The sequence below is a fragment of the Ambystoma mexicanum genome, chromosome 5q (assembly GCF_040938575.1).
Source record: "Ambystoma mexicanum isolate Mex_15411 chromosome 5q, UKY_AmexF1_1, whole genome shotgun sequence".
Taxonomy (NCBI): domain Eukaryota; kingdom Metazoa; phylum Chordata; class Amphibia; order Caudata; family Ambystomatidae; genus Ambystoma; species Ambystoma mexicanum.
Window position 1 is genome coordinate 1,004,448,430 of NC_090933.1, and position 72,089 is coordinate 1,004,520,518.

Consider the following 72,089-nt stretch of genomic DNA (forward strand, 5'->3'; position numbering starts at 1 on the left):
GGAGACAGATTGAGTATTCTCTGGGTACACTTGAGAGTTTCTGCTGGCAGTGTGCCTTAATGAATGATTCAAAACTGAGCATAACATTATCCAATGTAATTGGTTGTAAGCCCCTCTCTCTAATAAGTCCCAGGAGAGAGTGGACTGGGAAGTAATTTCCACTAGGGATACTATACAGTTGTAGTATGTCATGACATTTATGGGAAGATACACAATTCCATAATCCAGGATTAATTGACAGTGTGTGACTGTGACAACCATATATATTTAAAGAGATAGATTAGGTATAAAAGGGAGCTAAACTGTGTCACGCTCCTGCCATTAAAATCGATGCACTGTATTAATGTGTTGCGGAGTGAGCTGCTGAGTGAATTGCAGACTTTGGCAGACCCAGACCCTGAGTCTTTCTACAGTGAACGTTGTTTTCCCAGCTCACCTGAATCTTCAAATACCCACTCCAGCCGCAGAGTGAGCTGCTCAGTGAATTGCAGACCGTGGCAGACCCGGCAACCCCGGACCTCTCCGTCTGCTTTGATTTACAACTTTGCGCTGACGAGATGGACTCCTTATTGACAGAAGTGGCAACAAGGGATAATCTGCAGCCACCGCCTCCATCGAGCAGCCCTGGAGTTGGTACAGGTATGGCGTCCCTTCCCCCTCCCCTCTCGGTTGTTGTGGATGTTGAAATCCACTCCTTACCCCACCCGCCTCTTCCCCTTCCCCAATCTAGCCCTCCCTGTCCCTGCCCCGCCCCTCCCCCGCCATCCCCTTCACCACGCCATACCTATCCGCCTGTATACTCCGAGGCGGAATTCACCCGCCGGGTTCTCCAGCCGCTGAAGGAAGCCCAAATGGGAAAACCGAACATTAGGAGGCGGGGCGAAAAGTCTTCACTGCCCAAGCGGGTCCCGAAACAGACCATTTCGTCAGATTCGCCCGAACTCTCCTCAGATTTCCAAGCAAAAACTGCAAGGTTGTCGACAATTCTGCAGAGCCGTGGCGAGCCCCTCTCTGGTGCTGTCACAGTTTCCGACTCTGGAATACCGTCGGGGACTCAGAGTGAGCGGCTTCAATCAGAGACTCTGCTTGCGGCTCTCCCCGAGGTGGTTGGTTCGAACCCTCAGTCTGTGCGTACGCCTCTCCTGGAGGGGAGGCTCCAGGCTTCACTCGAACAGATCAGTCCTGAGAGTTAAGCTTTGCACGTACTGAGTACTGAGAAGCTGAAAAAAACCAACCAACCTGACGAAATTAAAACTGTGCCGAGCCCCCTGATGACCATTAATATCGAAGGTAAAATACAGCAAATCACAAACTCTGATGAAAATGCCCAAAACCAAACGACCATTCCAATGCGGGGCGTAATGGTAATATCATTCGCTGCTTCAGTGCACAGCATGCCAACGTTGGAAGACTCGGAGAGCCGTACAGAGACTGGTTTGCAAAACCAGAATGCCCCCAATGGAAATACTGGAGACTTATCGAATTAAAAAAATTTCGACCTCTGCCCAGCTGCACACGACTCTGCTTCCTGTAAACACAAAGATGGAACAGAGCCTTCCACAGAACCAGGTACTCATGAAAGTCCGATTTCGTCAGGCACCAAATGGTAACTTTACCAAAAAAAAAAAAGAAAAACGAGGAGTCCAAACTGAGGACCAATATAAATCACTAGCAGTGATGCCCACCGACATAACCATAATAAGACAAGAAGAAGACTGTCCTTAAGACCCAAAGTCCCCCCAAATAAGTAAATGGGCCCGAAGAACGGACCGATTAAGCCCCTCACAGTGGCAGCTTTAAACGACTTCTTCTGGAAAAAAATGGAGACGCGATTACATCCACAGCAGGAGCTGTCGGATAGCGAAATCTTAGCGAGTCTCTCCTATACAGAGACAGATGTAACAGCTTTGGGAGGCTCTACAGAGGAACACATTACAGTCCCAGGGCTTTCGGAGACTACTTTATCCAAGACCCCGGAAGACACTACGCCGCCACTCAGATGGCATTATTCCAAGAAACCTATAACAGCAGTTGGAAATGTCGAACACCGGGCTGGTACCGGGAGGATGAGTGACCTAATGAAATCTCTCGCAAAATCGGGAGCTGAAACCGTAAACACAGAAGCTAGGTGGTCGAACCAACAGCTAAACCACAGTTCGCCTGGGAATTTACTGAAGCAATTCTGGCTGTCCAGTCAAATGGTCGAATATATTTGATCGAATGACAAATTGGTCGAATCAATTTGGTCGAAAAAAAAAAGGTCGAATTTTTTTTTTTGCTCTAGTATATGTAAAAAAAGGTAAAAAAACACCAAAAACGGGGGTTGGGGAGGGGACCTCCCCCAAAAAAAAAACAAAAAAAAAAATTCGACCATTTTTTCGACCAAATTGATTCGACCATATTGCAATTCGATCAAATGCATTCGACCAAATGTCTAGTAACCACAATTCTGCCCTGCTTCGGTGCTACGAAATGAAAGAACAACCAGTTTAGAGACACCTGGGCCGCAGGAGGTTTTGGCACAACCACCAAAGATAAGAAACCCTTTAATGCTAAGTGAGCGTGATCAAAATAGCCTTCAGAAGAGTAATGACAAAGAATTGACAAAAATATCTGCGCTGACCCATACTCCAATACCTATGCGCAGACTAAGCGAAACTCAACATCTACCATCGCAACACCCTGCCCAACAGAAAGTGGACTTAACGACCATCATGTCCACAGTAATGATAGCACAGGCACCCTTCAACAAGTTGTATGAGAGTATTAATGACACTCTACGTGATCAGGTGTCCATGTTGGCCATGATGCAGTCAAAATTTTACTATCTGGAAGGCTACATTATTGGGTACCAGGGAACAGGGACAGATAGGAGAGTTTGCCCGACAAGGCCGGCTCAGTCCTGACCTTTACATCATCTCTTCGAATCACATGCACCTGACGAAGAAGACACCAACCAACGGACGCAATATACTAAAGTCCCCTCGGTAGCTCTGTCTGCTACCACACATGATGCAGCTAGTTTGACACTTCAACAAGACAGAGCCCATGGTGCTCCAACCTCCGAGCAAGTGGCTGAGCCTTTAGACACCATCATTGCTATATTAGAGGAGGAAGAAGAGCCCGCAGCGTCCGACAGCCTTAGTGTGGTCATAGAAGATGTCGGAAAACATGCACCCAATCCCTTCTCTTATACAAAGATTGTAAAAGGCACGAAGAGGCCAAATAAAGGCCATGACACAAAACCCAAGGTCTTCACACATGGCATATTCAGTCAGCAAAAGACGATAGTTCGTCGAAATCCTAAGAAGGACCATAACTCGCCACAAGTGATACCTGGCGCACAAGTTCAGAAGAGACAGACCAAGGTTGCAGCTAGGAGGGAAGGCCCCCCATACAAATCCAAGGAGGCGCTTAGCACGCATCAGAACCGTGCCATTGAAAAACAAAATAATTGTGTGAAGGAAACAATTCCAGTTCTTGTCATAGAGGAGCAGTCGGACTGGAGCATCCTCACAGTCGACGAGATTGGGTTTGAAAATAACCCAAGGAAAACATTGAAGAGAAAAGCGAAGGAAGTGACCACAGGAACCCCTAACAGTGAACCACCAAACAAAGTGCAAATCTACGATTTTTCTGCCTCACCGTCAAAGACCCCAGAGAAAATCCAAAAACTTAAAAAAGTGGAGTTTGCTGACACACCAAAACTAAGGTTGAATGCTCCTGATAAAAAGAGACCTGATCCGGTGCGGAGAGCAAGCCCAAACATCTGGACCAGACACAGACCCTCACCTGTGTCCACCCACTTCTGGAATCAGGGGGACAAAATCGACCTAAAAAAGGCAAAGCCAACCAAGGAAACAGGCCAAAAGAACACAGACTCACATCTTCAATAGATCTCTTCAGAGAAGACGAATAGCAAAACTGGTAGAAGATCTGAACCAGAAATAGACCAGAAAACAGAACCGAAGCAAAGCTGAAAAACATCAATTCAAAGCGCGGTGGCCTTACCATGAACAGAACTACCATTATCAAAATACTAACTCAAATACCAAGCTTGAGACATATTCAAAATAAGGATCTCTGGATGGTGGAACCGAGTACGTCAGGAAGAACTGACTACTCTTAAAGACACCTTAATTGCAAAGTAATAAAACTACATTTACTGAAAGAATCCGAAAACTTGCTGGCACTGGGATTTGAACTATTGGAAATCACACGCTCAAATAAACAAGCAGATTTATCGAAAAACGCAGACAGATAAATAACTAACTCAAAACACTCATTGCCAACGATTAGTGGTCCTCGTACCCACTACATTAGTAGGATGATCCACACCCGCCCGTCTCATAACGTGCAACCAACAGACAAATCAAGACCCCACAGCTCTAGCCAGGCGGAAAGAGGAACATCCGGACAAAATTTCCACAAATAAAGTAATCTGGAACAGAAATCAGATCGTAGCAAAAGGATCCAACACACTTCACGAAGTGCCCAAGTACCAAGTAACCACGGAGCACCAGGGGTAAATCAAACTGAGCTCTGGTCTTGGCCTAAAACTGACAACAATTCTCTTTGAAAACACTAGCAACGAGTATGGGAAGAGAAGAGCCAGTATTCGTCAAACTGGAAAAAGGTCACCGACAAAAAAACACCTCCATCGAAGCCATTAAAATTAGGGTGTTGGAACACGTGGGGTTTTGTGCATCTCACTAAAGAAACTGATGTCAACTTGGGCAATTTCGATATTCTTTGCCTACAGGAGACTTGGCTGACCGCCAAACCCCAATTAGATGGATTTGAAATAATCTTTACGAGTGCTAAGAAAGGAGTAGCAGGACGTCCCTCAGCCGGTCTTATAACTGCAATCAGAGCCGGATCTGGCATCGACGTTTCCGAAATCCTCCCGTCCCCGCACTAGATCCAGGCATCAATACTTACGAGGAAACCCTTGCCTAGCGAATCAAAAGAGAGCACAACTCTATTAATACATGTTTATTGGAATCCCAAAACGACAACGAACGAAGATTTCACTAACAAACTATACGTGAAGGGATTGGTAATCGTTTGAAAGTGCCAAACCAAAAGTCCCTAGCAAGGGAAAGAGGGAAACTCCTCGACAAGCTAATGACTGACAGGACATGCATAATCTCAATTGGCACCATTCTAAAACAAACCTCCTGATTCCGACATGGCAAAGAGGTGACCAACAAGGGACAATTGGCCATATATTCGTCTCAAGAGATATCCTGCCTGAGATTCACCCCTTCAAGATCACACCCACAGCCTTCAGCGATCATAACCTCCTTATTATAGAAGGTTGGGCATCCAGGACACAAACGCTCATGAGCTCTTTGCCACTTGAGACATCGGGGAGAGGCAAACGAGTTAAGATCTCCAAAAAAGGACTGCTTGAACTAGACGCAAAATATACTCGATCCCGAAATAAGATCATGCTTAATGCAAAAAGGATTGGGATCGACCTGGACTATACACCTTTACTAATCAGATTCTTGATGTCCACAGTAAAATCAACCAATCCACAGAAAGGGCACCTACATTCATACAATAAAGATCTGGTAGAGAAAAGAAAGGAGCACAGAAGGCTTAAGAAATTTTATCAAAAGTCATCGTCCTCTGAAAATCTGGCAAATTGGTTAAAGGCAGTCCGAAATTACAAAAGCTGGCTTCTGCATTACCGTCACAAATTACATCAGAACGACTCAGAACAAATGCTGTCTGCCATTTGTGGAAATAAGCCAAAGGAATTCTGGAGCTTGATTAAGGGGATACAAATCAATACCAATGATAACATCCAGGACAACGTGGCGGAGGCCCGCTGGATTGACCATTTCTCTGAACTATTTGCACCAATTTCGGGAGTGAACGCCATCCAACTGCCCATCAGGGCAAGATACAAAAATGATACTCCGTGGAACATCCCTGTTGATAAAGAGTCAATCCTTAACAAATTTAAGAAACTGAACAATTCAAGGCTCCTAGCCCCGACGGTATCAGTAACCTGGAACTTAAAAACATCCTGAGTTGTGGGCTAGCATCATGAGCAAGCTTTTTTCAAACTGCAATCTGACCAAGGAAATTCCACTTACCTGTAAAAAAGCAACTATCGTCCCAATATTCTAGAGAGGTGCAATTGACGATCCTAACCAGTACAGGCCGATTTCCCTCTTAGACGTTATGGGGAAAGTCTTTGCGTCCCTTGTACTGGACGCTTTTCAAAATTGGACTTGTGCTACTCATTTTGCCCTACCCCTTCCAGAACGGCTCCATCAAAAACTCAGGAACAACTACCAACATCTTGCTTGAAGGCCAAAGTTTTACAAGAAGGCCTTCCCATCTACGTGGCCTTCATTGACCTGGTCCAAGCTTTCTACCTGGGTGGAACTGGAAGTAAAAGGATGTCCGGATTCAATCTTAGAGCCCATAAAGGCTCTACACCAAGGGACCTCCATACGAGTACGCCTTAGCGCGGACAGGCATTTGTCGAGGAGTAAAGCAGGGTGCCCCTTGGCTCCCTCCTTATATAACTCCTATATTGCAGATTAGAGGGAGTCAAGTAAAGGCATTTTCCACCTACATTGGGAGGAGAGAAGATTGATCGTCTATTGTATGCCGACGATATCATTCTGATGGATTTGACGCCCATTGGCCTTCAACGCCAACTGGACAATCTGGTATCATAAATATCAGAGAATAACCTACTGCTAAATAATGACATTCTGGGCCGGCCCGTAAAGAGGAAACAAAAACCTTCTTGGCACTGCGACGGTAAGAAATTGGAAACAGTCCAAGCGTTTAAATACCTTGGAATCATCATGCAAGAATCACTTTGGGTGAAATTGAAGAATCTTACAGCGCAAGCAAAGGCTGTGGACAGGAAGCATGGTCGCTTCTCGACCACCCCTATCCTGAGATTCTTCAAGGCAAAGGTGGTCCCTGCCTTGATATATGGCATAAACGCAATGCCCTTGGCCCCGAATTCCCTATGGGAGAAATACGAAAGTTATTTCTGGCGAAAGGTCCTAGGCCTGGAAACATCTACTCCAATAGCATTAATAAGAAGAGAACTTTGTCTATCATCTCTCTTAGCAACAAAAATAAGAGCCGCCTTGATGCTATACCGTAAAGTTATCAACAGGCCAGAAGTGAGAGTTGTGGATCTCATCTGAAAGGAAATTAGAGATGGTGACAATTGGATGCTTTCAAAATGGGAACAAGCCAATCTATTGATTTTGAAAGAATTGGACCTGTCTGTGGAAACACTGATCCAAAATCCTAATAGGGTATCGAAGAAACTGTTTGAAGCAGACTGGATCCACATGCAAGAAGAGGCCAACAACTATTCTTTGACAGCCAGCTTGCCAAGTGCTCCAATGAAGCTTAACGCGGTGCAAGGCTACCTCCATTAATTCCCAGATAAGGGGCTCAGCCGAATGTTCCTACGGTTTAAATTAAACCAACTGAAAACCAATGAAATCCTGGCAATTCGTAATCACGTACAAATGAACACATGTCGTTTCTGTAAATTACAGAACAACACAGAAACCACAAAACACTTGATACTTGAATGTCCCGGGCTGGTGACGGAAAGACATCGCTTTCTTATGGACCCGTTGAAGAACTATTCCACCTTAGATTTGGAAAATCTCTGGACACTGTTGACTAACGGGAATAACAAGCGATGTGTTATAGGAGTGACTTTGTTTCTCAAATCGCTGAACTTATAAAAGAAGGATCCAGTGTCGGGAAGGCCTGCCACCAATACCTTCCAACTGCGAAACTGCTGAAGCTTCTTTCCTCCTTTCCAGTGGGACTCAGGACCAAAGATAAAGTCAAAAGCAAGGAACTGTTTTGCACAAGGTTGTAAACAGGAGTTTACAATAGTTTTTCTGTTTTTTGTAAAAATTGTTATACAATTAAATAAAAAATAAAAAAAATAAAAAAAAATACAAATTATTAATGTGTTGCATTAAGAGGACCCTGAATTAAATACAGACAAATGATTTAATGAGGTTGAGGGGACATATTCGTTATCCTGTCAGCAAATCATAATTGTGTATGGATACATAGTGCAGAAAGAGTAATATTATGTGCATTTCTGTTTCTTTTAAACGAACAGCCCAATTTTCTAGAGCTAATATTACATGTGCATGCGTAGCATGGAAAACAATCACACCACATTTCTATTGGGGGCACTTTGCAAACGTTAAATATATAGACAATTTATTTTTCTAATCAGCTTTTCTCTGATACCCACACTTGTCTTGGATGTTGGAAAAAAAATATAAATTGTAATCTGCTATTTATCAAAGGAAATTAGTTATATGTAAATGCTAACTAACGAGAGTTTTAAAACAATGGACGACAAGCAGCAATGTTGTCATACATGTAAGTTTCCTGCTTAGAGGTGGCATTGTATAATCTGTATTAGTAATGTTTCAAAATCTAATCATTTTATATATGGAGTGACTGTGAGTGTGCATGAATTATTAGTGAGAATCACACAGTCAGGCTAATTCTTATTTCAATAAACCAGTTACAAATGTATGGATATGTCATTGTGGTGATTTCCCCTGCATAAAGTTAGAGGACAGTTTTTCAAGTGATCTTATTTGAATAACGTGAATATTGATGCCAATACAGCCTGTTGCTTGTCCCATAATTATGTGGTGGATTGGTTATCAATTTGCATTAAATTAGGTGATGCAGCTAAGTCATAGTCACAAAGGAATCTATAAAAGATCTGACTAAGCTACAGCAATTAAAACAATATGCTAGTTATCCATGCTTACTGGCAGATATGGTGAATCTCGATGAACATGTGCTAACAGCAAGGCAAATAAATCAGACAGAATAAGGAAACAACAAAGGGAACTGGGATGTAAAGAGATGCTTTCAAAGATACTTAGAAGTTTACTTCTCTAACTGGCAATTATTCAAAGTTGAACCTTAAGTATTGGGAAGAAGTTTATATTTCATCCACACTCCACAAGTGAACACATTTTAATCTATGTGTGAACTACTCTAAACCTGAGGGTACATTTATACAGTAACATTGCTGAGACTAGTGACGCAAAATCCTGAAATCCATAAAGGAATTTAAATCAAAATATTCAGTTTCACCAAGTGGTCAGCATGGAGCACTGGAATGATTTATTAACACTGTCACTCAACAGATTACTGTGTTGAAACCCCCAGTGGAATAAACAATACTAAATATTTCTGAAGAAAGTAATGCCACAAAAAGACATAGATCAGACAGTGGCGGATTTAACTCCAGCTCTTTGCTGGAGGTAAATACTCCACTTTGCCTTCACGTGTATATTTTGGTGGTACAGGAAAAACAGATGTAATTCAATTACTGCCTAAAAACGTGGTGGTAAAAGAATTACCACCACTTTTTTCGTGCACCTCCTTGTAATGAGGCCCAATGTAATATTTTACCATTGTTGCATTTAAGTTTTTTCTATGTATGCAACTGTGAAGTTCAACAAAACAGGATTTTGCACTTCAAATTATTATTTGTTGTTATTGTTATTGTTATTTAATTCTTATATTGCGCAACACACCCATAGGCCTCAGTGCACACATTTCTATACTTTTTCCATATACTTTTTCTGGCTCGGCCAGACGATTACATAAACCACTCTTGAATTGTTACATTTGATGAATTTCTTTTGACACTGAGATTTTGGTGGGCCAAGAACAAGGGTAGAGTTTGCTTTGATAAATTATCACATAACACAATTTGTATGTTGAACATACATTAGAGACCCAACATTTCGAGCAGCAAACGTTGGTTTGGAGCAAGTCGTCTGTGAGTGTTGACATGTAACAACACTTTCCAGAGATTAGAACTCCTGTAAAGGCAAAAGGATATTTGTTGATTTGGATGGATTATTTGCTAATAATGGCTAGTGTTTTGGAAGTATAAATGTTGTTTTGTGAGCAAATCTGAAAGGTGGTAACACACCTTTTTCTAGTAAAGATGATCTGTTATTATTGAGAGCTATTTTGGACGATGTGTTCATAAACTTAAGAGGGAAGCCTTTCCTCAATAATATAGTAGTGAGAATCGTGATTAATCAGCAATTGTTCCATCCATAGACCTGGCCTTTGACCGTGCTCATGTGGCCAGGGAAGGGCTGATGCTTCCTGATCCCGAACCTGGGGTGGTGTTCTGCTGGAGGATCACAGGAGGAAGGAAACAGGTCAGGAAGACTAGGATACTCCCCTGCTTAGATGGAAGGATGGAATGGTGGGGAGCAAGGTGCTCACCCTACCACAATCACCAGTTAACAAGGTCCAAGAAGAAAATGACAAGTGCCTGAATGAATGGGATACAAGCGCAGAATTGATCCCCTGGGTGGAGAATGAAGCTGGACGATGCTTATGCTTACCCTGAAGGTGCCAGCACTCTGTTACCAGAATTATGGTGAGGTGGAAGTTGGTGAACATGTAGGATGCAGAAGCGTAGAATAGCATGAAAGCGATGAAGATAGGCACTGCAGTAATAATGGATCACTACTGGGCATGCAGATCTAAGGCATACGAGAAGCTGCCATCCAACTGGGGAGGAGTTTGCTTGTTGGTACACATCAATATGCCATCTTTGGTCGTGCCACGAAAAGATGTGAAACTCGAAGAATTCCTGAAAACGGATACCAACAAAAAGGAGAAGTCTGTGGAGGAGGAACAAATAAAAAAGAGCAAAAAGCCTGCTGGATATTGTAGAATAAAGAGAGGAGGCAATTACTTCTCAGAAGCATCAGAAACAGCACTGGATGAAGCGCCAGTAGAACACAGACTGTTCAGCAGGATGCAAATTTTCTTTGCATCAGTAATACCATCCAAACAGACATATACAAATGAGAAATGGCTGCAGATAACCTGTTAGGAGCTGGTGGTAACGATAAACTCCACAATGAATGGGTTCAAGGCAATAAAAGAACTCCGAGCAGTGAGGTTGGTGGCGCTCCAGAATAGATTTGTTCTGGATCTGCTAACAGCAATTGAAGGAGGAGAATGTACACAAATCGAGAGTTCCTGTTGCATGTTCATACCTACATTGACGAAGATAACGGTATAGTAACAGAAGCGGTAATTCAGCTGTCCCAGAGGCATGCCAAAATGGAAGAAGCGGCAAAGGGGATGAGAAAGGACCAGACCTGGATAGCATACATATGGTCATGGATGCCTTCATGGCAATCAGACGGGCTGAAGGTGATATTCAGAGCGCTGATATTGGCTGGGGTGACAATGTGTGTGGTAAAGAGTTGTCTCACACAGTTCCGGGAGACAGCAGAAGAAATGATTGGAATGAAGGTCTTGATGAACATTAACATCAGAGGAGCAAGGGATAAAATAGTGGAGGAAAGAGACAAGCTGGAGAGAGAATAGCAAACTGTCTAGTATTTACACTTGAAGCAATGAAATTGGACAATCCATCCGATGCAAAGTACTACGAAGGAAAATTGGTGTAGTGCAACCTGGAAGGAGTGTGCAGTTACATGGAATGGACCTTTGATGTTCATGCAAATTATTACGGACACCTCAGAGGAATTACGGAAATATGACAACGAAGAGATAAAGATTGACTTATTGGGATATGGTTGACAGGCCAACTAGAGGGGGGACTGAATTGGGAGTCCTAGGGATCCGGAGACCACCCCTCCTCCCTCCGAAGTTCATGATGAGATGAAAGGCCAGAAATGCCGGCAGCCACCCATCTTGTTATGGACAGTTCTTGATTGCACCAATGATTGACAAATACACTGAAATGTATCCTCTCTGCTAGCCATACAGACCGAATACAATGCAAATCTATCCATGTGTGCGAGAAGAGCCTGTGATCATGGACAGGGAAGCCTATATGGACAACTTCGACAGAGCACCAAGAAGTCATGGTACTGACGTAATTAGTGATGCCACGTCATAGCAGCATTAGACATGAAGCACATGTGCACGCCGAACTGCACCACATACCCACACACTCGAATACATGAAGAACATGAGCATACAGTTCTATAGCTAGAGGACAGATACATATACATACTGTCAATGTATTATTTTGTCATTAGTCAAATGCAGTATTGTAGAACCGCAAGGCACAAGAGATCCTAAGCAAGCTTGCTGATGCTTAAAGCCAATGTTCGCGTGGACATACAGGAGTATATATGGAACCTGATTTAACCATGTATAGCTAACCCATAGGGAACATAGCACAACATGGACAATGTAGAAACCACATTACAAGGTTTAGGAAAATTACAGCTGGCGTCAAGCCACTAAGCAGGAGACGAGCAGAGCTGACTAAGGCTGCACAGAGAGCAAGACGCGTGAGACAGGCCCACAGACAAGGTCAGAGATATGAAGACACATTCCAATCCCCAGACAACATAAGGACTAGCTGCAGGGAAGCAGAACAAATCCTCAGAAATCGAAGCTGCAGAGATCAAATTTGTGGTCTCTAAACACATGATGCAGCCAAGAAAGAGTCTGGACAGTCATCTATCGTGAGAAAGAGGGGCCAATCCCAGCAAACCAGACACTGACCGCAACAAATTTTGCATCCGTAAGGAGAATATTCTCATAAGCAAAGGTGTTGTACACAAGTTACAATACAGACACATAATCGGTCACATCCCCTTGAAGAGGTGCACAGTGATCTGAGAACTCGATTGAGTCCTAGGCCAGGGGCATCAGCTCTAACCAATCACAGTTTAGTATTCCAGGGGTGGATGGCAAAGGGCAAGAGCCAATGGTAAGCCTACTACTCTGCAACAATGTAATAGCTAGATCCTAGGGGATGCGACAGGCTTGCCACCTCACATGCAAGGACCAGTAGAATTACACATATAGGGTCCATTATAGGTAGTAGAGACTCTCAGTAGCCAATCCCTCATGGTGTTAGGTTTTTATGGGAAGGGCCTGAGTGACAAGCCAGCCACCTGACATGCAAGGACCAGTAAAATAACGTGTATAGGGTCCACTATAGGTCGTAGAGATTCTCAGTAGCCATTCCCTCATGGTGTTAGGTTTTTATGGGAAGGGCCCGGGTGATGACGCATAAGTGATAGAACACTGGCCTGCACGCTGTGAAACCTCAAGCTGTACCTGAATCTCCCTGTGTTCTTCTACCGATCCCTGTTTTTTTGTTGTTGCAGTAAACCACAGTTTGTACTTGCTGTTGACTGAGTCCTGTGAGGGTGTTGGGCCCTCCAAGTCTGCAGACCACCTGCACCGGCCTGGCATATCTGGGAGTCCCAACCAACAGTATGCCTCCTCCAAGGACGGATTGTGTCAGAAGCGGCAGTGTGTGTTACAAGAGAAACAGTGTGGCTTGACACACGATCACCACCGACCTGCTTTTCTCTAGGTCCGCTCCTCTAGTCTTTCTGCAGTGAAGCAGCGTACGGCAAGCTTCAGAGGAGTACTACAGGAGTTATACCGCACCAAATCAAAAAGAATTGAGACCCCCCCCATTGCCGCCAAGCTGGCACCAAGCTTGGGTGCCCATATTTGAGTTAGAATGAGGAGAGGGGAGGTGAGTGGCTGGGTGGTTGTTGTCTCTAGTGTAGGGTGAGTGGGTAGGACTGAGCGTATTTACAGAAGGTCCACAGCTCTAATTCAGATTTTTACCATTAGGCAATATTGTACAGACATTAAAATAACGTACGTAGCGGTCCTGTGCTGATTTGAAGATTCAGCGGCCCATGTTGTGCAGAGGGAGGGGCGGGTGAAGCCTCCGAGCAGTGAAGGAATAGTTCACTTCTGGCAGAGGGGATCATTAATCACAGCTAAACAAACAACCTTTTCAGTCTCGCTGTTTTCATTGTGTTGAGTGGTCAATTATTCAAGGTGTTTGTTTAATCTCCCTCGTGTTTAATATCATTGGATTTTTAAAAGTGACGCTGCGTGTTTATAGCTTGTGCTATCCAATATCTATACTCTTAAATCTGATAGGCCGGCAACGATCACAACTGCAAGAGTTGGGAAATCAGCTATACCACTGTCTGTGTGGAGCATTTCAAAGAAAAGCTTAACGCTCACGCCGGTGAATGGAAAAAACCTGGCGGCGGCAGACATCCGTGGGTTCTGCGTGCCTTGCGGTACAAACAAAGTGGACATGGGACTACCAGTTGCAGTTGCTCCTGCTTTAAATTGTACCACCGGGGGTGAGCTATGACACAGGAGTCATTCCTTGAAGACAGCCCTGCCTCTTCAGCCGGTCACATCCAGTACACGGACTGACACTCTTGAACAGGCTGAATACTCACATACTAATGCCCAAAGACTGAGAGATGAAATGGGTATTGTGACTTTAAGTAACCGCAAGTGATAGAGAAAAATCACTTCCCCGCTTGGGTTTGGATAGGTCCTCTATTTCGGCTAACACAAACAATACACTCAATGAGAGTGCATCCTCGTCGACCTCAAAGGTCAGTAGACAATCTTCTATTATTGACCTTGTGCAGCCGTCATTTGCTCTCATTTCATTACATGCAAGATCCACTAACAAAATCCAAACCCAAAATCTTTCACTGTCACCGGCCATGTTTCAGCATGATGGCTCCAAATCTCCAAACGTCTTAGTATCGTTTGTTGCCTCTATTCTAAGGAGACCTGCATTCTTGAGAAATCAGAATGAGGGTTTCAAGTCTGAACCACTGCTGGAAATCACCTTAACAGCCATCACCACTACAATTTTCTCTCTCAGCCACCTCTTCGCATCCTTAGATCACAAAATTGAACAGCAATCTCTTCAACTCAAACAGATTATGGAGTGGATTACTAGAATGGAGAACTCAAAACGTGTGCATTGCAGCACTATGGATAAAAGTGTGCAACTAGATATGAACATCCTACAGCTAACCACCCAGAATGCAGCAAGTAACATTGCGATTCCATTGGTTTTACCTAGTTTTGATGTGGTGATTCGGCCAATTGCAAGTCAAGATTTGGTCCAGGGCTGTAGGGAAGGAAAAGTTGAAAATGCCACAATGGCCTCTAGGACGCCTCAACAGACGTATGCTATATTTTATTCAGACCATGCTGCAGCTCAGCTAAATAATGACACTTAAGACAAGACGTTGGGAAAAATACAGACCAAGAAGCTTAAAAACAGCAGGCTCATCTGTTAAATCCTCCTTAAAACACTTTATTAAAACAATTGTCACTTCTCAAAAGCAAACACAAAGTGCCAGTATGGCAGTGGTGAGGAAATACAAGAATCTACGAAAGGAGAAAAAGCTTGAAGTTCCAGCAGGGAATATAACCATCAACTAACTAACTTGCATAAAAATAAAGATCATGTACAAATAAAAATAAAGATCATATACGTGTCGACTCAACCAGCTTGCATAAAGTTGCTCAGGAAGAGAGTACAAAAAACATCAGTGACAAGACAGCTGAGATGCAAGACCTTGATATGCGTTGAAAAGAGATTAGAGAGGCCGTAGATGCTTATATGGCCTCACAAATCTCTCAGGTTTAGAAACAGACGCCTATCATCATCGAAGATCTGCCCGTAGAAAAGGGATCACTATTGGCGACTAAAGAATGTTTGTGCCATCATTGTAATGTTGGAAATCAGCGTTCAGTGACGAATGAACGAGTGGCCATTCCAGCAGAGCAAAAGAACATGCGACATACAAAGATACAATACCCAGTAACACCTTCAGTGAAACAACCAAAGAGGAATAATACTAACAAGAGTGGCAGGTCTCATCCAATGCACAACACACTGATTATGAGGTGTCAGGCAGCTCTGTTCAGCCATCTTACATTGAGTCATTCAACCATCTTAAATATATTCACAGATATACCAAGCTTGGAGGACATGATGTCGATTGACATAGCTCAAGTAGAATTCCCAGATTTATACGATGCAGCGACGGTGAGACTTTGGATCCCATCAGGGGTTGTCTTAAACACCATATGGCTCACCAAAACAGAGCTTTTCACGCTAGGTTTTATAATCTCACAGGAGGTTGCAAACCTACAAAACCCTGAGCCTTCTACTGAATATATTGGAAAATGTGGTTGTGCTTGCCAAAAGCAAGTTCCCAAGAAATTGACAAACCCATGTCGAGCATAACTATGTCTGGACCCCTCCCTGCAGCATCTGCCTGAAATAAAGCAGGACCACATGACCAAAATGGCAAGTTGGAACACCTGCGGACATGTACACCTCACTAGTCCTAATCAGAATCGAATCAATGAGTTTGACGTAATTGTCTTTCAGGAAACGTGGATGCTACATAAACCAAGCATGCTACATAAACCAAGCATGATATTGTGTTCCTGAAGGCGATTGCTGCTACAAAAATAAGGCCGACCTCTGGTCTTATGGTCGCAGTAAAAATAAGCTCAGGTTACACCATACAACCATGTGAGGTACATAATAATTTTATGCAGTTGGTAAAAATCCAATACCAGCAGCATACAAGTGCCTTGGTTAATATATACAGAAACCCGGGGGCCATGTCTGGCAAGAGTTTTTTTCAAGAGCTGAGATCCCTTTTAGACATAATTTCTGGTGATCACTTGATCAAAAATAAAATAATCACTGGTGATTTGAACTTAAGATGTTTAGACATCGCATCAAAGACAACGTAAAGTCAAACACGGTGGTCCTCTCTGATGAAGGAGAGAGGTCTTTTGATGGCCAATGATTCACTACCTGGTGACCTTCTGCCTCGAGCCACATGGTCCAGAGGCTCCTTGAAGAGCAGTATCATTTATGTTGGCAAAGAATTATACAATCGAGTTCAAAATACTCGACCAGTTAAATAGTGACAACAATATGTTAACACTGCAGTGGCACTGGGAGACAATAAAGATTGATGAAAAAATAGATTACTACTCCTCTCAGATTAGCATTAATAACGCAGGCACTCATTTCAATTGGAATGTGCACAAACTGGTCCAGCTAAACGAAATGCTGTTAAATAATGAAATGACACATGGAGACACTCTTTATACCACTGCTCTCATTTTCTTTGGAACACAACACAAGAATAATGTGCATAAGGCATCACTTAAGGCTCATTGTTTTGACTTAGCTCAGAAAGAAAGAAAAGCTGAACTACGACAAAAAAAGGCTATCAAGAATCTACTCCCTTTGGAACAACTGGTGGCCCTGAGGACAGCTAAATGCGAATATAGGAATTGGACATGTGGTCGCCAGGCCATCAGGTATCAGCAAAACAGCGAAAGACTCCTACGAGCCATTGCTTCCAAAAACACGGCAAGTGTATGGTCTATCCTCAATCAGGCTGTGGGAACATCTGAGATGAATGTGCAAATTAATGATGTCACGGAACTTGAATGGACAGCATACTTTCGAGCCCTGCATGATAATTACTGATGGCCACCAATTGAGATATCATCTAAAACAGACACACCATGGAGCCTGGACATATCACTTGAAGACATCGAGGCCTTCATCTGAAAATCAAGTAGGTCGCGGGCACCAGGGCCCAACGGCCTAAGTAAACATATGCTGAAGGCCCATTCACAGTTGTGGGCCACAATTTTGTTTAACATATTTTCCAATGTCATAAAAAAGAGAGCTATTCCTAATTCATGGTGTAAAGCTATAGTTATACCGATTTACATAAAGGGGGACATGGCACGTGCTGGAAACTACAGACCCATTTCGCTACTTGATGTAGCAGGTAAAATCTTTGCACGTTTTGTCCTTCAGGAATTTAACGCATGGACCATGAGTTGTCGGAAGCGTGACCCCCATCAGACCGGGTTCATAGCTGGGATGGGAACAGTGGTTAATTTAATGTTATATGCTGTTAAACATCAGTACCACGTAACAAAACAACCTTTATACTTGGCATATATTGACTTTGATTCCGCTTTTGATTCGATCTCCAGACAGATATTGGTTAATAAACTTCAGAAAGAAGACTGTCCGGAAACAATTGTTGACATCATAAACGAATTGCATAGTGATACATCACTACAGGTCAGGCTGAAAATGAAGGGAATGCTTACTGCCTCAGTAGACACCACGAGACGGCTGAGGCAGGGGTGCACACTGGCTTCAGCCCTCTTCAATTTCTTCCTGTTTGATATGCCGGACATATTTGATAATGTAATTTTAGATGCTCCAAAATTGGGACAGGAAAAAATAGTAGCCCTTCTTTACACTGACCATCTGGTGATAATGTCAAAACACCAATAGGCCTACAAAACTCCCTGCATGCCCTGTCGAGGTACAATGTCAAAAACCAGCTAACAGCTAATATTAAATAATCCAAAGTTATGAATTGCTATGCCCCATGCCGAAAAAAGGAGTAGATTAAGTTGGAAATTGCAAAATGCTGAGCTGGAAGTCATTGAGTTGTATGTCTATCTAGGTATTCAAATTTACAATCAGATTTTCAACAGAGTGCACCTACAAACCTTGGAGGAAAGAGTAACAACAGCCCTCTCGCAAACTAAGATCTTAATTTGCAAACATGGCAAATTTTCAATAAAACCTTCTATTACTTATTATAGCCAAAAAACTGTTTCTATTTTGCTGTATGGGCTGTAGACGTGGTTTAGTACAACCCATTTAAATCTCCAAAAAATAGAAGGTAGATTTTGGAGGAAGATACTTTGGGGCAGATTCATGGAATTATGTGCGCCGAAAAACGAGCTTTGTGTACCATTCTGCTCGCAAATCCCCATTTGTGAAACAGGGATTTGCGGGCAGAATGGCACACAAAGCCTGTTTCTTGGCGCACATAATTCCATGAATCAGCCCCTAAATCTTCCACAGTGTGTCCCGATGGCTCTTATACGGCATGAGTTGGGGCTGACTTCTTTGAAGGCTATCTTCCAATGGCGTCAGTGCACTCTGTTCAGGAAGTGCATCCTAGCTGACAGTTCTAGAACATTGCTCCGGTCTCTTTCTGATTATCTTCTCACATCAATTCACGGCGTCATCATTGAATGGAGAAGCACAATTTATGGCATAATGGAAGCTGCTGATCTCTCCCTGGAGGTTCTCCTAGAAAACCCACAGCGAGCAAAGGAAAAGGTATATTCACATGATTGGATTAATACATGGGAACAATGCTGTAAATATAAAGATTTCAGGGCAAATCCATTCCTAGGGAAAACGCTTGGAACATGTGAACCATACCTGACCTTATATCCATCTGTTTTGTTCAGGTCAGATTTTATATGGTACAGATTTAATCTGTGGCCGACTAGATCGGTCATGATAAAACGACAGTCAATCAGCAGAACATTGAATTTTTGTAGCTTCTGTGAAAATGTTAATCAAGAGGAATCCTTACGACATATCATGCTGAAATGTTCAGCGCTGGGGAGAGCAAGAGAACTGATTTTGCTTCAACATTATATGCATTATGACACCGTAGACGAAAATGATATATGGAAACTCTTCTTTTCTTCGAATCGCATCTCAATTTGCATTGCTGTGGTACATTTCCTTGAAGCTGTATTCGCACCTTATCAGGTGAAAAATTATGAAACTCACGAAAAGCAACTGTTTAATACTATTTTATCTGTTCTCTCCCTTTTTTACACATTTTGTATTTTGATTAGTTTTTCGATTTTCTCTTTTAGTGTGTCTCCCTAAGTGGGAAGTCTAAATCTTGTTTTTTAGTCTTTGATATTTTAACTTCTGTTTTGTATATTAACCAATAAAAAATAAAAAGTGTATTCAGGCCTTAACCCTTTTACGTGTCGGCGGCCCTCTCCAACTAGACCTTGATACTTTCACCCTTTAGATTGTTTTCTTTAATGTATTTTAGTCATCTCTGTTTTTTTAGTTTGTCAAGTTCACTGCTGCAGGTGCTGGTTTTCCACAGCGCTGGTTGTTGGTCCAGATATAACCCACGTCTCTTCCTCACAAGGCGCTCACTGAGCTTGCACTTACTTTTCTGGCGCCCTCCTCCCCCCTAGTTTCAGATGCCCCTGCACTCCAGATGCTTGGATTGGCAACTCAGTGCTAATTTGCTGCTCCAATGCTGTCGTCGCATGAGAGCCGTTCGCCTATGGCAGGCCCCAGTTACAGGCTGCCACCTTTGCCCTTTGCTTTTCACTGTGTTTACATTTGATCAGTGTTGCTCTCCATACCGCTTCATTCCAGGTAATTTGGCGATTTACAATTTTTACTGCCACAAATCAGGAATACTAGCGCTTTAGGCCAATCTCCCTCAGGCCAATCTCCTCCTCTTTGATAGGCACTTCCCTCGCCTCATCAATTTCCTTTCATCTTCTGCTGCCCCTGCTCTCCTCCCTTGGCCACCTTCTACTCGCTCTCCTCCTCCTCTTCCCCACCTAGGCCTCCTTCTCCTCCGCAGGGCATACCTATGATTTGTACCCCTCCATGGAAGGTCTTTAAGGCTGGCAACCTTTTTCATCTTGTCACTCTCAACTCTCGCTCAGTTGTCAAACACTCCTCCGATATCTGCCATCTCCTTGAAGAACATGAACTCAATGTCCTTGGTTTTACTGAGCCATGGTTCACGTCCAACTCTGTCACAAGCTTTGACACTCTCCTCCCTGATGGCTAACAGATCCTCTCCGCTTCCAGATCCTCTCGGCAAGGGTGAGGTGTAGCCCTGATCTATCCTGAGTGGATTCCTGCCTCTATCATTCCCACTCAGACTTACTCCTCTTTTGAATTCCTTGTCTGCAGGTTCTCTCTCTCCTAGCCATTGTATTACCATGGTTACTATCTAACAGCCTTCTGGACCTAATTTCTCTCTGTGTGGACGGACCTCTCCTCCTCCCTCCTGTCCTCAACCATGCAACATATACTATATACATCTAGACTCTCCTTGTTCCTCCTCTGTACTCTTCCTTGACTTCTGTGATTCCCTCTCCCATTCTTTCCATCCCTGTGGCCTGACTCACTTTTCAGGGCACACACTTGATATCTTTATCTTCTCTGACCCCCCTCCCTCTCGATCCCTCTGACCACTCCTCTCTCCTGGAGCAATCACTCCCTCCTCTCCTCTCATCTCTCCCTCTCCTCCCCAGGCCAAGTCTACTCCAACACTGCCACATACCTTCTCGGACATCTGGCGTATGAAGCATGTGGCACTGTAGGCTTTCACTGCCACCTTCTTTCCCTCCCTCCACCTCTGGCTGACTCACATCCTGACACAGCCCTGTCTTTGCTCTACTCTTCTATTTCTGATACTCTTGGTGCTCTTGCCCCTGTCATGAGGATCCGTTTGAAGACCAAAGCCAAGTGCAGTTCCTGGTATGACTCTGACCTAGCTACACTTAAACGTAAGAGTAGGGCAGCCAAGAAGAAATGGAGGGCTTCTTGCTCATCCTCTGACAAACTGGCCGGACACCTGCTACAAAGGCAATACCGACTCAGTGTCCACACCAAGAAGAGAGCCCTATATACATTCAGTTGGCAGAGGACAAGGTCAGCACACTGAAATCTCCACATGCCTTTAGTAAGTGGAGAAGTTCATGTTCATTTAGTTGGCAAGGAGAAGGCCAAAGCATTTAGCATTCCATGTGCATTTAGTAGGTGGAGGAGAAGGCCAAAACACTGATAACTCCATGTGCACCTGTCATCAGCACTCTGCATGGCAGAAATATTGAGCATTTGTGATGTATCTGGGATTGTAAATAAGGAGAAATGTTTCTTTCAGCAACTATTTTGCATATCAAAAAGTGTTCCAAATGTGCTGCTGTGATGGAGCAAGAATTGAGCAATTTGGAAATGTGAAACAACTTCCCCTTTGGGCAGAAACATTGCGTGACACTCACTTAAAGAAGTACAGTGACAGTGTAATGCATGTTTATAATTCTCAGTGGGGATTATATACTCCCTTGTTTTAAACACATTCAAAATGCGTGTATTTTTATTGGTTTTTGATACGTCTATTTAGACCCCACTACCAACAACAGCCAAACCAGGGAAGTTATTAAAGAAAGTTTGAGTTATGCATGCCTGTGGAAAATAATGCTCTCTGTCCTGTGCTTTAGAAAGTCAGATATTATCTGGAGAACAAAGTGGAATCTGGGATTAAGAGGTATATATCTACCTGTGTTAGCAAGGATTTGAGAGGGTGCTTCTAAATTACATTAGTGTCAGTGAGGTTTCAGTAAGCTGCAATCACAATCAATCAGATACGTGTTAAAGATGTCCATTGCACAAAAACGTTTTTAAACACTTTGGGTCTCATTATAAATTGGGAGGTGCTGTAAAATGTGGCAGTAATACCATATACTGCTGTATTACTGCACCCCCCACCTACGAGTTTGGGGGTAAGGTGGAGGAAAAAATTCCAGCAAGAGGCTCCAGGTGTAATGCTGCCAAAATTCCCCAGAGTCCCATGGACTCCATTTAATGGAGACTAACACAGCCTACTGCCACCTGTAATCTGATGGTAATACCGCCAAACCAAGTGGCAGTACCGGTAATACAGTTTGATGGTATATCAACATATTTGCCGCCCAGATACCACCAAACTCGCAATCATGCCCAAATGTCTTAATTTGTCCTTAGTATGATGAACCGAGAACACTCTTTTCAATCCTATTCTTCATTTTCAGATTGGGCTATTAGGTGGCGCTGAAAGTGCTACATTTAAGCTGAAACTATTGCCATTAAAATAAGAGCTTTAACATAAGAGCCTCAAATAGGGGCTTTGAGTGAGGGTATCTAATGCTTTCAATACAGATGACATTTGATGATGGATTTGTATTTGATTTTGATTTTGATTTTCATGTATTTATAACGCGCACTAAACAAACTTAATCGTATAGTGGCCCAGATAACATCAACAATGGTAGATGATATAATTCAGAACAGTGCCCCCAGAATAGGGGTCATCTACCTAAACAGAAAAGTCTTCAGTGCTCGACAAAATTGCAGGAGTGAGATCATTGTCCTGAGTTGTACTGGTAAAGAGTTCCACAACCTGGGGCAAAAGACAAAGAATCTTCTGTCACCTCGGGATGTGTAGACTGAGTGAGGAATGATCAGAAGGTGGCTGTCACTAGAGCGTAGTTGTCTCATCGGGTGATATGGCTGAATTAGCTCTCTTAAATACAGAGGAGCAATGCCATTTATGCATTTAAAGACAATGCAAGCTGTCTTTAATTTAATACAGTCGACGATTGGAAGCCAATGCAACTCCCGACGTAATAGGGACACATGGGCAGATTTGTTTAGCTTCTATATCAATCTTACAGCCGCATTTTGTGCTCTCTGGAGCCGCTGGAGCTGTTTGGAGGGAATGCCCAACAATTGACTGTTGGGCACTAGTTAGTGCCCCCAACACGGATGCATGATCCTCTTTAGGTATATAAGGGAGTGCTTGACGTAGCATTCTTAAGACAAAGTGGACTGCTTTAGTCTTAGCTCCCACCTGTGCTTCACTACCAAGATCTTCTTGCCACATGCAACCCAGAATTTTGGTTTTTTATATGAATTTTAAACTTTTTCCCAGCAGTGTCGGGATAGGCAACTTCTTGGCAGCTGTCAGCAAGTGTTTGGGTCAGAATAGTATGAGTTCAGTTTTAGCAGCGTTAAGCTGCAGATAGTTCTTTGACATCCAGCTGCTTACTTCTTCCAGGCATTGCCCTAGTTTGATATATGCTTCCTGGAAATGAACGATTCGTACAAATATCTGGGTGTCGTCAGCATATGAGTGGAAATCCAGCCCATAGTGTCTTAAAATTTCCATAAGGGGCCGAATATACAAATTAAACAGCAGTGGCAACAAAGAAGATCCCTACTGGACCCCACAATTCAAACAAATTAGGTTTAACAGGAACTCCCCCAGTCTCACAAGTTGTTGGTGATTGGTCAAAAAAGACCTAAACCATTCCAGTGCTGAATCAGAGACTCTTCATACCTCCTAGTCGTTCCAAAAGGATTTCATGGTTAACTGAATCAAAGGCCACGGACAAATCCAACATTACCATGAGTGTAAGCTCCCCTTGGTCCACAGCCTTTAATAGTTCATCCTGTACTACTAGGAGGGTAGTCTTGGTTCCATATTTTGATCGGAATCCAGATTGGAGATTACCCAGTAATAGTTCATGTTCAACAAAGTCCTGGAGCTGGTTGGTAACAACCTTTTTGAGAATTTTGGCTAGGTGCCCCACCCATTTAATGCCCATCTCTAAATGATTCTCCTCCCATTCCCACCCATCTCACTTCAAACCACACCCCTTTTTGTACTTCTTAGCATGTTTGTTTCCCCAAAGCAGCCATTTTCTCAGTGACCACAAAGCCAGCTGCAAAATGATGGCATAGGTAAGTGTGTCCGTGTAACAGATGCAAGATTCCCATGCTCCGGTTCAGCTGGAACTGCACTAGGTGGAATTTTTAGTCACCAGTGTAAAGGCCAGGAGCTGCTTGCCTTCCACCTTTCAGGTTCTGCAGGCCTTTGCAGACGTCACAGCGGCTTTCGTTCAGTGTTCATGAAAATAGGAGCAGCGTCCATCGAGAGATAAGTTAGTCAAGGCCATCTTAAACACTTTTGGGGCCCTGGGCACGGACATGTTTGGAGCCCCACTCCAGCAAACCAAAGGAATTAAAGTATCAAGAATATTGGTCAGCGCCCAACCCCACCCGCTGTGCCCACAACCTATAGGTTGATATGCTGTCTTGCATAATAATAAGCAGGTTTACTCCCTTTGAGTTCCCTTAGCCTCTTCATTCAGAATGATAAATAAGTAGCATTTGAAGACCAACACTAGCATTCTACAAAGAGGTTACTGTTCTGTTAGGCAGAATCATATGCAGTAACCTTTGGGAACACCACACACAATTAAGGCTACAAGTGTAAGTACATTTTTACCTTTGGTACAAGCCTGCACTACACAGTAAAGTGGTAGAGATGGCTGAGCAGAAAGACTTATCTCGAGAGTAAAGAGAACAGTACACGAGGTTACACAAAGGTCAGCAATTACTATGGTTCAAATAAACACTGATTCAAGGTTTCTGAGTAAAAGAATATGAATGTATTTGCACCATCAGTTATAAAACAGTTCACTATCATAAGCAGAAAATCACAATCTTAATATACTACAATAATCCCCCAATCAATTCTGGACAAGTTAAGCTCATAATGAAGTGTGAGCAAAATGGCACTCGAGCAAAAGGGAAAAAAGTCAACGTTATTCAAAATCAACAACACCAACAGGTTATAGGCAGGGCAATCTAGAAAAGGCTACTAAAACTAGGATTCAAGTCAATAGGCCTGGGCCAATGTTAATGGTTCAGAGTCTTTGCAGAGGATCACACAGTTCAGAGTAGTTTGCGGTTAAGTCTTTGCCAAGAGTTCAAAATGAAGTTGGTTGGAGGAAAAGTTATTCAAAGGAGAAGAGAAGGACAAGCCTTCAGAGAGGCAAAAGATTTCAAGCACTTTCACTGCGGTCGGACGGAACAAATGACCGGATTTGCACAGTACCTTAGATATAGAAGAATGCTGTAGCTGAGGCAGTTGTTCCTGGCAGTTCGTGTAGGCTCACGGTTTCTGAAGCTTCAGTGGTGTTGATGAGAAGGAGGACGTCTGGAGGGTCCTTCACTTCACAGGGAAGAAACCAGTAGTGGAGCAAAATATCAGATAAAAGGTGCGCTCCTTAAAACCCAACCAGGTTCCGTTCCTTCTCGCTATCCTGTTCACTGCAGCGATGGACAGCAAATTCGACCAGGAGAGGGAGGCCGGAGTTTGCCGTTTGGTGAGCTGGTTGGTCCCACCAACCTCAAGGGAAGAAGATTCCTTGCAGATCTTCTCTGTCATCGATGTTTCGGGCGATTCCACCTGCAGCAGAGCTTCACCGGGATGTCCAGTAGTTGCAGCAGTCGTCTTCCTTCAGCTTCTCTTTGGTTCTCTCGATCCAGTGGCGACTCTGCCTTCCAGTCCCAAAGACTGGCTTTTTATGCACCAAATCCCACATTCACAAAGCTGGCTATCAATCGCACAGCAGGGTGGCTGCCCTGGCAGGAAATCCACCTAGCCAATCAAACTAGGGTGTGACTTGGGTCTCCAAGGAGACCCTTGTGCAGGGGGCCTCAAACCCCTCCCTCACATCCTGTCCACCCAGACACTCAGGTGCCTAAGGAGGGCCTCCGTGCAGAAGCCCGCCAAAGGACGGCAAACAAAGGAACCAAACCTGGTTTGGCACGCAGAGTAAAACACGAGAAAGACCTTTACAAAAAGAAATGACGAATAAGCCTGACCGGAACCAAATAAAATAAAAGGGGTAGAGGGAATTAAGCACTTGTGTGAGAAATCTCTCTAACACTCATCCCCCCCAGACTAAGGGGCAGGAGGATCTAATCCCCACCAGGATGGATCTTCTTTTGCAAGTCGGTTAAATGGCCTGCTGAGTACATCAGCAAACTTTTGTAACCCTTTCTATGAAACTTTCTATCAGTGGTTTTCATTTGTAAACTATATGACCTACAAACCTGTTGTGGTACTTCTCTCTTTTTTAATGTACAGGGGATCTGATCTAACAGTACCTCAGAAGTTGTAACAACCTCTGAACCTACAATATGCTTTTTCAAGGGGTCCTTAGAAAGTGAACCCTTAGATCTAGAGAGGCCGCCATGGTTCCTCACAACCTCTCTCTCAAGAGCAGGTTTGGTCTTAGGCATCTTGGTTGGAGGGGCTGTGGTCAAGCAAGGTACATGCTGCCACTTCCTCTGAGATCTGACCTTATCTATTTTAGAAGTTTCCCTCCTAACATTAGGTTTTACACTGGAGTCTTCAGTAGAAGATCCAATGGTCTTCAGGTGTGTTAGGCAGAATTATATGCAGTACCCTTTGGGAACACCACATACAATTAAGACTACAAGTGACAGTTCAAATTCACATTTGGTACAAGCATGCACTACACAGTTAAAGTGGTAGTTATGGCCGAGCAGCCAGACTTATCACAAGAGTAAGTGAGCAGTATCAGATAGTTACAGAAAGGACAGCAATTACTATGATTCAGGCAAACACTGACTCAAGGTGTTCAAGTTGTATAACATTTCACTATTATAAGCAGTCTTAAAATCCCACTCTTAATACACCACACCACTTCCCTTAAATTCCAGACAAGTTAAGCTCACAAAATGAAGTGGGAGCAAAATGGCACTCCAGCAATTTAAAAGGGAGGGAAAGAAAAAGTTAATAGAAATTAAATCACACCAACAGGTAAGTACTCACGGCAATTGAACAAGAGGAACTACAGTGATAGGATCAGGTAGAAAAGGCTTAGGGCTAAAGTCAATGGGTCAAAAGTCTTTTGCTCAAGATCACACAGTTCAGGGTAGTTTGCGGTAAAGTTTGTGTCACGGATTCCGGATGAGGTTGGTTGATAGAAAAGTTAGTTCAAAGAGAAGAGAAGGACAAGCCCTCGGATTGGAGAAAGATTTCCAACACTTTCACCGTGGCTGAACGAAACAAACAACTGGATTTGCACAGTACCTTAAAATGGAGAGGAAGCTGTAGCTGAGGCGGACGTTCCTGGTAGTTCCTGCAGGCTCACGGTTCCTGAAGCGACTGTCAGACTGACAAGAAGTAGGAAGACTGGAGGGTCCTGCACTACCCAGGGAAGAAACCAGCAGCAGAGCAAGCAACTAATAAAAGGTGCGCTCCTTAAAACCCAGGCAGAGTCCGACCTTCCTGGCTATCCGGCCCACTGTAGCTCTGTACAGCGAATTCGACCAGAGGAGGGGTCCTGGCTTGCAGTTTGGGCGAACTGGTTGGTCCCACCAGCTCATGGGAAGAAGTTTCCTGGAGGATCTTCTCTGTCATCGGATTCTGAAGATTCGGACCTGCAGAAGGGCTTCACTGGGCGGTTCAGTAGTTGTTGGGTCCTCTTTTGTTCCAGTGGTGACTCTGCCTTTCTTGTCCCACAGACCTGCTTTTTATGCAGTTTTCCCCCATTCATACAGCCTGGCTGTCAATCACACAGCAGGGTGGCTGTCCTGGAAAGGACAGTCCCCCTCAGCCAATCAAACAGGAGTGTGACTTGAGTTACCAAGGGAACCCATGGCAGGGGTCGAAGATCCCTCCCTCACATCCTGCCTACCCAGAATTTCAGGCACCCTTTAAGGAGGGCTTCTGTACAGAAGCCCGCGAAAAGGTGGCGAACAAATTAATCATCCCCAGTTTTGCATGCAGAGTAAAACACGAGAAAGACTTTAACAAAAAGAAATGGCGAATAAACCCAGCCGGAGCCAAAATAAAATGTATTTGGTCAAGCGTTTTTATTTTTGAGGCTAATATAATAGCATAAAACAATACCATGATTATATAACATAATTGCGGTAGAAAAGTTAGGGTAGTTACCACTGCCACCAGCCAAGTCTTGATGTAGAGGGAGCAAAACAATGCTCCAAGAGACACAGACAAAAGGGATAAGAATTAACCCTTTCCAATGCTCCATGTAAAATGGGGTTTACTGGGTCTGTGGTTTAAAGTGACTAAAATAAAGTTAATGACAACTTTACCTTTTCTGGGGGACAGTAGTCTGCCCTAGAAAATGGAGTCAGTGGGAAGTCTCAAAGACAACCCTGTGTCACTGCACTGAAGGTGCTGTGTAACACACATGAAAAATATGAGGCCATGGAGTAGGTGAGGCTCCAGTGCCCAGGATCACACAAAAAGGGAAAACACACACAGCAAAACACATGTAAGAGTGGGAAAAAGGGTCACACTCTTACCAGGTGAAATAAAATAAACCCTAGGAATCCAGCAAAGCTGCTGAGGGACTCATTACGTAAGGGAAATCAGCCATTTATGAGAATTCTTCCTAACAAGGTGTTTAGCCTTAGACCTATTTTTCCTGGTTTTCCACCAGCTCTTAGAGTTACCAGTTCTCACAGGTCTAGAGAGGGGTCCAATTTGTCTATCCACCTCTTCCTCAGAAGCGGGGGGGTCAAAGACTTTATAATTGGATGGGCAATGTTGTAGCTTGGTTGGGGCTCCTATTTCCCTACTATACTAGCCTCCGATTTGCCTGTGTTAGAGGTCAACTTATTAACACCAGGGCTTGCAGTGGGGTTCTCTGTAGAGGTTCCCACAGGCTCAGAGTGGTCTTTTAAGGTTGCCTCTCTAGCTAATTTGGTTTGATTCTATTTTCTCTCACTGGGAGGCCTGGGGGTACTGGATACTACTCTAAATACGTAAATCATTCGCCAACAGGACTCTCACAGGCACCTCATTCTGGACACTGACAGGGATCCTCACTGTCATATTATTACACTGAATGAGAGCTGGTAGAATGGGAACCAACTGGACAGGGCCTCCAGAGAATTTAGTGGGACATTTGAATACCTTAGCAACATTCTCAGGCTTGAAAAAGCTTTAATCCACTACTGTTCTGCTGGCCCCAGTGTCTCTCCTGGCAGGAGTTTCCTGGCCATTGACAAGAAAACTGTCCATATAATACCCTCTAGAATTCACTGTCTAGAGTTCTCTGGAATGGAGTTGCACACATCCATATTCTGTTTCTTACAGAGACCCATGGACTCTAAGGATACAGTAGCTTGAAGAACCAAGGGTTCTTCAGAAAATAGTTGAAAGTGGGCACTAGCCATTTGTACTTCTTCCTCTGGGGAGAAGGCTAAGAAGGCAGTGCTGATCCCTGCATGTTTACCCTTGCACCTGGGATCACATTTCACATGGTCAGTTGACCCACAAACATAGCATGTACAAATGCTCTCTGGAATGGGGGTTTCTGCTGACCTCCCTCTGGTTAGGCACCAGAGGATTCACTAGCCCTATTTGGTTTCCCATGTGGCTTACCCTGGTTATGTTTGGGGCCTCTTCTGGTTGGATGGATTTAGATTCATCTGTGTTCTCACCTTTGTGTTGCTTCCTCCATCCTTTTTGGGAGTTGCCTCAGAATCCTTATGAGTGGCTCTGTTGGCAACCCACAAGTCAGCAGCCTTAGCTAACTCTTTTGGATCTATCTCTTTAGAATCAGCCAAGTGCTGTCTGAGCTCAGGAGAGCAGGCATCATAGATTGACTCCAACATAACAAGATTCCTCATACCTTCATAAGTGTTAACTCTGTAACCCTTAATCCAACCCTCTAAGTTCTTCAAACATTCACACACCCAGGTAGCCCAAGGGGTACCATCATGCTTTTTGCGGGTCCTAAGGTACTGGTAAGGGGTCTTCCCAAATCTAGCAATTAAAGCTAGCTTCACACACTCATAATCCATCCTATCCACCTCCCCCAACTCCATTACAACATCAGATGCAACAGATGGTAGGTAGCCTAGAGAAGAGCCAAGGCAGCAGCTGATTCCCTGTAATGTCTTTAATCCCATGGTAATACTCAAACATTGCCAACCAATCCAAAATATCAAGCTTAGCCTCATACATACCCACGATTTCTTTAGACATACAGGATCTCTTAGGACTGGAAGACGTAGAAAACTCTGGGAGAGAAGCATTCTCAATAGACAACGTTTTCATTTCTAATGCATCCCTCAACTCCATTTCTCTGAGCTTAAGTTCTTGATGCTTTTGTTCAGTTTGAGCATTAATACATTTGAATTCCAATTCAAGCCTCAAGTTTACTAGAGCAATGAATTCAGGACTTAGTGTAGGACATGATGGGGTCCCAGTGGACAAACGTTAAGGTTTCTGGGCAAGTAGAGGAACAATAGGGCCTACAGTGTGAGACTCATCTTTCTCATCTAACTCATCCATAATATTTGAAACATTATCTTCCTCATCATTTTCCACATTTGCTAGAGGGGTAGGCATTTCAGACCCACTCCCCAGATTTTGGTTCTCCAACAACTTTTCAATTAATTCTGGCTTTTTGCCTTTAACAGAGAGATTCCTATCTCTACACAGATTTTTCAAATGATGAACAGTGTAAGTAAGGAGGGTCTCCTGTCTGTAGCTTTCCATATCAGACATGATTAAAATTGTTTTTAGTGATGTTTAGCCTTGTGGTTAGTTGAGCCAAGGTAATAGCAGCACTCTAAGTGTAATCACTATACATTATCCTCACCACTGTATAGAATCATATGCAGTACCCTTTGGGAACACCACACACAATTAAGACTACAAGTGTAAGTACAATTTCACCTTTGGTTCAAGCCTGCACTACACAGTAAAGTGGTAGCGATGGCTGAGCAGCCAGACTTATCTCAAGAGCAAAGTGATGTAGTACAATTTATTGTGTTTTGGAGTACTGCACCACTGAATATGATAACATTATTGCCAGCAATAATGTGGCACAATTAGCCAGCCCTATGTCACTAGTGTAACATATGGGTATGCAATTGGAGACAGGCTGCAGGTTTAAAAGCACCAGAATATATACATATATTTTTTTTAATTTTTTCTCTTATTTGAAATGCCTCCTTTACAGGAGACTATATTAGCTGTCTAATTGACTGACTTAATTAACAAATACTAAAACTAGTACTAACTCAATAACATTATAATGTGCTCTTCATGTGGAAAAAGAGGCAGAAAAGACATGCTCTGAGAGTCATTTTAAGCGTGCATTTAGATTTTTTTTTCTTGCTCTCTCTGTTCACTGTGTTTGCAGGAAGCAAAATCTGCATGCCAGGAAATGAGTTTAGATACAGTTTCTTACAGTAAAAGTTCAGTTATTGTAGAAGGAAGGAGGATACGTTCTTTTGAATTTGATTGGCGCAGAGTGTCTGCAGTGATTACACGTAAGCATAGGAGGATGCAACAGAGTTCTGCTGGACAAGCTCTGACAGAACTAAATTCAGATTGCTTTGGCTGAGCTGCTGTGAGGCAGGTCCAGTCTCACTTGGCATTTGCTTGAGAACTGCAGATTACTGCATGTTCTCGCTGTGCGCTTCAGACTTCAAGATTACAAGGACGACCCTGAGCCCATTCCTCGGAGGAGGCGAGTGCGGGGAGGTCGTGTGTGGGAGGGCTACAGATAGCGGGTAATTATCCAAGTGAATTGAGGTTGTTGTGGTATGGCTTCTATAAATACCAGGCAGGGAGAATAGCAATAGGGAATCCCTGTGTTTAATTGCCACGTTATAATGTTGCAAAGGGAATGCCATGCTGTCGCTGTATTTTTTTTTCTTCTTCTTGTTACAGATGATGCAAAGTGAATTTCATTCTGTTGCCGTATATTTTTCTTCTGTTTATTCCAGAGAATATTGTAACAAAACAAAAAAAAAGAGGGTAAGGTGTTGTTTGGAGATGCAACTGTTTATAATACAAGTATAATATACACAACCCGTGTAGAGTGTTTTTGCTTTTGTCTTTTTATTTGGTGCATTTAGAATAATATTCCAGGCGAAGGTGAAGATTTTTAGGTAATACATGTGTCATGTTTCCCATACAGGTGGAATAATATCACTAGCAATGAAAAATAGCTGTGTGCGTGTTTCCACTCAGTGTGTGTTTTCTGAGTGGAATATAATACAATAGATTTTGCTGGGCGTACATGAATCAGCAAAGAGGCCTACGGAACATAGATCACTAATGTATATAAATTAATGATAGTACCACAGGTTATTGAGAATGCTATATGTGAAATTGTGGTATTTCTGAATGTAGGTCTGAGGCCTCTATAGATCACACGGACAGCCTAAGAAAAAGAAGGATTTTGTATATTGGGGCCACAAATAAAATAGATCAATTATGCTCACCAAAATACCACCAACAATAATGTATACCAATAACTGATCCTACATAAGGTAATAAAGAATGGTCCATGAAAGGAAATAAGCCTAAACCCAATCTAAATGCAAGGAGTAGCCATTGCTAAATTACCATTATTTTTGGCAGTAAGAAAATACGGCCAGGCCCCAAATCTACACAAAATATCCTACAGTGAGCAGTACAAGAGGTTACACAAAGGACAGCAATTACTATGGTTCAAACAAACACTGATTCAAGATTTCTGAGTAAAAGAATATACATTTATTTACAACATCAGTTATAAAACAGTTCACTATCATAAGCAGCAGAACACCACAATCTTAATATATTACAATAACCCCCCAATCCAATTCTGGACAAGTTAAGCTCAAAATGAAGTGTGAGCAAAAAGGCACTCCAGCAATTTAAAGGGAGAAAAGACAAGTTTATTCAAAATCAACAACACCAACAAGTTATAGGCAAGGCAATCTAGAAAAGGCTACTACATCTAGGACTCAAATCAATAGGCTTGGGCCAATGTTAATGGTTCAGAGTCTTTGCAGAGGATCACACAGTTCAGAGTAGCTTGCGGTTAAGTCTTTGCCAATTGTTCAAAATTAAGTTGGTCGGAGGAAAAGTTATTCAAAGAGGAAGAGAAAGACAAGCCTTTGGAGAGGCAAAAGATTTCAAGCACTTTCACCGTGGTCGGATAGAACGAACGACCTGATTTGCACAGTACCTTAGATGGAGAAGAATGCTGTAGCTGAGGCAGTTGTTCCTGGCAGTTCCTGCAGGCACACAGTTCTTGAAGCTTCAGTCGTGTTGACGAGAAGGAGGATGTCTGGAGGGTCCTGCACTGCCCCAGGAAGAAGCCAGCGGCGGAGCAAAACATTGAATAAAAGGTGCGCTCCTTAAAACACAAACAGGTTCTGTTCCTCCTGGCTATCCGGTTCACTGCAGCGATGGACAGCAAATTCGACCAGGAGATGGAGGCCGGCGTTTGGCGTTTGGTGAGCTGGTTGGTCCCACCAAGCTCAAGAGAAGAAGATTCCTTGCAGATCTTCTCTGTCGTTGAATTTTCGCGCGATTCGGACCTGCAGCAGGGCTTCACCGGGATGTCCAGTAGTTGCAGCAGTCGTCTTCCTTCAGCTTCTCTTTGGTTCTATCGATCCAGTGGTGACTCTCCCTTCCAGTCCCAGAGACTGGATTTTTATGCACCAAATCCCCCATTCACACAGCCTGGCTATCAATCACACAGCAGGGTGGCTGTCCTAGCAGGACAGCCACCTATCTAACCAAACTAGAGTGGGACTTTGGCCTCCAAGGACAGCCTGTGCAGGGACCCTCAAACCCCTCCCTCACATCTTGTCCACCCAGACACTCAAGCGCCTAAGGAGGGCTTCTGTGCAGAAGCCTGCCAAAGGACGGCGAACAAAGGAACCAAACCTGCTTTGGCGCGCAGAGTAAAACACGAGAAAGACTTTTACAAAAAGAAATGGTGAATAAGCCCGACCGGTTCCAAATAAAATAAAAGGGGTCCAGCGGGTTAGAGTTTGAGGCTACCACCATAGCCTCTAATGGCACAGAGGCTATTTTCATAGCCTGCAGTAGAATAGAAATGGTAGATACCACTGCCACCAGCCAAATCTTGGACAAAGGGGAACATAAAAATGACCCATGAGAATTAGACAAAAAGGGATAACTATTAACCCTACCAGTACTCTATTGGAAGATAGGGTGTACTCGGTCTGTAGATTTAAAAAGACTAGTAAAGTCAATGGCAACTTTACATGTTCAGGGAGACAGTAGTCAGTCCCAGAAAATGGAGTTTAAAGTGGGAAGTCTAAAAAGACAACCATTTGTCACTGCACTAAAGGTGCTGTGTGACACACAGTAAAACAATGATGCCTATGGAGTGGGTGGGACTCCATAGTCCATGAGCACAAAATGTAAAACACATTGAAAATGAAAGGTTAAAGGCCCAAAAATAGAGCAAAAGAACTGGAGGGCTCTAAGGTAGAGGGAATTAAGCACATGTGTGAGAAATTTCCCTAACATGTTCTGGTACATACATGATACTTTTAATCAATAACATCCAGGATGGTATGTAGCCTGTAGTATTAATACAGGACTGTATATAAAAGTTACATGTAACCCATAATAGACAGAGAACTCACAGTAGCTGCCTCACTGAATGCAAACGTGTTCATACATGGATGGAGACCACCAATGAGAAAGAAGGAAAACACTACACATACCGTAGCAATGATAGTGAAGGCAGATTAGAAGCTACCAGGAAAGTGTCTTTATCCAGACAGACTGAGATTAGAAGTGGGATATGGTTTTCAAATAGTGTTGCCATTAGATATTAAAGAAACAAATGCCTGTTGTGTGTGATATAAATATGCTCACCATTACCACTGTTACACCATGAATAAGACTTTTATGAATATCATACCATGAAAAGGAAATCACTCTGAAGAGCTCACAATTATAAAAGGTTTAGGGACTGACAATATTGAGAGGTTAGGCAATACAAGATTAAATGAGATGCACAGGATCACACATTGGTTAAGGGGTGAAGCTGGGATTTGTGCCAGCTCTGCAATTTGTACACTTTCTTTTGCAGTTCTTACCATGAAGTAAAACAATCTCATTTTATAAAAAATGGACTTGCAATGTACAAAACTCACACAAATCACATTACCAAACATGACCATATTTAAACAAAATATTATAGAAGGGTGTTATGCAAAATGGCAATGATTCCAGCTTCATTCTCTCCATCATCAAGGGAAGTATATAAGTACCAGCATACTAATCTATGTGATTTAACACATTTAATCTGGGTTAGTCTTTTGTATTTTAAAGCTTTAAATACTTCCAAAACAATGGCTTGTGACATTTTCATATATAAAGGTGCATAGAAACATGTGTCTTTTACCAAAAAGATAAAGGTTTTCGTTTTTGTGTCAAACAATCAGACCTTAAAATATGCTTGCCTGAGACCTGCAACATATGGCCTGCTCTCTTCTGTCTACCATCCCTTCCACCCAAATTGCCTAAATAAGAAGAAAGATCAAGTAATGGGCTAAACTATACCAGCAGCATGCAAGAAGTCAAACCTCACAGAAGACAGCGCAATAATGTAAGATATATTAGATGATTTGACCAGTATCACTGTATCGTCTACTGGCAAATCCAGGATCAAGCACAAATCTTTGTGTTCCTTAGTCTTGAATTTGGATACTTATTCACTTCTTGGACTAACAGTTTATGCTATCGTCGGAGGCGATTGCCTAGGTTTTACTGCACCCCATCTGAACAAACCAATTTCTAGTCCTTCACCATACGGATGATATGCTAGTTTTTATAGAAACCCTGAGCTGGTGCAGGTACATTGCTGATAATAGCAGATGTTGCTCTGCAAAACCAAGTACGTATGCAAGCAGGTTTATAAACTTCAAACATAGGAAAGGCTCAGCCAGCCTTGCTGGAATGTGATATTCTAATTGCGCATATGAACACATATCTCTGCAATGGGTGCTTCACACACTAAGCTAACCTCTGAACCACTGTGGCACTCAATTTATCAATATGCATTTCACCATTGCCTATTGCACATGATCAACATAATTCCCACAGGAAGGAAAAAATGCTACAGAGGTGTGCTGTAAGGAACACACAAACTATGTATACCACAGTGAACACAGCAAGCAATACATGATGAATTGATCAAGGCAGAATGTACTTGTCAAAACAGAAAGGCAATGACTTTAGAGCCTCAGCAGCACCCCTTAAAATATCCTGACGTGTGCTATTTAAGACTAGCGAACAATGGAATCTTCTTCAGATCATATAGCCTTGTAGGCCCCCCTCCAAGGTGGCACCCTGGGCAAGTGCCCTTTTTGCCCTCCCATAAAAACGTCTCTGCAGGTAGCAATACTTTGTGATGTATTAGGCCTACGTAAAGTGCTGGGACTTGGATGTCCTTTTTATAGCATTAGGGCACCTCTGAAAAGTGCTGGAACTGGCCCATTACAAATGAGGAGCTTTGCTGAGAATTTGAGGTACTGCCTGAAGACCCCCAAACACACGCGCACGCCACAGGAACTTCCCATCTTAAACACTGCTGTCCGCATGTATCTCTTCCCATGTTGTTACAGTTTTGTGACCGCCAACCTCATTGATTAGAGTTGCCACAGTGTATACCTTGGGCAGGCGCTGGCTGTCATTGTTATATGCAGGCAACGTATTGTCACAGGGCCTTCCTGTAATACTGGGGCTCGATGCAGTGTGTGACTAGAGGGTGTAGAGTGGTTTAGTACTGTGCATGCACCAAAGAATTGTCAGCAGTGTGTCTGTACTGTTCGATGCTCTGTGTGTGCACTGTCGAATGTGCTGTGTGCACTTATTGTGTGTCAGTACTGTTTATATGTGCATCACAGAATTGTGCTGGTTGTGTGTTTGTGTATACCCTTCTGGATGGGATATCACAATGCTGTCTGAGTACTGCTGCTTGTAGGGCAGCTGTTTGTTAGTACTGGGTGTGCACTTCTCAATGTGTGCACTGTATCGATTGTGTGCATTTTGGATTCAATCGCCTTGCCGATTGTGATGGGTGCACATATTGTGTATGGATTGCTCAGTGTGCTGTTTGCAAAGGTATGCAGTGATTTTAACAAATTAAAAATACAAAATGGAATTGTTAACGAACCAAAAACAGCTAAAAAACAAATAACTCATTTTTTAAAACTATATAAACTATATATGTATCCAGTTGGGAATGAGATAAGCAGTTTTTACATATCCCGTAGTTTTAGCGGTGGGGAAAAGTATGAAATAATAAAAGAAGGGGGAATGGGGTCCCCCCAAAACAAAGAAAAACATGTTTTTCAAAGGTATTTTTGGTTTGTTAAAAATTAATTTGTTTTGTGAATCGTTAAAATCACATGTAACCATTTGCAAGTAATTTTTAGCAGCACTGGGAATGTGCTGCACTGTTCATTGCCCTGTGCTGCCTCTGGACATCCTATAATAAACGTTTGGCCGTAGGACCCTGGTAGACCTTGGATTTTGTGGTTGAAACGGCCTGTCCAGGAGCAGGCAGACAAGCACTTCCCCGAGCCTCTCTAACCATGAATTACTTACCTGTAAACTGCACCTGCACTGATGTCAAGTAGATTTGTATCCATCTGTAAATGCACATATATTTGCCTATATTTACTATATTTGGCAAGGTAATGGCGGCTCCCAATCCTAGGACTGGAAGACAGGGATGGTGTCAGGGCCTTTCAAACGAAAGGAGTCCCACGTGTGGCACGAAAAACTGCCCCCGTGTTGCCAGTCAACAGTCTTGGAACACAGCAAAAAATGTATTTATCTTTTGCCATTCAAGTGTTTAAAATATGCACTTTGCAGCACTCGCATTAAAGAAGCGTTTTCTCTTCTCTGGGAATATACAGAAGTGCTATCACCTCATTGCCTTCTAGCACTGGTTCCTCCACATGGAACAGATAATCTGCTTTTTCTGAGGTTGTGCTGCAGAGGTCCTGGTGCAACGAGCTTCCTCTGCGATCTTGGGCTGTGCAGCCCTCATCCTTTTCAGCCTCTATTTCTTCTGCACCTAACAGAATGAAGCCAGTGTTTCTGGGCTACACCGACTTGGCGTGCTCCCAAACCGACTTGAAGTGGGTGCCCTTATCACAAGTCCCCTTTCCTCTGCTCCTCAGTAACACCTATAGGTCGAAGAGGACTGCGTGCGCCGCCACGTTAGGCAATGGACCCTCACCTGCTAACACAGGATATTGCCCCGAGACCAATTTCCAGCGAATTGGAGCAAAGCAGAGATCGCTTTGTATCGTTCCTCTTCAACTGACTCTAATTCTCTAGTCCCCTGAAACTGGCCACTTGGGGGGCCTTCCGCCTCTACACATCATTGGGGAAACCATGACCCACCACCCCCTCGTGTCCCATGAACAACCTACAAAGAAACAAGCTTAATTAGTTTTGATTATTAGATGGTACTTGCTCAAGCTATTACATTACAGTATAGACAGGGAGGAATGGCATATGAGGTGGGACACACAGTTTGTAGCTGCTTGGTTATTTTCCCACCCATTGATTGCCCATGGCCATGCTAATTCCTATGGCCTTTCCCAACTAGTTCCTGCCCCTCCCCGCCCAAAACACCTTCTCTTTGGAACTCGTTGATCATGCCATCAAAATTCCTGTCAGTTTTTTTTCTTCAAAGCAGTCTTGTGAGAGTTTATTAGTTAATTGGAGTTGTAAACCCACTACTGGTGTAATGAAAATGTCCTAACCGGGTTGCCTTCAGCCACTCGATTTATGAGCACTCTGCATGCCCTTCACTGAAGTCCTGTTAAAGACAAGCATTGGAAAAGCCAACAGTTTTGCTTGTGTATAGGTATTAGGCATTTGCTAGGTACTGCTATTAAATGGCCAAGCACACGCGCCATTTTGCACCTGCTACCATCAACAAACAGTTAATACCACTATGGCTGTGTCTAGCAAGTGTCTTTCCCGCACCCACACAAAACCCCAATCAGTTGACATTGCCAATGCTTGTTTACATATCTACTTGTGTATGGAAGATGTTGGTTTACTGCCTATTTAACAATGTGACTAAGTGAGTTTGGCAATTCCAAACGTTTGTAGGTGTCCTTGGTCAATATGGAGGCAATGTATAAAATAGGTACCATCAAAGGATATGCTTTTTGAATGGTTACAGTAAATGTTTATAGATCTTTTTACAGTTTCCTTTAATGTTGTTTACATGCATTGTCATATGGCTTATCTGATGCTGTAATATTGACCAATAAACTAAACTAACTTATTGAAATGAGTGAAATAATTGCATCCGAATATGTTTCAGCATTGAAAATGGTAGGGAATCAATCAATCAAACAAACTTTCATTCGGTGTAAAATGACCTTCAAGTTATACAGCAATAAAACACAATACACATTTCTTAGTAAAAATTAGAAATGAACAAGTATCTAGAATTGTAATCAAAAGATGGAACATCTTCATAGTAAAGCCTTCATACATAGGACAGCAACAATAATTAAAACCAGGATACTAGCGGACTGAATAGACACACAAAGTAAGGTCCCACTTGGTATGGGCCCCAGATTGAAGAACAACGCAGCTAGTCAGTTAGGTAGGTACTGATGGGCAGAGTAAACTCGCAGCCCCAGTGTCAGAATCATAATGCTGTGTGGGCTGAGTTCCTGCCCTTAGGGTCTTTAAAACTTTGAATCTATGCAGCCACACTCTATGGGTGTATCTGGCAGTTGCAAACATAATGTGTGTTTGCAGAAATTGTCTCAGGAGCTTGACAGCATCGCCTGTACAGCAAATCCTCCATTCATTTAGTACTGGCTTAAAAGAACAGCATCTCATGTTAATTATACAAAGGCATACCAATAGGTAATGAGTTAGGGGTTCTTTTGGTAATTTACACATGGAGTACAGTGCAGAAGCATTTTCGTGCCACCCTCTAGTGAAGGAAGTAATCTGCATGGTCCCAAGTTTCATGCGGATATATAGTGATTGTTCAAAAGGAGGCAACATGTGATCAAGATAGGTACATTGATCACTTGGCGACCACCGGGATAAGTAATCCAGGCCCAACTTTAACATAGCAGCTTTGCCCACTACCCTCTCCTAATTCTTGTTTTTATCGCCTACCTCTGGTTTGATGACCTTGTACCGAGGCGGGATCTAGAGTGGTTTCTCATGGCATTTATTCCTAAATCGCTCAGTGTATGTTTCAGGTGTGTAACCCATTTAACACTGTGCACCCCATTCAAGGATAACAAATGGTTTGCTGCTTCACTGTAAAGTTTCGGTTCCACAGGCGCTCCCAATATAATGCTGCTTTGAACTCAATTAAATCGCATAATGGAGCAAAATTGAGTACGAGCTGTAGCAATGATAAGGGTGTACTGCTCAGGAGGAGAACCAATTTTTTTTATGAATGTGTGCTCTATGCTAGCCAGTTTCCTGGTATTGGCATATCCCCAGAGCTCAGATACATAGATGTCTGCGGATACAGCCTGTTTCTTGTACAGTTCCAAGGCCTGGGATATTGCACCGCTGCCATATCTTCTGTGGGATGATTGAATTGCCTCAATGTTTTTTTCCAGGGTAATCCTAGATTTGAGAATTTGTTGCGACCATACCCCAGAGTCTTGAAATCTAACACCCAAGTAGTCAAAATATTTAACCTGCTCCGGTCTAACATTGTTTACTTGGATCAACAGGGACAAGTACTTGGCAAACTGTTGTTTGAACACTGTGACTTTTGTTTTTTCTCCATTCAATTCACTGTTCAAGTCTTTGTTTTTTGACAGAAAAATATTCAATTAGTTTTTCAAGTCCGTCGATGGGGTGGCCAATATAACTGCCACATCCGCGTAAAAAGGGCAGGGATATAGAGGGATGCCATCTTTGGGTGGTCAAAGCAGCCCCTAACCAGGGCTTTTATTGCCTCCTGGATATACATACAGAATAGAAGGGGGCCAGAAAACATCCTTGTCCCACCCCTTTATTTAAAATGAAAGTGTCAGTCTGCCCCCCGAAGCCATAGCGTACAGTGGATTGATTCTCCCCATATAATAGCATTATGGAGGTGAGCAGTTGTGGGAATATTGTGATTTCTTAAAATCTGCCACAGTAAGGTCCTTGACACAGTGTCGAATGCAGATTTTAGGTCCAGAAATAGAGCATATAATTTCATTTTATGTAATACTGTATATTTCTGGAGCACTGTAGGAAACATTGGTCAATTGTACCCCTTTTTGCACGAAAACCACCTTGCAAGTCACTCAACACATTATTATTGTCAACCCATTCCTGCAGTTGATTTAGAATCACCTCCGCAAATATCTTCCTGCGCACAATCTAATAGGGAAATCGGGCGGTAGTTCTCTGGAAACAAGGACAATGTCAACAGAGGAATGTGTCTGTTGGACATTTCCCACTTGCTACAGTAGTGACTGTTTGCATTGGAGATTCCCATATACTAAGTGGTTCTCTGCATGGACCACACCTTTCAATCAATAGCTTCAGATCTCTTCCACGTCAAAATACAGTGGCATCTGACACAAACGAATCTGATACATTGGCAAGAAACCTAATTGCACACATAGAGCCTTTTCAAATGCATAAGTATCAGATGATAGAGTTCAGGGGATGAGGAACTTGAGCTGGCACCAAACGAGGCATGGCAGGGAGAAGAAATTACATCAGCTCAACAACAATGAGCACAACCCATGGATGAGGAAGAAGATGTGATTCTTGAAAACTACCCACCTCTGATTTCCTTGGAAACAGATGACAATGAATAACATGCCAATGATTGTGCTTCTCCACTTGGTTCCTGACTCAGAAACGTCTACTTTAACAATTGTACTGCTAACAGGAGAGACCTAGAGACAGAAGAAAGGGGTGTAAACATTGATGAACCCTTAACATTGTCAAGGCCATGAACTAAAAGCACACAGTTTCAAACACTTCCAGTTTAGGGTCTTTTTTGAAACAAAAAAGTGAAAAACATATGCTACTTGTAGTACACATTTGAGTCAGTCACATCAACAGAATTGGCTCCTCAGTCAACAGCAACAAAGCATGCAATGCAATGTACACCAAGTAGACCCTAAGAAGAAGGAGGGTTTAAGGCCCACCTCAACCTTCCCAAAATATCTGGCCTGTGCAGTTTTTTATGGCGAAAGACAACATGCACATCTAACAACATGTAATGTAGGAAAGTAAAGTTTCTTGCTAGGGAAGCTGGTTGCCAAATTAGGCAACACTACCCTGTGGGCCCGCATGTGAGAGCATTATCTCCATGCTTAAGAAAAGGTACGGTGAGAGGGGAGGACAGGCTTCTAGCCCTCAACGTCTGGTAAAATGGACATTAGCCCCACCAGCCTGCTCCACTACTTAGAGAATCTTGATAATTTGCTGATGTTTACCATCCCTGTTGGGACACCATTATTCCTTCCATGTCCTCAGATAAGTTACCATTTTTGAATCTTTTGTGCAAGTTACAAAGCATGACAAAAGACACAAAAAGCTTTTCTTATACAAGCACAACCATTGTGTAATGTTGACAATTGATTTACTGATCAATTCCTTTGTAGATGGCTCCTGGTCTTTACTGATAATTGCTTCAAGATGTTTTCACTCGGCACCTCCTCATGTGAACTTCAGTAGCACACCTCTACACTGCAAAAACAGTGGAAGTGTGTGAAGAAATGGTATCTGCTTTGAAACAGGCACAGTTAACAGATATACTTTCTTCGCCTATTGTGGTAACGTGGGCTGGGGGAGGGCTATATTCTCAAGAGGGATTTGAATGTGAAACCATGGTAACCCAAACAGCAAAGTACATTTCAGGTTCCATTTCTAGGCCTGTATGCAATCCTGAGATCAGTAAATGCAGTGCTAACTTCATAGTCACCTCAGCGGTCTCTGAACCCTCTCTCACAAGAGTAGGCACCTCAGGGGACCTCTGGTCTGGACTGGGAGTTTACCATTGATACTGGTCTTCACACCTTCCTACCAAGGAAGTGTCAGGGCCTTGGTTCTTATATGCTTCCTCCTTTGCTTCTCTGAGAGGTTTTGCTCAATAACTGCCATAACTGCATCTGGGCAGTGTGGTCATTACCAAGCAGGCACCCTACTGGAATGGAGCCCTTGACTGCAAAATGGTGTAGTGAGATTTCACCCATCCAAATTAGCCCTACCATTTTCAAGGCACCATCCAACCCTTTACTGATGGATTTTGTCTTGTGGTGTATAACCCATCCTTCACCCATTGTCTGACAGCTATGACATTTGCAGAAGTGTCAAGCAAAGTAGGTGACTTGTCCTCATTTCTAGAGACACAGTCTATAAATAGCCGAGTCTTAGTGGGCACTTGGGCCACCTCAAATGCCCACTCAGAATTAAGGAACCTTTGGTCAATCCTTTGCCTATTGTGACTTTATTGGCTAAGATACATATACTAACTATGAGACACAATGGCTTACTTTTGTTTCCACTTGCAGGCTGGAACTCCCCCTCTATGTGCCAAATCCCCACAAAACAACCACAGCATTCTGTTGGTGTGGGGGCCTCAGTGCTAGAGGTGCTCACAATCTGATTTCCCGTGGGAGTTGGCATTCCACGGTTCTGGGCTCTCCTCTTGTGTTTGTGAGGGTCTTGTTTGGAAGAAGGGACAGAACCATTATCAGTTGTTTGGTTTAACTGTATGTGTCTAAGCCGTTTTGTGGACCTGCACACTCACACATCTGCCTGCAGCCTTTGCAGTGTCCACAGAATGTGTGTCACTTGTGTCTACCAAATGCTGGTGTAATGGCATCATTTTCAACGGTATTCTCACATTAAGCCAAATTACATTAAGCCAAATTAGAAATGCCTTCAGTTGTGTCAACTTTGTTACATGTAGCAACCCACACTGCTACTTCAAGGACTGATGTTTAAATGCCTTAAAAGGAAGATTCCCACCTCTGATGGTTGGACTATGTCATTGGGGATGTGGCACCTAGCCTGTCCTTGGGTGTCACCACCTGAGATACTTCCCAACCCACTGGAAGTTTCAAAGTCCCCCCTCTGTAAAGCTTGGAAGTATTACAACAGTTTCACTTGTATAACCTTAACACCATTAGGGAGTCCCTTCTCTTTGCATAGCTTGTGCAGAGTGCCTGTGTGAGGAACTACCATCTGGCAAGGGTGGAACGCCCTGAATGTCATGATTTATATTGAATAGTAAAATAATGCAGATAGTTTAATTTCAGAAAGGATAATCTGCTGATCAAATTCCCCTTTCTCCAACTCCATGCCAAAAGCATAGTCTGTATCAGTGGCTTGCTGCATCAGTATCCTGAGTCACAGTGCCTGCTCTATATGTGGCACCAAGCAGGTCACAGATGTCCATGTGATGGTGACAGTGACAGAAAAGTCCCTGCCATGCAATGGTATGCAGCCCTGCACCCAAACGACAATGATCATCAGTAGCCCTTGATGGTGGCAGGATAATCTTTAAACACAGTTTAGACATAGTACAAGGTACTTCTTACGATCTTGGTAGCCACATTGCAATAGATATCACACATGTGTTGGTTCCTGTAAGTCATTTCTGATGTGGAAGGTGATGTGTATTCTAGTCAGCCGGGTGCAGCCGGCCAAATGGCAGGACAGGAACCTGGACGGCCAGGTCTTTTTGTGAGGGCAGGTAAGACCATTTGCCTTAGACAGCCACACAGCAGGCAGCTGCATTGGACCAATGCATCAACAGAGCACATCCGTTCAAAAGGAGTAGCATTAAGAACAGGTTGCTGAATATTTAAAGGTCTTTATTCTCAGAGAGAAGGGAAGGGAGCAGGATTATGATAAGCATCCCGATTCTTACTTTCCCTCTCCATCTTTCCTGTCCCCTCCACTTCCTCTGCATCAAATTATTTTGGGTGTGATATCAGAAGGGAAAAGTCCACTCCGATTAAGAGCATGGCCCCTAAGGCAGGCTAGCTTTATCCCAATCACTTGAGGACTTGTGCTTTTAAAAGAAGGGTTATTCCTCCCTTTTAGGAGATTCACGCAGATCCTTTTGGATGCTTTAAGGCAGCAGATTAGCTGTGAAGATCTCACTGGACTTCCTTCGGGAAAGTTCCACTATCCAAAGACCTCAGCCTGAGGTGAAGATGGAATAACCCAAGACAGAAGGAAGAACTGTTCCCTACCAGTGCACGTCGGGGTAACCTCTGCTGTGGATCAGGACTGACCACTCTGTGCCAAAATCACCTGTGTTGGGAGAGCAGACCCTGAATGGAACCATCCCATTCTCGAGTTCCCTGGAGAGGACCTCACAGCCACCTGAGTACCATACCAGCCAAAGCACCCTGTTCTACCCTACCAAACTGGTCACTCTATGTTCAAGGTAACTGGAACAAGAACAAAGTTGCTGGTGGTGATTGCTGTGCTCCTCCACCACATTGAACATGCTTGCACTTTGGGCCAGCTCAAAATTGCATTGTGAGGTGCTCACAATCTTCCTGACTAAATGTCATCATCTGCTAGTCCCAAAATGACTGTTCAACATCAGGACCTGAACCGAATCAAAGGAGAGTCAAACTCTGACTCCAACCATGACTAATGCCAGCTAGCTCTTGAACTGCCTCTTCATTGATTGCACATCGACCCACCCTCGATCACCAATTTTACGACTGTTGCCGCTATCTCGAACCGCTGGATTGTAACTTATCGACCCCTCCCAGCAGCTAAAGCCTGACTTGGCACTGCCAACTTCAAAGCGTTCCTAGGACTGCCCCGAATGGCATCCTTCAGATCCACCCTTACACTTCTACCAAGCAAGTGATCCAAATTATAATGGTGATGCAAGTACAGTTAAGAGATATACCTCAGTTGCCTTTTGTGGTAGCATGGGCCAACCAAAGAGAAAAGTACAACAGTCCAAAATAATGAAATTCCAATTCAAGTTCCTATAAAAATATATATGCTTAATTCAACCGCACAATATGCAACAATAACGAAATGGTATACTCAACAAAAACACACCCCTTTATCAAGAACACAAAATATGCAAGCATATAAAGACACAGCACTCTGGGCAACAAAACATGAATGAAAGGCAATCAATAACCACAATGTTTGTGGATGTAGATGTTCTGGCATGTGAAAAGGTGACCTAACATGTCTCTAGGTCGAGAGTTCAGTCAGTGGGGGAGGTAGGAGTCAGTAGTAACTTCTTCCTGTTCTTGGCAGGTCAACGATTTGAACCAGGTTTCTTGGTGCTGTGCCAATTTTTTTTAACAAGACACACATGCAGTGGTCATGGTTTTCCAGATGGGGATTAGTATCTAGTCGGGGTTGGGCAGAGGTTTGCTGTGGATGAAGTGGGGCTGGAAAAATGTGGATCATGAGGGCCACAAGAATTAGTTCAGAGTTGTCACATCGTTCCACAGTGGAGACACTCATGACTGGATGTGTGGTTTGAGATGGTCCAGTTCGATGTGGCGATTGAAGAACTAGTTTGATGAAGCCAACTGTATCAGTTTGACTGTCAATGCAAATCGGCAGTGAAGAAAGGGGCTAAAATTAGGCAGATGTAGCAATGAGCTTCTTCTTTGAGCTGAGGCAACAATGTTCTCAACTGGCGCAATGTGGCAGCAAACTGGTTCAAGACTGCAGCACAGCAACTTCAAGATTAGGGATGTAGCAAAAGCATATATAGCGAAGCTGGTTGTTTGGATGTGCCAAACAGAGCTGAAAACACAGTGTGAACCAGTACAATGTAGAAAACACAAGAATTCTGACTGCCTTGTCTCTCAGGATGCTGTGAATACCAATCTCAGGGATCAGGGACAATATAGGTCGTTGTTCCTATTCTACCAAACACAGGGGAGGGTAGCAATCATCTGCAGGAGTCCTTTACCTCTAGTGAGGTACTGTGTGTGGTATAACTTGCAGAAAGGCATCTATCGCTACAGCAGCAGGTCACCCTCAATGATCCCTGGGGAGGATTAGGAAGGAGAGCTTGCCTCTGCCTTGGATCAACTGTCTTCACCTCACTAACAGAATACTTTGGAAAGGACTGCTCTCCCAACAGGATCCAAACAAATTCTTCTTCATGGGTGGAAGTTCAGAGATGAGTCAAAGAAGGAGTGGGGAACCCCCTCTTTCATAGGCAAACATCCACAGGTGATTGGACAAAAGCAAGCCTCCTTTAAGGGGTTCAAGCTCTTTCCTTGTGAAAACTGGTCTTTGACTTCTTGCATCATCCCAAAAATGATTTGACTAACGGAAGTAAAGGATACAGGAAGGAAGGAGAGGAACAGAGAGAAAGGATATGGTGGAAAACCTCCCCATTTATGCTGAGCTCTCCCTAACCACACTAACTCTGCCCCTTTCTCAGACCCAATGCATCTAAGGCCCTTTTATATATAACAGCCTAGTTTGAGGCTAGTTCTTTTGTTTAGGTTGTATACTTTGATTCCTGTTTCTGAGAACAGCTTCTGCCGGGAAGCTGTCGTGCTAGAGTGAGGTGTTTGTTATCAGACCTCTCAAAGCATCAAAGGAGAGGCACTCTTTTTCAATATCTTGGCCTGAGAACTAGAGAACTATGAACATATTCTTTGACCGATCTTCCAAAGGCTTTTGATTCTGTAAATCACAATTTTTATGGGAACAGCTCAGGAGAATTTGGGTCCTGTCAGAACTCCTCCAATTAATAACCTTCCTTTATGAGAACACATCAGCCAGCATGAGGTGTGCAGTAAATCATAAATACTCAGGATTTTTTATGACACATGTAGGGGAAAGCAGGGTTGCCCTTTGGCCACACTAATGTGTTGCTATTTAACCCTCACAAGGTATCTGAAGGTCTGATCCCCCATCTTTGGCATGAAATGTATTGCCTTATTATATGGCGATGATACAATGCTTCTAGATTTAACACAAAGGGGGCTTCAGCCGAGTCTAGAGTACTCTAATACATATTTTTTGGAGCATGGCCTTAAATTGAACACTCTTTAAATGAAGGTATTTGTTTCTGGCAAAAAGAAATCACTATTTATATGGGCTTTGAATAACCAACCGATTGAGGTGGTGGATGAATATCAATGCCTGGGGCTAGTGCTCTCAGGAAGGGGAGGTTGGTGAAGTCATATATAAGCAATAGTTAAGCAAGCAACGGTGGGTCTGAGAGGTCTCCTCTGTTTTTATTATAATTTTGGCTGTAAATGTCTGGGCAATTGTCTCCAGGTCCTTGAGTCAAAGATTAATACAGCCATTCTCTGTGGTGCAGAGATTTGGGGGAAGCGCCATGGGGTGTCTGGATACACGGTAGAATACTGGCTCACGAAGGATTACAGGCCTGCCTCGTAGAGCCCCATTGGTGTCTTTAGACATGAGCTGGGGATCGTTAGCATATTATTGCAAGCTCAGCATGGGTTCCGAGAATTTTGTTTGAATGCTCAATTTAGGACCCTACAAACCCAAATATAGGGATCGCTTTGAGGGAGTCCATGCAAATGTTTTAAGGACCTGAGGTTCTGGTATGATTGCGAAATTGGCATTTTGAAAAGGTGAAGGCTGAGGGAAGTAATGGTGTTGAATGATATAACTTGCTGGCAGCGCAGATCTCTCTTAGAGGAGAGATCTGTAGAGCTGGAATGTGAGGCTCTCATGGCGAGATGTGCAAATGTACCCTCCCTAAAATGTTATATCCCTAGGCTCACCCGAGCAAGATCTGCCCCTGTTTTAATTTAAATAAAGGCTGCTGAATCCTTCAGGCCAAGCGAAATGTGCTGCCACTTAGAACAAGGGCACCATGGCAGGGTTTGGATATGATTGCCCATGTGGTCTGGGGTGTGGTGACTATTTGCTGGATTGCAGATTTTTAAGTAATCTGAGGAAGCAGCAGTTAAGGCCTCATTTTATTTTGAATCAACTACGTTCACACAGGAACGGTTTGGCTTTTGTCATGTATTGTGAAAATGTGAGGTTTTTATACGATTTATCTCATTTTATTAAGGCGGCCCTCGGGGTGGTTTATAGAAATTGGACACTGGCAACATGACATTTTTTAATGATTTTTAAAAATACATTTTTTTCTGATGAAATGCTGTGTTACAGGATATCTTTTATTGTTGTTTTTTGTAATGGTTTGTGTGTGCTTTATCCGAATAAGTTATTTATTTACTTAACTTCTCATAAGTGTGGTGTCCAGCTTCATAAGCCAGTTGCCTCCACTCAATGAGATGGTAGGTGTGTGCCAGACATTCTGTGACCACTTTAGTCACATTTAAACACTCTAAAGTATGTATATAAGGTGTGCAGACTGCCTGCAAGAACACTTGTGTACAGGAGTGTTATAAATACCAGATCATATCATATCAGACCAACTACTACAATAGCTACTTGATTGTGCCTGCATACACCTAGACAGTGAAAAATGTGTGCCAATGTTTAGACTCTGCTGCAGCATGTTGAAGAAGACACTCAGTCAATTTGCCTATGCCACTCAATGAGTTTCTGCCACGAGTGCATCTGATGGAATTAGATCCAACATAATACATCAATAAGAAATGATGACGAAGAAGGAGGGCAGCTGGCCATGAATCCACTCTCAACTTTTCAGAAGGATCAACATATTGTTATGATGAATGGGAGTATGAAGTAACTCCTAGCATCTTTTCATGAATGATGGTTTAAAGTCAAAGAGTATCTTATCACTGAATTGTATGGCATGATGAAAAGCCAGGCCATTCTTTTGGAAGGGGGCACAACAGACTCCTCAGATGATGTTTTAGTCAGCGATAGTCATGAAGCTGGAGTGACATGGATAATTGTTTTAGACACTGTCAGGAACTCATTGCGAGTTTGCAGTAAGTGAAAAAAGTGGCTAGACAGAATTACCACCACTTTTATCACTACCGAAATTCAGGGTCATCAAAATGGGTGCTGATTCCTCTGACAGATTTAGCATCGGAGGAATTAGCACCAACAGATTTACTGGTAAAAAAAAAAACAGCAGTAATTGCCACAGTACTAATTCTGCCTAAGGAATTAACACCAATAAAAATGGTAATTGCTCCACATTACAAGTTGAAATACTGCCAAAATGCCAACAGAAATATTTGCTAATTCCTCTGAAAACACAGTGCAGTTACAGCCATCCAAACGATGGAGGTACATTCATAAAGGTGATGTAAAATAAGCCACAGTTGAAATGGTATTTAAGGCCGAACACATCTTCTATAAAACACACTCCTCAAAACCATGCAGCCATCAGCAGTAACACATCTTGAGCTCCAGGACCTCCTGCTCTACATTGAGATGCAAGGGCATGCACTACTGCACCACAGAGTGCAAGCAGCAGAAAGGCGGAGGGGACAACTTGAAAGAAGAACATCCATTTTCCTGGTTAGGCCATCACCCCATGTACTAATTGATGGGCAGACGATACCACGATGCCCCTGTAACAGGGAGATCAAAGCCAATCTACTCTCCCTACTACAGGCTGATCTACAAAGCAGGATCAACATACGAACAGCCATAACACCACAACTGAAACTTGTTTTGTGCTGCACTTTCGCCCCGCAGGCATTTTCCAACACATCGTAGGCATACTGCATAGCATGTTTCAGCTTGCATTTTACATCATGCTTTCTCAGGTGCACCCATGCAGCATTTATGCCAACACATGTCCCCGCCCACCACCCCTGCACTGACCAATGTAGCAGAGGCACAGTTCTATGCAGCTTAACGCTTACCTAAAATATATACAGCTCAGAACTGCAGGCATGTGGCATTGGTGGTCCCATCATGCATCAAAAGAGATGTCCTTCAACAGGAAGTACAATTTCCTTAACATACAAGTAACCTGTGACACAGACCTCAGAATGACCCACTGTTGGGCCCATTTACCCAGGTTCCAGACATGATGCCATGATCCTGTCGAACAGCACCCTGCCAACAAATATAGATAGCCATAGTGGGCAACAGACGTGGATCCAGGGTAAGTACAAAAAACACCAAACTACACATACAGTCTTCTCACGTGCGTAGGATAGCAAAGATAGGGGCAATCACTTATTTGACGTCCATTTAATGCATGACCTGTCATAGCCCTGTGCATGAAAGAACTGGCTCTGATACACCACATGGACAACGTCAGGCCATGACAGTAATGCAGAAATCCAAATCTTCTAAGAGTGAACTATAGATAACAAAATGCATAGGCAAACCATACCTACACAGGACAAAGCACAGTTCTCTTGTGCAAGATGACAGTGCAACGCTGACAGGCAGCAATGTATGCCATTTACAAAGAGCATGGCCATTATCACAAAGTGCATATGCCAGAAAGCATATCAGAACACACACATGAGTGCCCAGTACTGAATATCCACAGACAACATGTTCATTAGCATCCAGTCACAGTATATGACTGTTACCTCTGGTGCGAAAATGATATCTAAAATGCGGGTTTCCACCAAGCAACATGTACCCTTTCTCAACCTTTTTCCATGCAGCATTTTTTAATGTAGGGAGATTGAAGCCGTCAATTTAAGATTTACATGTGCCAAATGTACAGGTGCTGACATGTTGACCATGGTGTCATGGCCATTAGTTACAATTGTTTGTAGTTCAGTAACCCACACCTATCCTCATTGACTTTACAGGTGACTCTAGCTATCCTGAGCTTCCTTGGTGGATGCTACCTTTCTGGAACCCACGTCAGAACACGGTTCCGTATAGAGCATACATTTGGCCTGCTGAAGGCACAGTGCCCGTGTCTCTATCAGACAGGGGGCACCCTAAAGTACAAGCCAGGAAAGGTGGGTACACTTTTGGTTTATGTGTGTCATGATGCCAAAATGTGTATTAGGGGAGACATGCACCCAGCCCCAGATGCCATCCTGGCCCGCCTCCAGGGGGAAATGATGACGGTCATGCTGGAGACCACTTGGCACCATGCAGTGAAACGTGATGAATGTGGGGACAGATTTCTTGTGTTGCAGGAAGTGATTGAGAATTTCTTTTAAGGACATTTGATTTCGCATACCTTACCAGATTGCATAATATCTCCGTAATTTTGAGCACTCTTGCCCTCTGACCTCCCGTCATCCCTAACCCCTTGGCCTTTCCACCTCTCTCATCCCCAATTCCTTTGTCCTCTCACTTTCCTCATTCCCAACTCTGTTGCTCTCCCACATCCCTCATCCCCAACAACGTTGCCCTCCCACCTCCCTTATCATAAAGGCCTGTTCCGCCCTGCTTCCCTCATCGCCAACACCCTTACCATACCACAGTACTCATTCCCAATACTCTTGCTCTGCCACTTCCCTTGTTCCCGGCATGAGTGTCACATGTTGCACAGTATAAATTTCATCACATGTTTTCAAATGGTAGTGTGCCTCACCTGCATACAGGCCACAGTGCATGGTGACAGGTGACAGGAACTAACAGGCAGTGAGCCCTCTGTGGGAGTGACTGAGGTCAAGCGTTCCAATTGCTGGCCCTGGATATGCTTCAAGATGCGGAGCAGGAAATTTACATGGTCTCTGCACCATCTGGGATTGACTCTGTGAGTTCTCTGACCCTCTGACCCATGACTGTCTTCAATGCTGTTGCTGCAGTTATGTTGTGGCACTGCCTGTTCATAGCCCTTGCCATATGGCAGCACGATCCCTACGCAGCATTCCTAATTTCCTGCAGATGTTGTAGTTGGTGTTCCTTGGTGTTCCACAAAATTCACTTTTTTCTCTTGATACTGGTCTATATTAATGATCTTCATCCAGATCCCTTTAAGGGTGTCCTAGGCACATTCTCAGCGGTGTGGATTGGGCTGGTAGTCTCGCTCAGGTACCCTTCACCTGATCACCTTCTTCCACTAGTACAGTGCCATCATCATCTGTCTGTCCATCTGTGCCCTCATGCTTTTGCATCGGATCACTGGATCGATGGAGCAGTTGAGAAAGGGGCATGAGAGATGAGGGGAATGGTTGGCATTGTTACCCCAGGGGTGGCCGGTGGAATATTGGAGTGGTCACTAGTCTCCTCATGTGCCAGCAGGAGTCTTGTGATTGCAGCCCATGGGTAGTTGGCATTAGCAACAGTGTTGTTTGTGGTGCTGATTTGGTATCAGTGACCGTGTCAGTGGTGGTGGTGTCAGTAATGACAACTGCTTGGATAGAGGCAGTGTGGTTGGTGTGTGCAAATTACATGCTGGCACCAGATGGTGTTTTCGCATGGGTCTTCCTCAGCGTGCAATGGCTGTGCTGTGCAGGAATGGAGACACAGGTACTCACAGATGTTGTTGAACTTTCGGATATCCCAGTGGCATGACCCATTAACCCAGGTGTCCTGGGCCTGGTTTCATCTCCCTGGATGGGCAGTCGGCCTGTTGGATAATGAATGGCCTTCAGTCACATATCATGCAACCTGGTACATGGCATAGCAAGGCTCTTATGCATTTTGCAGGATACTGACCAAAGTTAATGGTGTTAGGGTGGGTTTGTGTGAAGGACAATGTCTACCCAAACATTGGTACATATGTCCATAGTGGTGAACACCACTTGCTGAATGAGAGCGTTAACTTTGGTGTGACATGGTGTTTGTCGTGATGTTCACCTGCTGGATTGCTTTGTGGTGTCAGCATGGTACTATTCCCTCCTGGACAGTGTATTTTGTCAGATCCTGCACACATCACATGCAAGGTTGGACTAGGGCAGGGTCGCATGGGTCTTGGCAGCCCTTCAATGGCAGATGCCTTACTCAGATGACATTCCTATGTGTCAGGCATGTTATTGGCACCAGTGTTTTTAATGTGGGTCACTTGGTATTTGGGTGTTTCAGGGATACATGTGGGCAGAAGGAGTTACAGGTGAGTGCATGGCCATGGGGTTCCCTGTTAGGGCGTAGGGGGTATTTCTCTTAACTGTCCCTATTTTACTTTTATGATTGCGTTGTGGTCTGGTTTGCAGAAGTCTGATGTTTGAGTGGGTCATTTTACCCCTACTCATCATTGTACTCCTGCGGAACAGAATCCAATTCGTCATATACTTTACTGCCATTTTCTATCAAACTGCTGAACTTGGAAAGAGGATCTAATAAGTACAATAATTAAATGCTGCATCCTTGGAGCAACGTAATAGCAAAGTAGTAGCAAAGTGTTTAGTGTTCGATAGTGAGACTTAATATGCAAACATGGTCCCTTAAAACAGCAAACCCGAGGATACCTGCAGTACCATTTTTGAAAGTAAATAGAGTTTAACTCGAATTCTCTCTCTGTCATCCGAGTTTAGATAATCCTCCTGGACTGCACACCATAACCAATGGGATTGTGTTTGTATGTGGCTCTGATTTCGCCCCTGATGTAATGCCCATAACAACAATGCCCAAAGGAATGTGGCAATGTTTTCGAGGGCCTGTGCCATGCACATAACCTTCTGCCACACCCTTGCAACAGTGACACTAGTGGGCCTAAATGGGGCAGCTTGATCTATGGTTATGAACAGGCGTGGAGCAAAACTTACAGTGACATGGCCTGCACACATGCCCAATGGGTCAGAACACTTTCTTCATGCACTGTAGGCATTCTGCCCAACGGGCATGGTGACAATGCCTAAGGACAGTGACTGCTGGGCAGTGTGTAGCTCTAGCTGCAAGAAGAATAGAATAGGTCATTCGGTCTTTTACCAAACCACGTTGGAATTGGGTGCATGGAATCCCATCTTGCTATGTACAGGGAACAGTGTCAATATACATTCACAGTGATACAAGCTGTAGTGCCAGCATGGTTTTGCCTATGGCAATGCGTTAGGGATACTCTGACTTGGTCTTGGCTTTCCCCCATTCCAAGGGATAGTGCTCCTACCTGAACAGCGAGAAGACAGTGCCTTCAATCAAGTGTAGGGAACTGTGCCGCTGATTGCAGAGGCCAAATTGCTTGCAGAGCTTGCCATGATTCCATCCCGTGTGAGCATGGTGACACTAATTGCGGTGGCAGCAGCGAATTACCTTCAACCAGGCAACAGGTGCAGTACCCTTGGCCGGGGGTATGGCCTGCAGGCATAACAAGCATGCAGTTCACCCCAGCGATGGTCTGTGGATATGCCTTTCCCCCTACTTCTGTGTTTCAAGGTCATGGGTACTAGACACTAGGCTCGGGGCATGTGTGCTCCTGGTACAGCACTCCTACTTTTCGGCTGTGGTAAAATAACAGGACCAAAATCCAACCCATGTTGACAAACTGGCATCTGCGTATGCATGGTAGCTACGTCCTTCAGATGTTGTTCTTGGGTCTGAACTTTAAGCCCAGGCTTCAGTGCCTGCACAGAATAGCCTATAACCATAATTGCTCACAATAGCTCTTCTCGTAGTGCCCACAAGACATAGGTTCTATGCGTGGCCATCAACCATGGCAATGTCTTACCTGAAGTAACACAAGGGAATATCGGTCGGTCAAATAATGCAGATGCCATTTCTCCAAAGCTGCTATGCAAGGGGTATGGACTTTAGCCTTCAACTGGATAGTGTAAGTCCAGAACACAGTACTATCCAGAACAACTAGAACATCTAACGTCCATTACGTAAATATAGTATAACTATTGTATTGTTTAATTGTTTTGCCATGCAGCCCTGTGTATTTTTGTTGTCATGCACACAGTTTGTCTTTGAAATGATCATTGGCCACGCATTGCCTACATACAATGCTACACGGTGTGGGGGGTGGGGAAAGATCTGTACTATGGGCTTTCAGTCATGGTTAGGGCCCTTAGACATGCCCCAGACATTGTAACGGGCTCTTCAGTGTCTGCATAGCAGGGCTTACGATAAAGCCCTATGGATGGCTAGCCCTGTTCTTGGTCTGCATCCATGCATGATCAAACTGTGCCTGCGTACAATGCCACACGTTCAAACCCTGCAGACGTTCCCTTTGGAAACAGTGCTTGTGACACTGCATGGCGCCATTTCCCAGGCACAATGCCTCTATCCACTCCACTCACAGGCCTAATGGCACAGCAATGTTATCTACAGAACCAACCCGTCCTAACCCGTGGCCATTCCATAGAGACGTGTAGCACGACATCATGGGGTACCCAGAGTATCCCATGATGCAGTGTGAACAGGCCTTTTCCACGTGACTGTTTGAGGTAGTAACGGATGCCCTGCAGGCTCTGCTCTGGGAAGCAGCCATTGGCCATCCCAGGCCAGAGGCATGTCTGAAGGGCCTCGAGGGAATGGTCCGCAGCCTGTCCTGATGCCACTCTACATTGGACATTTCCTGTGGCAGCTCTCAACAGCATGGACTCTGGGCACCGTGTCTAGGGATTGGTCTTCGCACAGACTAAATGCACATTGTCGTTGTCCTCGGCGAACACATGCCATGCCGTTACCTATTGTATAAACTGATACAGCAGTGGAGTGCACTATGAACAACACGTTCTGCAGAAGAAACTTGGCTTTCATTAGCTTGTATATTTAGCAAACTATTGTGAGGAGTCTGGCTTAGGCTAGGATCAAAATGTCTGACTGTGAGTCAGGGGGTGGGACATTGTATTTCTTCATTTAACTGGCTCACTTTATTGCTGCATTGTAAACTGCACATGGACATACAACGCATCACAATGAGAGCATCCGTTTCCAAGAAGGCTAATGAAGAGAAGTACATTATCTTTTAAATTATAATTGTCCATCTCTAATTTTCTCAGCATATTACAACTTCAAAGCTTTTAGCAATAGGGAGCCTTTGTCGCTTCTCTGAGATCACTTCATATCCCACAAGATTTGATGTGGGATTTCAGTTTTATATCTTATTTTATGTCCTTGAATATCTAATTACAAGGGGCATATTTTTCTACCCGTGTTAAGTGAAATAAGCACTTAAAGAAAATATATTCTGGTAATAATACTATAAGTCAAACAAAGGTGAACTCTCCGAAGCTCGTATTACCATATTCATTATTTTGTAATTATTTTCAATTTTAGCTATTATGTACGGACATTTAATTAAATAAAAAAATCGATTTTAGCGTAATACCTTTTCCCACCAGGGGCCCAATTCATATTCATTAGTAGACAAGGCTGAGTCCCTGCTGAGGGAATTGTGGGCTTTATCAACAGAGCAAACCACAGAGTCATAGTTAATATTCATGTACAACATATATATATATATAACATGGCCACGGTAGTGGCCATGTAGTTATGGTTAAGTTGCTGTTTCCATAGGAAGAGCACTTTTTGGGTGGCTTATAACTTCGCTCTCCCTGGACGGATCCTCACCAAACTTTGCAAAAAAAGTAGTTGGGTCACTCTGAATTGTCTTGCAAAGTTTGGTGAGGATTCGTCCAGGGGGGGGGAAGTTATAGGGGGGTCCCAAAACTTTTTTTTCCCATAGACTGAATGGGAAAAAAACTTTGCGCACGGCTACAGCCCGAACCGCTGGACGGATTTACACCAAATTTGCAGCAGGAGTATGCTTTTGTACATTTGGTGTAAATCTGTCCAGTAGTTTTTTTAAAAATGACCAAAATGTAAGGCAAAAAAATTAGTGATATCTGTGTTCGCTTCGCGGACGGACCTCCCTGTTCGCTCCGCGGAAGGCACCCCGATTGGCCCATGGCCTTGCGTCATGTCCGCGGACATGCGACGTGTTCGCTGATTGGACGGCGAGGGGCGTGGAGCGCATCAGATTTTCTGTGGCGCCCGCCATCTTGTATTCGCAGTCGACCGCGTACAGCGCAGTGAAACGTGGATAAAAAATTGTATTTAGTGCCGTGTGTTGGTGTGTAAGAGTGTTTGGGGAGTGTGGGGGAGTATGAGATAGGTTCAATGTTTTGTTTTTTTATGTGCTAGACGCTTTTGTTGCGTTCGATTTGTCCATGGAGAACACGGCTGTTCTGACATTTTGTAAATAAACTAAATGGTGGGGTGTTTAGAGAACGGAGTATGTGTCATTTTTGTTCGCAAGGAAGGTAAAAATGATCTATGAACACTCGCGGTGTACTTAATTGTTCGTAAATACACAAACTGGGGGTGTCCTCAGGAAGCTGTCCGTATTGTAATCTGTCTGGTTGAATGTGTTCTAATAACACTCGCAGTGTCCCGAAATGGTTGCAATTACACAAAATGGGGGTGTTCTGAGAACGTTGTTTGTATTGTTCGTTGTCAGGGTGAAAGTGTTTTAAGAGCACTCCTTTTGTCCGCTAATAGTACAATTTCCTAGGGGCGTCAACTGACTTTTTGTCCACTAAAGAAACGATAAATCCAGCTGGTGTGCGCCGACATTATGTGATAATCCTATGACTGGCGCTATTGACCTGGCTGACTTGCTTTTGCGACACTAAATCATATCTCCCGCCCCTAAGCCTGATATTATCAAAGCATTCATATTCCCCGCCTCTCTCCGTGACATTACAGGGTGCGTAATCAAACGCGCCCAGTCGTCTCCAGTACTACGCGACTTTACACAGAACCCGGAAGACAACACACATTATGTAACAACACAGCGGGCCACAATTCGGAATATGAAACTGTGATTTAAAAGCAAACAGCAATATTGTAAATGTTGTAAAGTACATATATTTGACATCAAATGTTTAGAGAATATTCAGCAATTTGCATTTGTCTTTGTTGTCGGTCCGCAAAAGTTCATGATGAGACAGGCGATGTTCCTTTGCGGTACAGAGAGTGTTAGATCAGCTTACAACTCAGTGCGCCACAATTCGGAATATGAAACTGTGGTTTAAAAGTAAACAGCAGGATTGTACATTTGGTAAAGTACATTTATTTCACATGAAATGTTTAGTGAATATTCAGCGATTTGCTATTGTCTCTGCTGTCAATCAGCAAAAGTTTATTTGGAGCCACGCGTTGTTTCTTTGCGGTAGATAGGCTGTTGGTTTATGATAAAAGCAGTAAATGGTCGCTCATTTATCGACAACGGAAGGATGAAAGGCTGAGTTTGGCCTTGCCGGGATTCAAACTTGCGCTAGCAAGCTGTGCACGGATGTCAAAGCAAGCCCTGTACTTGCTGTGCCACTTGACAGGCTACAGTGAAGTGGCACAGCGAGTAGAGCGCTTGACCGACTATAGACCGGTTAAATTATTTCTATTAACCCACCCTGTGTTGTCTGCCTTATTCATAGCCCTCTAAACGACAGGGGATCAATTCGGCGGTGATAGTGCGCGGTAGAAAACATTATGCCACTTTCAACGAACAAGTTCAACTTGAGCGGTCTTTAATGCTACGCTATTGTATTTATATTTGGTATAAAATAATCTAAAGGGTTACTTACAGTACAATTGCAATTTCCATTGTCTACGAGTAGTGCAGTCCCAAAATACGACTCCGCGTGTGCCAACGCTCTTTCGCATAGTGATATAGTATATAAAAGTGTTTTCGTTTCAGAAATTTCATCTTTATCTTCTCTTACGTTTTAGCAACACTCCTTCAAGAGAAGTCTTTCATCACAATCGCTGTCTGTCAAGGTCAAAACACAATACAACCTTATATTCCGCTTCGTGAGCCTCTCCGGGGCCCGAGAAAAAAATGGAAGCAGCTGGCCTTCACTGTGAACGAGCATAAATTCTTCCTTTGCAACATTCTGTGTAAAGCCATCTGTAGAAGTTGTGGAAGCAGCTGACCTTCACTGTGAACGAGCATAAATTCTTACTTTGAAACATTCTGTGTAAAGCCTTCTGTAGAAGTTGGTTTTTGCACGCCATGTTTGTATATTGTTTGCGTGATATTAAAAAAAGTTTGTTTAAAGGACGTTATGGTTCTAAGTACAGCCGAAAGACCCCTGAAAATCGCAAGTTATGGTAAGCTTTGAAAAATAACTGGCGCCACCACCGTGCACTGCTAAGACTAACACCCAGGACATTAAAGATGACATCGCAAATGTCATTGATGAAATCACTGATGACATCACGCGTGTATGTACTTTTCATGGAATTTGTGTACTAGGGATTTTTATTATAATGTTGCGAAAAAAGTGTCAAGGATATTGCAATAAATATCATACCGTTATTAGTGCTTTGAACGATGCATTGATATAAATAGCATTGTATTATGGGATTCTATCTAGTATACTGAGCTACTAATGGAGACACATAGCATTGTGTGCATAGTACAAGATGAAAGTATAATATGTGTAATGTTAATATGTTGAATAATGAAATAATAATTGTCCTGAAATGTTCGAAAATTCACAAAATGGGGCTGTTCTGAGGACGTTATTCATATTGTGTGATTGCTTAGCTGTATGCAATGAGGGAATGGCACAGAGAGTAAAGTGGACGCCGTCCGCGGACAACGCGGCTGTTTGTGGACAGGGCGTGCTACATCCGGGTTTTTCCAGGAAATCCAACATGGAAAGAAGACTGTACGGATCAGCCAATCAGATGTCGAGGTTGTGGATTTGTGTTGAAAGAGATTGTGTGTGGTGAAGATGGCAGAAGTGGAGAAAGTCAGGGTGTTGGTGCTCGGAGATATGTTTGTGCATGGTTTACAGCAGTACGCTGAATGCAGGCATGTTGCAAAGAACTTTGATGTGAAAGAAGTGGAGGTGGTGTGGAGCAGTGTGCCTGATTGCAATGTACAGGGAATTGTACAAGTTTGTGAGGATATGGCCACGATGAACAGTCCGCATGTGGTAGTTTTGCACTATGGTGCTTTCCATTTGGGCAACGTCAGTGCACCTACTTTGTTGGCTGATTTGGAACGCTTGGTTCAAGCAGTAATGAAGATCCTTCCAAATGCAAAAGTAATTTTTTCTGGATTACTACCTAGGGCAATATGGGAGAATAGTTCAGTTTTTTGTCCTCAGCAAAATATTGCTAGGTGTGTCATCAACCGAGGCATGTGTGCATTCATGCTTAGAGCTGGTATGTTCTTCTGTAACAATGAGAATATTGATGCCAGTAATGCTGTTAATTTTAAAGAAGATGGCATTTCTTTATCTTTTACGGGAAATGCCTTTCTATTTTGGAATGTAAGGGTTGCTTTGGAGAAGGTTATGTGAAGATTTTAGGAGTAAAGTAAGAAAAAAATCCAAGAAAAAAAATACAAAACAACAGGTGTCTGTTTGTCTGTCAAGCATCTGTAAAAAAAAAAAAAAACGTCTCTTTTCAGAGCCAACTTCAAAGGGGAAATGGGGCACACTATTTAAATTTACATTCACCACGCTCAGATTTTCGATGTGTCCGTGGACATGGCGGTAGTCCGCGGACATGAAAATCACTACGAGGGGGTTAGTATGTTCTATGTTGCATGTATATGAAGTCAGGGATATTATGGTTAAGTTGTGCACTAAAAACCTATGAAATTCAGTGAAAAAACTTTGTTAAAGGGACGTTATGGTTAAGTTGCGCTACTAAAAACCTATGAAATTCAGTGAAAAAACTTTGTTAAAGGGACGTTATGGCTCAAAGTAAAACCGAAAAACCCCTGAAATTCGGCAGTTATGGTAGCATAAGCAACCATAACTCGCGCCACTGTGCACTGCTAACACTAACACCCAGGACATCAAAGATGACATCACAAATGTCATTGATGACATCACTGATGACATCACATGGCTGGCTCTCCCTTTTTATCCTTTACTGACATATCAAAGCCACATAGTTTTCTTCAGTAACAGTCAGGAAGTAAAAATTGAAAAGGTACTATATTTGTAGACTTAGGGTCCAGTCCCATCATATGAAACATATACATAGCGGAAGATACAGGCTCGAAAGAGAGCAATCCTTTCTGTGCATGAAGATAATCATTATGGTTATCAGCGCTTTCTCATAGTTTTATTTTTATTACTCTACCTTCCCTCTATATGCTCATATTTGTATACATTATACTCACTCTCCATAGAGTGAATGGGAAAAATGTTTTGCTCGCGCCTACAGTCCAAACCGCTGGACGGATTTCCACCAAATTTGGACCAGGAGCAGCGGCTTGGTCCCGAAAGCGTGCTTTTGCAAATTCGGTGAATATCCGTCCAGTAGTTTTTTTTTAAATGACCAAAAAGTAGGTAAAAAAAAATTAGTGATATCTGTGTTGGGTTTGGGGACACACTTCCCTGTTCGCTCCGCGGAAAGTGTCCTGATTGGCCAATCGACATGCAAAGTGTTCGCTGATTGGACGGCGTGGAGCGTGAAGCGCGTCAGATTTTTCGGTAGCGCCCGCCATCTTGGATTCGCGGATGTCCCCGGACAGCGCGGTGAAACGTTGTTCAAAATGTGTATTTTGTAGAGTGTGTTGGTGTGTAGGAGTGTTTGGGGAGGGTGGGAGTGTATGAGATAGGATGAAAGTTGTGTTTTTTATGTGTTAGACGTTCTTTTTGTGTTCGATTTGTTTGCGGCCATCACAGGTGTTCTGAAATGTTCTAAATAAACTGACTAGGGGGTGTTCTAAGGAGTCAATATGTGTCCGTTTTGTTCTCAAGCAAAGTGAAACTGTTCTGAGAACACTCGCGGTGTCCGGGGAGTGTTCGTAGGGGGTGTCCTGAGGACGCTGTCCGTATTATTCTCTGTCAAGTTGAATGTGTTCTAAGAACACGCGCGGAGTCCTGAAATGTTGCAAATAAACAAAATGGGGGTGTTCTGAAGACGCTTCTAAGAACACTCACGGTGTCCGGGGAGTGTTCGTAGGGGGTGTCCTGAGGACGCTGTCCGTATTGTTCTCTGTCAAGTTGAATGTGTCCTAAGAACACTCGCGGTGTCCTGAAATGTTCGCAAATAAACAAAATGGGGGTGTTCTGAAGACGCTTCTAAGAACACTCACGGTGTCCGGGGAGTGTTCGTAGGGGGTGTCCTGAGGACGCTGTCCGTATTGTTCTCTGTCAAGTTGAATGTGTCCTAAGAACACTCACGGTGTACTGAAATGTTCGCAAGTAAACAAGATGGTGGTGTTCTGAAGACGCTTCTAAGAACACTCCCGGTGTCCTGGAATGTTCATAGGGGGTGTCCTTAGGATGCTGTCCGTATTGTTCGTTGTTAAGTTGAAAGTGTTCTAAGAACTATCGCGTTGTTCTGAAATGTTCGTAGGGGGTGTCCTGAAAACGGTGTTCGTATTGTTCGCTGGCACGTTCAAAGTGTTCTAAGAACACTCACATTGTTCGCGGACATTAAAAGTTTCCCATAGATCATAGTTGAAATGTTTGAATCTATGGATGTGATATGCTGCGGTGGTTGTTGCCAGGGCATAGAGTCTTGGGTGCATGGCCATTTGTCCATATCACATTGATATTTGCTTATAACTTTGGGTGAAAAACAAATGTATAAGGAACAAAGGTATTAGATACTATGGATGTGATATGCTGCTATGGTTGTCCTTATTATTGTATACTTACTGTTTGGTCTAGTAATGGGAGTCCATGTTTTTCTTCTTCATTTCTGTGATAAAAGAAAATAGCATGTTAGTATTAGTATTTTGTAATGACTTATTACATTGTATAAGCAATACACTTTTATTTTTTTCGACCCTCATATTTAGTAGAGTACAAATCAGAGTTCTGTATTTGTTGCTAAATTCATTGGGTCTGTGGGAGAAAAAAAAATCCATGTTGGATTAAAAAAAAACCCTTTTTCTGTTATGCTACAGTTTATTTGTTTGTTTGTTTTCAGTGTTCACTTGTTGTTTCTGGCTAATGCTTTATACTTTGCTTTGTTGTATTTTTTTTGGAGCAGTAACAGATTCTTCATTTGTTTTGATATTATAAAATTTTGGAGCAGTTAGATACCAATTGGGGTATTCTAACTGTCTATTTTTTTAATATATTTTAGTGGTTTTGATTTATCTATTTGGATATTGTTAAATTTTGGGACAGTTAGATACCATTTGGCGTATTCTAACTGTGTATTCTTTGGCCTAATTTAGTGGTATTCATTTATCTGATTAGATGTTGTAGAATCTTTGAGCTGTTAGATAGCTTTTGGAGTATTCTAACAGTTTATATTATTTTAACACAAATTTATAATTTTGGGACAGTTAGATACCAATTGGCGTATTCTAACTGTGTAGTTTTTGGTCTAATTTAGTGGTATTCATTTATCTGATTAGTTGTTGTAGAATCTTTGAGCAGTTAGATAGCTTTTGTAGTATTCTAACAGTTTATATTTTTATAACACAAATTTACTTAAATGTTTAAATACAGTTTATTTCTCAAATTTTGGTTTTAAGAACATCAAATAAGCGTTTGTAAGATTTGCTGGTAATCTCTGCTTTAGAGTAATGGTACTATCATTACATTCAAACCATCCACATTTCTTTTTTATATATGCAGTGTAGTGCCCTGAATTGGTTGTAGCTCCTGCGTGGTAGATTATACCTGTTGTTGTGAAGGTTTTCTTACCAAGTGATATTTGACCATGTGTGAATCCAGTCAGCTTGCACTTGTTTATGGTACCATCTGCATTGTAACGTAGAAGCATTAGTATTACGTATTTACTATGTGTTTGTATTTCTAAGGTGGAGCGATTATCTGAATTGCAGGTAGAGCATAATCTACCATGGTTTGCATTTTGTACAAGTTGCTGAAATGGAATGGATTCACAATTTGGTATTGATATATATATGAAGCGTTCATTGGGGATTTCTTCTTGTGTCACATTGTTGCAGAGAGTGCATGTATGTTTCCACATGTATGAAATCTGAAAGATTTCATTTATAGGTATGTTTTTGTTTTCCAGTACTTGTAGTAAGTACATTAGAAATTCTTGTGGATCTTCCTGTGAGTTTATAGTGAATTTCACCATTCCAGCACAGTAGTCCAATTGTCGTCTTATTCCAAAAACACTATATGTGTTGTCAGGATTGTTTGCTGCATTTCTGTGAAGGACTAACATTTGCAAACACAATGGGTTTGTACTGTGTAAGTAAATGTTGTCAACAATTGGTGGTAATTGAAATAGAATATTCATTGCTACATTTGCATAGCAACTTACACCAACTATATTTGAGAATTTAAATGGTCCAGGTAGTTCTGTATCTAACTGCTTTTTTTGGAGTTTGTCTTCCTTCTTTAAAGAAGTACCTGGTTTACTTTCTCTAATTGATTCTTTTTTGTTTGTGGTACTTGATGAAGTATTAGTTTCTTTTACTCTCTTTGGAGGATTTGCAGTGACGTCCTGTTGCATTTCTGTTTGATTTAGTTTTCTTTTACAAAGTTTTAGTTTTTGTGGAACAGAATATGTGTTTAGATGGGGAGTGTATAGTGAGCGAAGTCTATTATATTCTAAAATGCAAGGAATATCAGCGTTTACTTTACTTGCATCAGTTCGCGTACATCAAGTACATTAGAAGAGATTCAGTCAGTTGCATATGATATGTATATAAAGTCAAAGTCATTATTGTTAAGATGCACTACTAAAAACCTATGAAATTCAGTGAAAAAACTTTGTTAAAGGGACATTATGGTTAAGTTGCGCTACTAAAAACCTATGAAATTCAGTGAAAAAACTTTGTTAAAGGGACGTTATGGTTCCAAGTAAAACCGAAAAACCCTTGAAATTCGCCAGTTATGGTAAACTAAGCAACCATAACTCGCGCCACCACCGTGCACTGTTAAGACTAACACCCAGGACATCAAAGATGACATCACAAATGTCATTGATGACATCACTGATGACATCACATGTGTATGTACTTCTCATGAAATATGTGTAGAAGGGATTCTTATTATGTTGCGAAAAAAGTGTCAAGAATCATTGCAAGAAATATACCCTAATAAGTGCATTGAACGATGCATTGATGTAAATAGCATCCTATTATGGGGTTCTATCTAGTATACTAAGCTACTCATACAGAAACATAACATTGTGTGCAGCGTACAAGATGAAGGTATGATATTCGTAATGTTAATATGTTGAATAATGAAATGATAATTGTTTTCTTAATAGATTTTTGTGTACTGTGAAATATGTAATAAGTAGCTAATAAAACCCATGTATTACATAATTGCATTACTATAGACAAAACACAAAGACACAAGAACACATACCAATATGGGTATATACAGGGAAAGTGAAGTTAGAAAAAAAGCACAAGTAGTAGCAGAAACAATTCATAACTTAACTGATTAGTTTCATGCAAATAAATGATTGCTCTGTTTCAAAGCTGCTATTTACCCTATGTATATGTATCACTTGATGTGATTGGACCCTAAGGAAAGTAGTGTGAGTACAATGTATACAAATATGACCATATACAGGGAAATTACAGCCATAAAAAAACAACAGAACTATCAGAAAGTGCTCATAAGTCTAGTGATTATCGTTATGCACAAAAAGGATTGCTGTCTTTCAAGCTTGTGTTTTCCCATATGTATATGTTTCATATAATGTGACTGTACTCTAAGGGAATTACTGTAAGAACCTACTAGAAGGATATGTCTACAAATAAAATCAAATTCTTAGATTCTGACTGTTACTGAAGAAAACCATGTGGCCTAGATATGTCAGCAAAAGAAAAAATAGTGAGCCAGACATGTGATGTCATCAGTGATGTCATCAATGACATTTGTGATGTCATCTTTGATGTCCTGGGTGTTAGTCTTAGCAGTGCACGGTGGTGGCGCGAGTTATGGTTGCTTAGCTTACCATAACTGGCGAATTTCAAGGGTTTTTCAGTTTTACTTGGAACCATAACGTCCCTTTAACAAAGTTTTTTCACTGAATTTCATAGGTTTTTAGTAGCGCAACTTAACCATAACGTCCCTTTAACAAAGTTTTTTCACTGAATTTCATAGGTTTTTAGTAGTGCATCTTAACAATAATGACTTTGACTTTATATACATATCATATGCAACTGACTGAATCTCTTCTAATGTACTTGATGTACGCGAACTGATGCATATATATATATATATCCCTATAGAAACCTGCTGCTGACCATTCAAAAAGCAACAGTGCTTTAAAAAAAACAAAAGAAAAACAATCTTAGACAACTCATGAGTTTTGGGCTTAGCGTAGACATTGGTTCGGGCCCAGATACCATAGAGTGTGGTGCGCACTGTAAATAAATAAACAAACAAACAAACAAAACAAACAAGCTTCGCAAATTCGAATCATGAGGCATTACCAACTCAGTACAATGATTTGGTTATTAATAATAACAACTGTTATCATGGCACTTTGAAGTGGTAGGAATCTGGAATCTAGCACTATATGATAAAAGTCATTTTTTATAAGCAGTAGGTATGCCAAATTGTGTATATTCGTTTCCTCTGATCACTCACAATCCAATACATACATGGGGTGTTTGTTGTTTTCCCTCATGTATTTCAACTTTGTAATAAACATATCATGAATATCAGTTGATTTCATTGATATTTTTGTAAATATTCAGATGATATTTGTTCTGTGATGGTTTAGGTATGGCAGAAAGGAACAGCATGGACAGTGGTTCATGATGGTGCTGCATGGCACAATTGGGAGAAGACAAGATTAATACTCTATTCACCACCTTACACACTACCTATCTCAATAAGAGGACGACGTATGATGATTGAACATTGGATATAAGTTTTGCCTCCATGTAAACGTGGGCGTCTCAAAATGAAATGTCTAGCATGGGCACCCAAAACATGGTCTCTATGTGTAGGTGGCCAAGAGAAAATATGGAATTACATTGTGAGATATGTGGTGCAGGGGCTGCTGACTGAGGTGGGGATGGGGAGAGCCCTCCAAAGAGAGCAGCCCAGTTAGGAGATTACCTATGTGCTGAATTCTGTCAGAGATGATGTTGCAGGAGAGAGGCTTGAGCCATAGATAAGTAATAGCCTCATGATCCTGTGCTGAGTATATCATCAAGATGAAACATCCCAGTGTGCAAGAAGTGCAGGATGCTGGAATGCAGCATTTCTAAATCTGACACTGATCAGAAGACTGGGCACTGCTTGTCATGGTGGTAGGCAGGTCAGTGTAAAATGGTGTCACGTTTTATAATCTGGGTCCTTTAGAGAAGTGGGAATCTAGTGCAAGTGTCAATGTGACAGCTGATGGGCCTGATTTACAGAAGGTTTTGCGCGGCGTATAAGCCAATTGTGCCAAAAAAAGGTTCCATGTGCTGCGCAAAACTATAACCACTGATTTACAGCACCATGCGCCATGTCCACACACTGTGTGCAAGGCTTGAGGGAATGGCTATTGCGAAGACCAAGAAGGGGGCAGAATATGCAAACGTCCTCATTAAAGTAGTTAAAGCACGCCCCTAAACGCTCTCACCAGAGAGAATGGAACCCACTAGGGAAGAAAGGCCCAAGTTGATCTTGTATAGATAACAAGTTTTAATCTCACACGCAGATGAAAAGCAAGAGCAAAGAACTCTGCTGCTAAGAAAAGTCTGCCCAACGGAGGTACAAGCAGACACTTCTAAAGGTTCACAGTGTCATAATGACCCAACCACATACAGTAAAAACATGCAAGGCTGATTGAATAAACCCTATACATGTTCCACCTTTATCCATAAGGGATGCCACTCCAGCTTAGTCCGTCCGTCTTCCAACACGTGGAAGCTGCAGATCTCATCTTCTTCTCACGTTGAAGGTGAGAAAACAAATTAAGTATACCCCAACTCTATAACTTGTTTAATCACTCATACTGTGCACTTAGCAGACCTTAAAATGGTAGTCAGTCCCAGAGAAGGTATTTAAACCTTGGGGAGTCTGAAAGACACCCCCGTGTTAATCACTGAAATTGCTGTGTGACACACAGAAAAAGATGATGCCTTTGGAGTTGTTTTAAAACTCCATAACCAAAGAACACAAAAGTAAAACACACCTCAAAATACATAGAAGAGTGGGAAAAAAGGCTCACACTCCTCCCAGGTAAAAAAATAAAATCCTAGAAATACAGCAAAGTTGCTAGGGGTGTCAAAATATAAGGGAAATTAGCACATATTGAGAATTCTCCCTAACAGCCAGGATCACCGGAGCGTTGGACTCCTTGATAGTGGACGCCACAGTGGAAATCAGCTTCTTTCCTGTGACGTCCATCCTTTTCCCCTCACTGTCAGGACGGACTGAAGATGTCGAGGATGGTTTGTCTGACCGTTTTGTCATGGCAGCCAATACAGCCGAAACCAGCATGGTTGTGACCTCAGGCACTTAGGTGATGGGTCTGGCATCCTATATTTCTTCTCTGTTGTGCTGGAGCCAGGCAAGGATTCTTCATGATGGCCAGGCCCTCTTCCTAAACATCATCCAGAAGCGGCACCACCATGATTGACTTCCTCTTGGCCTTGAGCCTCTGGTACAAGAAGCCCTCCTTCTTTGTTTTCTCGAGCATCAGCTGGAAAAGCTTGGAGGTTCTGGAGATCATGGAGTGGAATGATCCCACCTCATCCGGTGTGGACACCCTATGTAGAGCATCCAAATGATGCAATTCACCATCCGCTAAGACGATATCCATGTCATAATTTGTCATCGTGGCCATATCCATTCCCCTACATGTGTCTGTGTCTGCTGGGGGAGACGTCGTGTCGGAGGTTGAAATGGGGTTGTTCGATGATGCTTCGTCTTCTTCACTGGAGGGTGATCGGGGACCTAGGGGACCACAGGAGTCATCCTCATGTGGATCTCTGACACCAAGGTGTGTAGAGTTGACAGAACATCCAAGGAATTGTCCCTCAGCTGAGAGGGCAGAACAGGAAAACTAGGACTGCACCATCGTCGCTATTGTCCTCTTCAACTTCCTTGTGGACCATATGTAAGGACTCCTGATCTTCATCGCCAATGGACGAGACCTCCATGGCTTTGGCGACAACCTAGGAGGGCTGTTTCGGGCTCTCCTTACCCCACTTTTCCTCTCCTGAGGGTCTTGACCTGATGCCTGAGCCGGTTTCACCCCTTCTGGCGTGCCTACAGACTTTGCCAAAGTCACTATTGGAGTGTTGTGCCTTGAGGGTAGCAACACCTTCTGAGCTGTGAGAGCTACCCTCACAGGATCAGCACCCTTATCTGTCTTGGCAGTAGCAGTCATTGACAGAGTCATCAACAAGGTCTTAGTCTGTGCCGGTTGAGCATGCTTGGGCTGTTCAGCCTTCTTCTCCTCCGTCCATGTCTTCTTGGATTTCTCACATTGTTTAGCCTGGGTTGATGACTTCCTCTTCGAAGACGAGCTTGATTGTCAGCTGCCAATGGAGGAGGAAGGTGATGCTGATCACGCCCTATCCACTTTGGGACCGCTTCCGCTGTGAACCCAGTGGACTTGGACTTGTGACTCTTGGCCTTATCTTGGGCCCCACAGATGAGGCACCCTCAAAGGACTTAGAAGATCATTCCTCTGACTGTCCTGTCCTTGGTGAGGCATGATCCTGCTCGGAGCACGAGTCAGAGGCCTTGGCGTTAAGCCATGCACCAGCCTACTATGCCTTTTAACGTTCAACAAGGTAAACATCAACCTTCTTCTTCTATGGATCTCAGCTGTTGTCCCGTGGGTATTTGGACTCGATTTTACTACATTTGAAATAGTTCAACTCTTTGCTTTCTGGCAGGCAGCATGGAGTCACATTTTTTAACTTGTTCCATTAAGATGGATTCTGGGATCATTCACCGTTCCCCACTTTCACCAGTTCTCTTCAAAATGTATTTTTCAACACTTTCCTATGTCTCCTTATTCAGGATGCAGGTCTGCAATTTAAATGGTTCGCTGATAATACCAAGATTTAAATACAAGCAAATAGACCAATAGAGGACCTCACAGGACCTACTAACTGTTTCACACTGTTTACTGATTGCATGACTGCGGGGGATCAAAAGTTACTGTTTCAAAATTGAGACCATCCTTTTAGACCTATGTAATCTTGTTCATGGGAACAACTCAGTTGCCACAGATAATTTATGTTGGAAAACTCTTTTTCCACAAAAGTAAAAAATCTCAGACAATTAGGAAGCTGATATCAATATGAATTCACGGATTAATGCAGTGCTTCATGACATGATTTTCAGGATTCGTCTGTTTCGTTAAACTTAACCTTTTATCAATAAGGAAGTTAATCGGCCCACTTAATAAACGCAGGATAAAATAGTGTTCATTCTTGATATTTTATCCTCCTTAATGTGGTGAAATTTCTGAACTCCCATGCATTGCATGTGTGGAAGTGAGCCACCAGGAAAGGGGGTGGACAGTCAACTACATGACCTGCTTCCTAGAAGGTGGAAGAGGAGTGATCCTACTGGCTGGCTGCCCCACACTGACAGAGTATGACCCTAATCGGGATCCTGCTCACATTTCACCCTGGAAGACTACAATTCCGATGGGGGCATTACAGGAGACAATAGGATTCACTAATGGAGGCACTAATGGGAAAAGTGCAGCCATTCCATGATGCACTGAGTCTGTGAGTCACACAAACACAACAGCAAAGTGTTAGCATCAAGAGAACAAGCAAACACCACTTCTCACATCTAGAGCACTGAGCTCCGGAGCACTGAGGTGCCCTATGTGGTCTATGTTGGATCAGCACGGAGGATCTGCAGAGCAATACAGAGTTGCTCTCCGAGTGGCTGACCTGGATGATGTTGCATACTGTGACAACCTTCAAACCCTTGTATGTCAGCATCAACACTCAAAACAGACAGAACATACGTATATAATACTAAAACAATAGTAACATATTGGTTGCTGTTGTTATACCTTAATTAATAAATACAAAACCATTATTAATTAAAGGCTATCCCAAGGATAACCAACCCACAATAGTAATTAAAACGGCAATGAGGCATAACCAATCTGAGGCCAGATACATGATATTAAGAACACCTGAAAGGCAGAGACTAACAATGGAGGCAGATGTGCCTAACTGTGCTCCCATGATACAAAGGGGATACCTGTAATAAACAACCAGGTTTCCATGTGCAGGTTTCCAGATTGAGCACCACATGATCCATACCTCTA